Here is a 72,089-nt window from a genome sequence, read left to right as displayed (position 1 = left end):
AAAACATATTCTGAGCGTTCAAAGCTCCATGCTTGTGGTATAACAAATTAAAAAAGAGTAAGAAACCTAAAACTGGATATAGAGATGTATACCTTCTGGAATGTTGCTTCCTTCATGAAAATTTCCTTCTAAAGTTCCCTAACACCAACATTTGCCTCCCACAAACTGTAGCACCTTTTAAAGATCTTGTAGTCCATCCATCCCTGGGAATTCTTCGCTGCCTGACCCAATGCATCTGGATGCAGACATATCTACAATTGGCACACCTTTCCACCCGACGATGCGATTCTACATCGGCGTGGGCGTCCCAGGCATATCCTGGCCATCGGTCCCTGGATATTTGTGCTAGCTGCACTATTGCAAAAACAGCCTTGTCATGTACACCTTCTTCTCCCTAAAGGACCCAAAGTGTGCACAGCACAGCTTGCCTGCCTCCCGTGAAGCTGTCCTCCTTTCTCCTTATCCTATCATGCCCATCGTCTTGACTCCCCACTCCTTCCCTCTCTCTCCACAGCTGACCATGGACGAAGAAGAGCACAGCGTATGCCAGGCCGTAGCGCCGGATCCAAACCTTGATACTCGTCCTTGCTGCTCTTCTGCGCACCGCCCCTCCCCGCCGTCCTTGTCGACATCCTCCTCCACAGGCGAGCTTCTCTCCAACCTCCTGTGCGGCTATCCACGGCGAGCTCGTCGCCCTCCTGCACACATGAGAGGCAGCCCACGGGAATCCATTTAGAAAATCGGTTCTTGATTATTTTTCTTGGAGCCTTTCTCTTGATTGTTTTTCTTTCAATCAAGATTCATAAGATTCAGATCCTTTTCTCATGGAATTTTTTTATCTATGATTAATCCATATTACAAAATTTCTTTTGGAATTCTTTTCCTTCTTTTCTTCATGTGGCCTCATGTCAATTTTGGGTGTTCTTGTTTGGGGAGAACGGAACAGAAATTAATTCCATGTATGGTTTTATGTCTTTGGATCCGGTGTACATCTTATGTATTGTTCTTTGGATCCGGTTGGTTCCTGCTCCATTCCCCAAATAATTCCTACTCCATTCTCCAAATAATTCCTACTCCATTTTTGCACAACAGATTGAATGGAGTGAATACTGAAAGCAAGAAGGCAGGAAGTGAAGGCTCACATGAGGATCCAGTTTCCATCGAGGAGGTCATCCGCCTGGACGGGCGCGGTGGTGGATTGGCAGCCTCGAGCTCCATGACTTCCCCCTTGAACTGTGGGAACGCTCGGAGGCAAAGGACGAAGGTGTACACCAGAGTGCGTCATCCTCCTCCGGAGCCAGATCCTCGCCCGCCTCAGCCGCAATCGGGGTGGTCGTGGGCGGGGAGCCCAACTCGTCTTCCTCACGCTGGCGTCTGCCTCCGCGTCGATTACGCGACTGCGGAGCGTTGACAAGGGAGCCGGGGCCACGGGAGGTGTGCCGATGGGAGGGGCGGCGGGCGCTGTGCTAGGTGGATTGACTGAGGAGACGGTTTTGATGACGCTATTTTCCCGGGAGGAGGCGAGGTTTGCGGGAGAGACGAATCAAGGATGGGCCCATGTTGGCCATCGGTGGAAAGAGGTGACGACCAAAACTTACGTATTGAGATGTAGCAGAATAAGGAGTGTAGAAGTTGGCGTGCTGGGGATCCCAAATGATGACCAAAATATTGACGTATTGTTTTGGTTGGCAGAATAAGGAACATCTTCCTCCTTTTTAAGTAGTGTAGATTGTGCAGGTTTGCTAGATACATCATAACCTACAAAGATTTGGTCATGCCATAACATTATGGCTGCAATGCAGTCTCAAACTATGGCTCTCCACTCCCCATTACCTAGGATGATCTTAACCCAAGAAGAAAATGGTTGGTCTGATTGATATATACAATTCTACTCATTTACTTGAATGTGACTGCACTGAGCTCTTAGATGCAGAAAGAAAAGGAGGACCATGGTAATTCTTTTCCAATGTTAACCTTAGGGGCGTGTGTGTTCAGCGTTGTTCAAAGAATTCAAGTATTAGATGGTGAATTTGCAACTAATTGTGATGAAACTATTTATCAGGGTGTAGAGAATCCTTGCTGCTATATTCAGGTATGGAAAGAGCTGAAGCAAAACAGCAAATCAGAAAAGGTAAATGCTCCCCCACATGATTTTATGTTGACAGAGATAACAGTGTCCCTGTGCACATTCTCTATACTCCCTATGTCCAACTAAATCTACTGGCTAACTGTAATGTACTTCTCTGCCTAACTAAATCTACCGGCTAACTAAAAATCTTGACAGAGCGTCATGTTCATCACAAGGGACAATGGAGAGTGTCATGTCATGTTCATGTGAGGAACTAAAATAAGTACCAACAGTTTAGGTTCAGGTGAGATAAGTACCAAGAGTGTAATTATTCAGATGACTCACATTTCTGTCAGCTAGTATGGCATGGTAAATAAGAACTCCCATCTGAAGCTACATGCCTGAGAAATGAGAGGAACACATGTATATATCAGTGAAACTAACAAGTGAAACCTTTTATGCAGTTATAAGAAAAGAAGAAGTTACAAGGGGGGATTCCAGGCGAAGCGAGGGTACGACCTTGATGCCATTATATCCTCTTCGAGCAGGCGTGTCCGAAGCTTAGTTGCATTGGCATAGTAGTCTGTAGGTTGAAGATGGCAAAATTCTGAAGCTTTTATGATTGCACCCAAGAAGCAATTCACGTCCTTCCATGTATGTGGAGATTACTTCCAAATATGCCTCCAGCGTAATTACTGGCCCGATTACTCCCAAATATACCTGGAGCGTGATTGCTTCCAAATTAGATACTGCTCCCGATTACTGGAGCGTGATTAACTGCTCCCGATTACTGGAGCGTGATTGCTCCCGATTACTGTATGTGGAGATTAACTGCCTGATATGTGCTTCCATATATGTCCTGCTTTGCCTGATACTACTGGCCCATTATGGCCCAAGTTGGCGTGGTGGGGATCCCAAATGACGACCAAAATCTTGACGTATTGTTCTGGTTGGCAGAATAAGGAACATCTTCCTCCTTTTTAAATAGTGTAGATGTAGATAGTGTAGACTAGGTAAATGCTTGTGTGTTTGCTACACGTATTCCACTTCTGCCTTGGAGCGGCAAACAGTGTGTTGCCGTTTTGAAGACCAATATACCAGATTCTTGCCAAGGAAAAAAAAATAGGAAGGTGGACTTCCGGATGTCAGGTCAGCCCGCCAAATCGGCACTGGAATAGGGACCAACTTATTGGAGAAGTTGACATGGAGCTGAAGACCAAGATGGGAGGTGCGTTGAACATACCGAAGTATCCTCTTGACAATCTGAAGATGGGATTCTCTCGGGTCATGCATGAACATGCACGTTTGCTACATGGCGTAAGAGAAATCGGGATGGCAGAGCACCTGCGAGGCTCCGATAGGGAGATGGATCGGATTCTTGATTTTCGTCGGAACCCGGCAGTTTGGACTTGATATCTGAAGATGTAGAAATAGGATTGCAGTTGAGCATATTGGCATGCTCGGGAAGCTCTAGGGCGCATTGTTGTTGATACAAGAAAAAGACATGTGGAGTCTAATGCACATTGATGCCCAAGAAGTGATGAATATCTCCAAGTTCACGCATGACAAACGCATGGTAAAGTGATTCGATAATGTTATGAAGCGTGTAGGTAGTGTTGGCGATGAGTATGATATCATCAACGTATAAGAGAAGGTAAGTGGTGGTATGAGGTGTACAAAGAATTAAGAGAGAAGAATCACTCTTCGAGGAGACAAAGCCAAGAGAATGAAAAAAAAGAGGTGAATCGACGAAACCAAGTCCGACGAGCTTGTTTAAGGCGTAGAAAGATTTGTTGAGTCAGCAAACATGAGTGGAGCGAGAAGAATCCACAAATCCAGAGGGTTGCGTGCAATACACATTTTTAGCAAGTTCATTTTGGAGGAAGACATTTAAAATTTTAATTGATGAATAGGCCATGACTTGGATGTGTAGGATTGAGCACAACACTATTTTTTGCAGGCTTGACCATCGGACTGAAAGTCCCCCCCCCCCCCCCCCTAATCAACACTATCTTGTTGAGTGAAATCACGAACCACCCAACGAGCTTTGTACAAGTCCAATGACACTAAACACCATGTGTCATTCCGAATTAGAGCATTAAATTCTTCTAACATAGGGTGATACCAATGGGGGTCTTTGAGAGCTACACAATACGAGTAGGGGATGGGTGTAATTGGTGTCTGGTAGCTCCACACTTCGATGCTTCTTACTAAGGATTTTCCACCACTTATCCCTTGGTTTCATTGGGTTTTCATTGGATTTTGTGTTTCAACTAATGCTAATATCGCAATCCAGGCGAAACCTTACTTTTGAATTATGTATTTCTGGAAACCATCATTTCTGGAGGACCCGAGGACATTTATGGGCTAATTGCAACGAAATAAAGACATTTCGTTTTGAGGTCAAATCCATCCCGGTGATCTAGGGGCTTTAGCAGGCGTCGTTACGGGCGGAGGTGACCGTACTGGGCGGCGCCGCCTTCCCCTTATCAAACCAAAACCTTTTCATAAAGGGCACGAGACGAAAAACACAACACAGTAGCCACCATTCGTCCCATAACAGAAGAGATCAGATCTGAAGAAGGAGAAGATCATCCCGAACTCCATCGAAGATCAATCTCATCAAGAACACCACCTCATCCATTACACCCCAATTGTAATGAGAGATAAAGATTCATACTTGTAAGATTAGGGCTTGAAATTTCTATTCCATCTTGATTGTATTTGATTTGATCTTCAACTATTTTGGTTTGCTACGGCAATATCGAGATGAACTTCATTTACTTTGCTATGATATTATTATGTTATTCTCCTCTCATGTGTGAGTAGATCCGATTGCCGTGGGAGGTGTAGGGGATTGGTGAGATGTGATCTGCCAAGTTTATTCCATCTATTTGTGAATTTATGATTAAGATGATTATATATGAATATGAATGTTTATGTGCACCTAATGATATTATCTAATTTAAGGGCCCAGATAGCATGATCTCAAGAACTTATAAACAGGAACTTGTGTGCTAGTGAATCCGCGACCCCCCGAGTGACACGGCTGATATCAAAGAGGATCTAGCAATACTCGAGGAATCACAAGGAACCACCAAAATTAAAGGTTTACTCCGGTTTAACCACCTTAATAGATGCGCTGATCATGATTTTGGTAACATGTAGAAAGATTATTGGAGGAAGATGAAATCTACCAAGAGGAAGATGGAATCTACATCAATATGACTACAACTGATGGACCGACATGTGGAGGTGAAGATGATATCTGGAGGGAAATAGCAATGCTAAATGAACATATAAGAAGGCTTGAAGATAGGAATAATAAAGAAGGCCACGGAAATGAAATAGAAGAAGAGGCCAATAAAGTTCTTTTCTCTTCCTGTTGTATGCAGTTCTTTCAATATTTTACTCAGACTTGTTAGTTCTGTAGGAAAATCTACTGTGAAACAATAATGTTATTTCTCGGTTACCAGTACTACTTGGTAAAACAAAGGTAAATGTCAATACATGGCTATATCATTGTCTGTCATTTCAAACCTTGTATTAATATTTCAGTTTGCAGAGAGTCCAATGCAGTGGACATGTTGAAGCACACTCTTCTATGCAACACGACACATGTCAGGATAATTTATTGCTTTCACGTGAAAAGTATGGCTACTTTACTCATGTCAGAAAAGATAGAATACAAAACATTTACTTGCTTAACATTTTTGTGCCACTGAACCAGGATGGTGAGCATGACAATAGAAATCAATTACTTATTCAACAAAATTCATTGCCGCCACAAGACCCTGTTAGTGGTTCTATGCTAGATGCAATATTCCATGTTCTTTTGACTTTTGAAGTTGCGGCTTTCTGTAGCTCTGGGCTATGCAGATCACTCCATGTGCTATTATCTTCTCGTGTAGGTGAGGGAAACGAGATATCGGATTGATGAATCTTTTGCAAGATTAGACCAGCAGAGGATCGGAAATAAGCGTGGAAGCTCAGTATCCTTAAAACCCTCAAAAAGACGGCATACTTCTTCACTCAAGGTAAATGTTCGCACGATATCTACAACCGCCAAATTATTTGCTTCTGGAGTTACACGAAGTTCCCTTTAATACCTGGTATCACCAAAATGGCATTACAAAATGTAGTTGCAGATCTACTGTGTCAAAACGGAACTTCTTATACTGAATTGGTAGCTGATCATTAACCTTGTAGGCATGTACTTTCTCTTGTTATTACTATAATATTAAAGATCCAAACAGATTAGGACCTAGTAATACATGCACTCTACTTCTCTTGTTATTACTGTTAAAGATCCAAACAGATCGATTAGTACCTGGTAATACCTGCACTCAAAGTAGTATTCTAGTAGTATTAGAAATATACAGTTAGGATCTCAAGACAAACTTATCCGGTAGCACACACTTGAAGAGCTCGATATCCTTTGCCATGATCCTTATCTCATAATCTTGTTTCACTATAGATCGATTCTCAACCATTATGTAGTCATTGAACTGCTCCATAACATACATTTCACCTCTAGCATCGGCAGCACCAAACAGATAATCATCAACCAACTTGTCGCCAAGCACACTTAGGACGGCACCCACAAAGACTAAGGTGGCCTCCATGAACGCTTTATCCTCATCGGGGGTAATCGGGCCTCTGTGAGTACCATCCACAACTCAGTGAACACCCATAGCAGTGAGCCACAAGAGGGTTTTAGTTTGTCATCTCTTGAAATGAGAACTCGTAAGCGGGTCAGTTTGAGAGCAGCAGCAGCAAAACCAGACGGTGAAAATTTCCTAAGCATATTAGATTTTTGGATTGTTAGACTATTGGGCAATTTGCGAGCGAGGTTAATTACCGAAAACAACATCATAGATGCACTAGCATACTTAACCATATAACATGCAACAGATCCAAAAATATGGAACAAGCAGTAGCGGAATGTTTGAGAGGATGAGCATGTATATTGCGGCCGGGAAGGTCGCTTCAGCAGCAGTATCACCATGGCCACTGTTGATGTCGTCAATGGTGTTGTCGGATCTATCGAGGTAGCAAACAAACTGGCGAGGAAGAATTTGAGCCGCAACGATCAGTCGCGCCGAGACGCTCCACGAAAACCTTATAGCACGCTCCCAGTGCAGGATCTCGACGAACAAGGTTTTAGAGGCTTGCTCTCACAGACGGTCATGCACACAGTCGGCAGGATGGGGAAGACTAGAGAACAATGCAGCAAGAGGAACTGGACTCGAGAGAGACAAAGAAGAGTGGAGAGCTCTAGATATAATGTCTCTTGTCTCCTGGTATAGCTTGGCAGGAGAGCCGCCGACCGGAAACGCCACGTGTCGTACATGTACGCACGCATGCCGACACGTACCCAACTCAGTGGGTGCACTAAGCAAAAGAAAAAGTAGGCTTCCATAAAATGGTTTTGAAATCGAGTCACGAAACACGACGGCCTGTTTGGTTCCCGGCCACATTTTGCCAAGCCTAACTTTGGCAAGTGTGGCAGCCACAAAAGTGTGGCTAGGATTTTGGAAGCCACAAAGTGTGGCAAAAGTTGACAGAAAATTCACTCTATGACAAGTGGGCCATATGATTAGTGAAGTGTGGCAGCTCTAAAGTGTGGCAAGAACCAAACACATACCAAATTGCCGAACTTTGGCTTGGCAAAGTGTGACTAGGAACCAAACAGGCCCGACGTGCGTGGCGAGGCGGGCGGCGGAGAAGGAGTGCGCAAGAACTCCTTCTCTTCTCAGTCAATACTAGAACAACAACTCTTATAAACCACTTTAACTCCCTCCAACTAGCAACGTGAGACAAGACTTTGTCTCTCACAGCTTCCAGCACCAAAAATTGGCGTTGAGATTTCAGGATTTATAGTCTACGTGGTCTGTCTTGCTGGGCTGCACCCCATATAATCCGACTTCTGGTTAAAATATCTTTCTGTCGACAAAGTATTACTCCTGCTGGTCGCACACACTTGCTTACGTTTTGCACCTTCAATATGAGGATTTTACGTCTCCGCAGGAACTGAACTCAAGCCCGAACCAAAGCATTCCCAATGGGGTGAATCGTATCATTCCCATGATGCTAGAACGCCTAAACAACAATAGCTAGAACTTTTGATCTAATGTGCTCATCAGAATCAGACGGGAAATTTAACACCCAATTTGGTCTAGTGCGCAAGCAGCCTCCGGATGAAGATCCCGGTGTTCCCTGGGTCTGGGAGACATACGAAGATGGAGCAGGCTGGCTGCATCAGAATTCAGAAATTAGAATTCTCTACCAAAGCGGATCTTCCTTCCATGTTCTACCGGAGCAGGCCGGGTCAAGCAGCGCACTAAAGATTGGACTTGCTGCTCTGGATGAACACTTTCATTTCCTTCACGAGCTTACGGGCGTCGGGGAGCTCCGGAAACATGTAAAACGCGTGGATAGCCTCCGGGAACTCCAGCAGCTGCACCGACTTACCCTTCCGCTGCAGCACGCTGGCGTACCGCCGCTGCCAGTCCTGCAGCGATCGAAGCCGCCGACCACCACCATCGCCGGCGGGAACCCCTCCGGCAGCTCGGCGTTCTCGTCCGTCACGTGCGCCGCCGGGTGGTCACGGTTGGCCCCTTCGGGCAAGAACGCGCTCCACGACCAATCTGTTCACCACCGGCGCCACGCCCTCCAGCCTCAGCTCCGCCTCTGTCCGCTCCTCGCCCCCGAAGTACGGCTGCAGAAGGATGATGCCGGCAAGGCGGATGGAGTTAGAGCGAGAGACCCACCGCTGGGCCACGTGGTGGGCGATGTTGCCGCCCGCGCTGTCCCCGCCGAGGAAGCAGCGGGACAGATCGACCGAGACGCCGAGGTCGTCAGGGAGGCCGGTGGCGCTGAGGTGGTGGAGCACTTGCACGCCGTCGTCGTAGGCTGCCGGGCAGCGGTGCTCGGGGGCGAGGCGGTAGTTGACCGAGACGACGACCGCGCCCAGCTCGCGGCAGAAGCGGCGGCACATGCCGTCCAGGGGCGTGGATGCGGGGGAGAGCAGCGCGAAGCCGCCGCCGTGGGTGTAGACGATGACGGGGAGCGGGGACCCGGCCTGATCCGCCGCGGGCGAGAAGACGCGCGCCCAGAGGCCGCGGGACGCGTCGACGGTGACGTCGGCGGATCGGACGCCGAGCGCGTCCGGTCGGGCGCTGGCGCGGGTCTGGCGGTCGCCGAAGGAGAAGAGGAAGCGGTTGACGGTGCCGTCGGCTCGCAGCGCGATGTCGTAGGCGCCGACGAGCATGAAAAGCTGGATCCGCACCGTCCACGGCAGCGCCGGTGGTGCGGGCCGCGCGATCTCGGCGTCGGCCGTTGCTTGGCTCTTGTTGGCCTCCATGTCGTGGAACAGCGTTGACTCAAGACCGAAGAAGAACCAAGCAAAATGATCTTCTATTTCCGCATGATTCGGGGCCACCGCTTTTTCTATTGCTCGGATCAGCCGCTACAGTAGGCATATTGGGCCCGAAACAAAAGAGAAATTACAAGCTGGTATAGACATATTTTACAATAGGCAACCAAAAAACGTTTTCCTTGCAATATTATGGTTATTGTGTGGACGCAGATTTGGAGCACATAACTCTCTGTTTTCAAAATATTTAAACACTGTACATTTATGTTTTAAAAACCGTAACATTTATTTCATGAATACATGCACATGTCCTTAATATTCGTGCGAAGTTCGGAAGAAATTGCATTGTATTTTGAGCTATAGGAAAAAACAAATTTATGACTATGTACAAAGTAGATATTTGTTAGAAATTTATAGATAGGTGTTAGATATTTATCTTTTTTGTATAGCTAAACATATTTTTCTCCAAAATTGCTACCGCACCTTCGACATGTTTATATGTATCTGAATACTTAATTTCAATTCTTTTAAATCCAAAAAATATGATTTTAAAAATCAAGGTGCTCATGCCAAAAACACATTCCGTTCTTGTGTCCCGATATTCATCATCGGCGAAGCTCCGAGCATGCTGAAGCCAGGAATGTGCAGGGCACAGTTCAGAGACATTCAGCTGAATACTTATTACTTGTATTTTTTAAAACCAAAATTCATATACTCTGTGTCTATAAAAGGGTGTCGAAACTGTGGATAAATTTAGATGCACCTTGATACTAAAATAGGTCTAGATATATTGAAATTTTAGCAAAACTGAGGGCATCCTATTATGTATTGTATATTTTCAAATATATGAATAGATAAGAAATGGATTTTAGATATTCAGCCTAATTAGCACCTGGAAGGCTGACGCAAACATCGCCTTCTACGCTAGTTGGTCCACCTGTGATGACCTGCATAGATGGGCATGGGCAACTCGACTCGGCCTGAAAATCCTAGGCTGGACGAGGTTAATATTGCACGTCAAGTCGATCTTGGGCTTGAATTTTGATCCTGGCCATTGGACTTGTCTTGGGCCTCCAAAATGCGCGATTTCAGGCAGGAGTTAGGCGGGGCCACTCGGGCTGGGCTGAATTGTTCCATCTTTCGGGCCAGGCTTGGGGCGGACTCGGGGTTACATTTCCAACTTCGGGCTTTTTAAAGCCTGGGCTTCGTTTTGCGTAGGTACAAAAAACAAGACCAATCCAGCCACTAGCATTCGTTGGCTTTTTTTTTACAGAAGAACCATGAGCATCCCTATCGAATCCAGGATTCGAACCAGGGCGAGCTGCGTGCGCTCCCGCACCTCAAGCCACCAGAGTGGCACTTTTTTCTCATTTTTTGCGTAGGTATGATGACCTTATACAACATGTACTGATTAGGTGAATCATAGGACGCGTTTGGTAGCATGGGCCGAATTCTTGCCCACTGCGCTAGGGAGAAGAACTCCCTACATGTTCCAGACGGGACACGGGCCAGAAAAGGTCTCTCGTTTGGTCGCCTGCACAGAGTTTTTTTGGCTCCGTGGAGATTTGGGCTCTGATCGTTTGGTAGGTCAGTTTTCAGGCCAAGTAGCAGCCCAGAATGGCGCCCCTGTTGTTTTGTTGCAACCCAAAATTCTCTTCTGTTTACCTCTTCCATTCAGTGATGAGGTTACCAGTGATCAATACCACACAAGCAAGCACACAATGCAAGATCAGACTTGAAAGATCATAGACGTTACGAAATAGTTTCAGACACCATTGTTCAGACACAACCATAGTTCACGAGACGACACGACACTTGTTCAGACACCATTAGACACTAGAGACAACATAGTAGCAGCGAGACAATACCAGCAGAGCTTCAGACATCTTCTTCGAACACGACACACCTGGTGGCATTGCCATGGTCCGGGCACCTGCTCATCACCTTAGTCCAGGTGTGGTCGAAGATGACCACACTGTACTCGAGAGTAGACACCTTTTTGAAGGTGAGGAACTGACCTATCTTGACCTGATGGGCGATGGCGAAGGCCGCCCATCCCTGGTTGATGAATGCGTCGTTGCGTTCTCTCCTCGTAGTCATCCTCCAGCTGCACCCAATGTTGGTATGGACGATGATGTTCGAATGGATGGGTCCGAACCACTTGTCGAACTTGTCAGGGAATGGGAGCTGCCGAAGGTGGGCTTGAAGATGATCCGGATGAACTGGTTCGGCCCTACCTCGTCGTGGAAGTGGCCGACGTTAGCCTTCCTCCCTCGACGCTTCTTTGATGGTCCCACGCCGGTGAAAGGATCGTATGCCGCACCTAGAGGGGGGGGGGTGAATAGGTGCTAACCAATTTTTAGTTATTTTTCAATTTAGGCTTGACACAAAGGTAAATTCTCTAGATATGCAACTATATGAATTTACCTATATGACAAGGTCAACGACTAAGCAAGATATAGCAACGCAATATAGAGGAGATAAAGGATAGAGGTAACCGAGAGTGGAGCACACGGAGACACGGAGTTGATTCCCGTAGTTCCCTTCCTTTGCAAGAAGGTACGTCTACGTTCGAAGGAGTGTGGTCGCTACGAAAGCCAGACCAACAGTCACGAAGACTTCACTCAGGTCTCCTGTGAGCAACGCCACGAAGGCCTAGCCCACTTCCACTAAGGGATTTCCTCGAGGCGGAAACCGGGCCTTTACAAAGTTCTTGGGGCACACATCCACAACAAAATTGGAGGCTCCCAAATCTGTAACAACACAACAATCAACAACAATACATCAACAACAAACAACTAGGGATCCAAAGAGGAACACTATCAAGAGAGCCCTCAAGCATATGAGGGGGAAAGTAAAACGCTTCGGTGAGGATGTGGATCGGTGTCTTCTCCTTCGAATTTCCAAAGATCAAGAGCTTTGGTTGGGTGAGGGAGGAGATCTTGCAAATCTTGAGTTCTTGAGGTGGCTCTAATGGTGGTGAGGCTTGGCAGAATTTCTTCAATGATTGAGCAAGGAGGAAGGTAGGAGAAGGGGGGGGGGGGGGTATAAATACCCCCTCTCAAAATCCAGCCGTTGGTGACTTTCGAGGGCCGGATAATCCGGCCTAAGTTGGGGCCGGATAATTCGCCCCTCCCCCCAATCCGGCCCAGGAAAAAAACGGCCAAATATCCAGCCAAAAGTCCGGCCCCATGCCAGGGAAGTATTGCGCGACACTGCCTCTGGTCTTAGCCAAAATTTGGGGGCCAGATATTTTGCAAATATCCGGCCCGGATTATCCGGCCTGGTGAAACTTTTCCAGCTTCCTTTTGACTTGTTTTTTTCACACAAGTCACTCATATACATGTATCTATATAATCCCTGCACCACTTCATCAAACATTAGTGTATCACATACATTGACATCAAACACACAAAACAAATTGTGAGAGATGTTCTTTCAATCTCCCCCTTTTTGGTGTTTGATGACAATATACGAATTTGCAATAAAATCACTATATAGAGCAAGCATGTTGGCAAAAAATAGAGGCACTCCCCCTACATGTGTGCATACAATTAATTTGCATTTGAATACAAATACACAACACATAGGTGCGAGGTGCCTCAACACAAGAGGTATCCAACATGAGTTTAAACAAGAGACATAGACATATGGAGTTGATACAAGGTGATAGAAATCATACCCACATGGAGATACATAATACCGGATATATAACATCACACACCATATAATAAACCTTGGTATCAACATATAGAAATCTGAAATCCTTAACATAATGTCTCACATCCACACATAACACATAGTTTTGAACGAGCAAACCAACAAGCCAAATAGTTCAAATAAACGACATAAAGGAGGACACAAGCAATAAAAGAATGATAAAACGCATATGCTTGTGCCCCAACCATGCAAATCCCCGAGAGAAGTCCTAATAGAACACTTCTCCCCCTTTGGCATCGAGACGCCAAAAAGGGGAAAAGCGCGATGCTACTCGCCCCATGGAGATCACTCGGAGACGTCTTCGGACTCGTACTCATCTTCATTTTCATCTTCTGTGTCAGCAGCAGGAGGAGAGTTGCGAGTGTAGACGTCCCGCTGAATGCACTGCTCAAGATCATTCCACGGAACCTGAGAAGAGTGCCACCCACTGTAACCTGGGTGAACTGGAGGCTGAGGTGGAGGTCCTTGCTCACCACTGAGCTTGTGAAGAATGACCGCCCGAGTATGCTGAATCTCAGAACGCAGACGGCTGGCCTCAAAGTTTTCCTTGTGAATCTCAATGTTCATGCACAGAATGTGGCATTGAAACCAACTCAGCTTCTTCACCTGCCTTTGCATCACAGGAATATCAACATGAGGAGCGGGGGCAAAGCCACTAGAGCGGGCATCTCCCATAAAGGAGTCAGAAGTAGGTGCAGCATGGGGAACCGGCTTCTTCTTGTAAGCCTTCTTGACAGTGTGTTTCTCCTTTGGGAACCGACTCAAGTCTTCACCCATAGCCACATAGTTGTTGATGAGGAGCTGGATATATGGTGCATATGGCATGGTGGTCCGGGAGACCATGGCATCATGAATCTCATTAAAGATGAAGTCCATGATATCAAGAGAGAAGTCTTGGTCCTCATTACCATCACGACATAAGATCCACAAGAGCTCCACGGATTGCATCATTGTTTCCACCACTTGGAGCAATGCTGGCTCGAAAGAAATGGAGCACCTGAATGTAGATGGGAAGAAGCCCCTTGGTAGAACCAACCGCTCCAGACGAGTCATAGAGATCAAAAAGCACATTTTTATCCGTCTTCTGAGGACCATGGAAGACCACCTTCTGCTGGAAGTCCAAGAATAGAAGCAAACTGGCGCAAGGTTGCCTCACAATGGGTGGAGCCAGACATCCATTCCATAGTGCGCTCAACATCTTTCTTGAAGGCCAGTGTAGCAAAGAATTTCTTAATCAACTCTGGACTGTAGTCACACTGAATCTTCATCAGATCCTGCAAACCCATCCTACCAGTCACCCAGATGGCATCCTCAAAATGATCATTGACAGCCAGAAGATCCACATTGATTGCTTGCATGGGTCGCACTTTCTTCATGGGCTCATATATATCCTTGTGGATGAACTCCTGCTCCAAGCACCAGAAGCGCTTGTCCTCTATCTCATCATCCCTCGCAACGTCTTCATACCAGTTCATCATACGGATTGCTACATAAGTGACAATGTACATTGACTTGTAGTTCTCCCTAGGTGCCTTGTTCTTCCTCCTCATAGTGACGAACTTGCGAGGAGCATTCGGAGCAAATTCATCACTTGACCGGTCATGCCTTGGGCGCCTCCGAGAGCCAAACCTGTGAGAAGCAAAGACGGGTAGCAAAGAGAAGATAATGCTCATAAGTCATGAATTGATACAGTAATGTACTCTAGAAACATACTATGAGTTGATAAAAGTTTAGACATGAACGATTGAAACAAGACTGCAGCAGCAACAAAGCTCCAGGCCGGATAATCCGGGGTCCCCGAGGGGCGGATAATCCGGCCTGGCCGGATAATCCGGTGTGCGCGGGGGCCGGATAATCCGGCCCTGCGAATCTGCAGAGATCTCAAGCAAAACTTGTCTAAAAACCAGATCGGCCTCATAGCATGGAAATGGAGTATACTACACATGATTTGGAACAACTAAACACCATCTCCACCAAGAAAATAGCACATATAAATCACAACACCTAGGGTTAGGGATTGTGAGTCATACCCGCATCCATTGGGGAAGCCGCTTGGAGGAGATGAGAGCTAGGGAGGAGGGGCACCCGATCCACCCAAAAACTCCGAGAGGGAGCGGACGGGGCGGCTCCGGCAAGGAGGAGGAGCTCCGGCGGCCTTGAGGGAAGAGAGAGGAGAGAGAGGCGCGTGGGGGCTGGTTGTGAACCGTTCACCCGCGCAGCCTCGTCCTCAAGACCCTCAAAACCTACCCAGGCCGGATAATCCGGCCCTAAGTTAGGGCAGATAATCTGGCTGGGCCGGATTTTCCGGGTTGCCCTGGGGCCGGATTATCCGGTTTTCTGGAAAATTCCAGAACACCGGAAATCCTGCCCATCTTTTGTTGGTTATATGCATAGGCCCATATGTGATGCAATAATGTATCACATCACATATAAGATGCACATTTACCAATAAGATGGGGCAACCTAGATCATCCGACCGAAATCCCTCAAACTCCAAGTTTTTACCAAAACATGACAAATGAGAAAGATGGAAATGGCTTATAAATGAGTGTAGGCTTGGGTTTAGAAAGCTCAAACTGTTAATGGTACATGATCACTCAAGTTTGCAAGATACGAGCGAATAAGGCCAAACTAGAGTGATTTCCCATAAGAACAAGGAGTTGTCAAATAAAAAGCATTAAGATCCAAATAACTCTAACTCTTCACAAAGAAGAGTGTGGTAGCCTAGGCCACCATATATGAGTGTTATAGCATGGCACCGCGAAGATATATCTTGGGCCCAAACCACTACTCATCATTGAAGATCACATATCAACATATGATATAAAGAAAATGATTTCTTAATGTTGGCATTATGGGGGGAGGGATAGCTCAATAATTAAAACCGCACTCCCCCTATCTCCATGCCCACATCTAAACCAAATAAAGTTTTGAGATAGAGGTGTGTTTGCAAAAAGGTCAAGCTATACTCCTTGAATCAATGATATTTAGCTCATTCCTCAAAAAGCAAAACCTTGCTTCATCAAGAGGCTTCGTGAATATATCGGCAAGTTTATCTTTGGTAGGAACATAGATAAGCTCAATATCACCATGGGCAACATGATCCCTAATGAAATGATTCCGGATCTCAATATGCTTCGTTCTTGAATGTTGCACCGGATTATAGGCAATCTTGATGGCACTTTCATTGTCACATAATAGAGGCACTTTGTCACAAATGACACCGTATTCCTTTAAAGTTTGCCTCATCCATAACAATTGAGTGCATCCACTTGCGGCGGCAACATATTCGGCTTCGGCGGTGGAGAGAGATATACAATTTTGCTTCTTAGAAGACCAACACACCAAGGACCTACCAAGGAAATTGGCAAGCCCCGGAAGTTGATTTCCTATCATCCTTGTCCCCGCCCAATCCGCATCGGTGTATCCATTGAGAATAAAACTTGAGCCTTTGGGGTACCAAATACCATATCTTGGGGTATCAACTAAATATCGAAAGATTCTTTTGAGAGCCATCATGTGACTCTCTTTAGGAGAAGTGACATAGGCATCCCCAATGGGCCTGCCAAAGATGGTATCCGAGGTTTACTGAAGGCCCACGACTCGATGAATATGAAGTTCGGAAGCCCAAATTAGTATTAAGGAAAGCTAGAGTTGTATTAGGAAATATCTACTTGTAATCTTACGGGATGAGGAAGAAACCTTCCCGGACTCTGTAAACTTGTGTATTACGAATCCCTCGGCTCCGCCTCCTATATAAGGGGGAGTCGAGGGACAAGGAAAGCATCGATTCATTGTCTCACGCAACCCTAGTTTTTACATCGTCGAGTACTTTTCGGCTGAAACCTTCGAGATCTACTTGCCCTCTACTTCCGACTAAAACCCTAGTCTACAATCTGTAGGCATTGATAAGTTAATCCCTTGTCAATTGGCGTCGTCTGTGGGAATTAGAGGTGTCAAGGATCTGATCTCGATGGCACGTTCAAGATCGTCGACTTCGTCAACTGCAAGCAACGCGATGGACAGAGGTAAACATATCGAAACTGGTATAGTTGATTTTGTTCCTCACCCGCCCTCCCGTTTGGATGCATATGCGTTGATACGTCTCCAACGTATCTATAATTTCTGATGTTCCATGCTTGTTTTATGACAATACCTACATGTTTTGCTCGCACTTTATAATGTTTTTATGCATTTTCCGGCACTAACCTATTGACAAGATGCCGAAGAGCCAGTTGCTGTTTTCTGCTGTTTTTGGTTTCAGAAATCCTAGTAAGGAAATATTCTCGGAATTGGACGAAATCAACGCCCGGGGTCTTATTTTTCCACGAAGCTTCCAGAAGACCGAAAGTGATACGAAGTGGGGCGACGAGGCGGCGCCACGCCAGGGCCGCGCCGCCCTGTTGTGTGGGTCCCTCGTGACGCCCCCTGACCTACCCTTCCGCCTACTTAAAGCCTTCGTCGAGAAAACCCCAGTACCGAGAGCCACGATACGGAAAACCTTCCAGAGACGCCGCCGCCGCCAATCCCATCTCGGGGGATTCAGGAGATCGCCTCCGGCACCCAGCCGGAGAGGGAATCATCTCCCGGAGGACTCTTCATCGCCATGATCGCCTCCGGAGTGATGTGTGAGTAGTTCACCCCTGGACTATGGGTCCATAGCAGTAGCTAGATGGTCGTATTCTCCTCATTGTGCTATCATTGTTAGATCTTGTGAGCTGCCTAACATGATCAAGATCATCTATTTGTAATGCTACATGTTGAGTTTGTTGGGATCCGATGAATATGGAATACTATGTTATGTTGATTATCAATCTATCATCTATGTGTTGTTTATGATCTTGCATGCTCTCCGTTGCTAGTAGAGGCTCTGGCCAAGTCATTACTTGTAACTCCAAGAGGGAGTATTTATGCTCGATAGTGAGTTCATGCCTCCATTAAATCTGGGACAGTGACAGAAAGTTCTAAAGTTGTGGATGTGCTGTTGCCACTAGGGATAAAACATCAATGCTTTGTCTAAGGATATTTGTGTTGATTACATTACGCACCATACTTAATGCAATTGTCTGTTGTTTGCAACTTAATACTGGAAGGGGTGCGGATGCTAACCTGAAGGTGGACTTTTTAGGCATAGATGCATGCTGGATAGCGGTCTATGTACTTTGTCGTAATGCCCAATTAAATTTCACACTACTCATCATAATATGTATGTGCATTGTCATGCCATCTTTATTTGTCAATTGCCCAACTGTAATTTGTTCACCCAACATGCTATTTCTTATCGGAGAGACACCACTAGTGAACTGTGGACCCCGGTCCATTCTTTACATCGAATACAATCTACTGCAATATTTGTTCTTACTGTTCTCTGCAAACATCATCATCCACACTATACATCTAATCCTTTGTTACAGCAAGCCGGTGAGATTGGCAACCTCACTGTTAAGTTGGGGCAAAGTATTTTGGTTGTGTTGTGCAGGTTCCACGTTGGCACCGGAATCCCTGGTGTTGCGCCGCACTACACTCCGCCACCATCAACCTTCAACGTGCTTCTTGACTCCTACTGGTTAGATAAACCTTGGTTTCTTACTGAGGGAAACTTGCTGCTGTACGCATCACACCTTCCACTTGGGGTTCCCAACGGGCATGTGCTTTACGCGTCAACAAGCTAAATTTCTGGCGCCGTTGCCGGGGACGTGAAGGAAAATTACACCATAGAGATTTCTAACTCCCACGTCAACTGCACGCCAGCAAATAAATTTCTGGCGCCGTTGCCGGGGAGATCAAGACACGCTGCAAGGGGAGTCTCCACTTCCAATCTCTTTACTTTGTTTTTGTCTTGCTTTACTTTATTTTATTTACTGCTTTGTTTGCTGCATTATATCAAAAATACAAAAAAATTAGTTACTTGCTTTACTTTATTTACTATCTTGTTTGCGTTCTCCATATTAAAAACACAAAAAAATTAGTTACTTGCATTTACTTTATCTAGTTTGCTTTATTTACTATTGCTAAAATGGGTACTCCTGAAAATACTAAGTAGTGTGACTTCACTAGCACAAATAATAATGATTTCTTATGCACACCTATTGCTCCACCTGCTACTACAGCAGAATTCTTTGAAATTAAACCTGCTTTACTAAATCTTGTTATGAGAGAGCAATTTTCTGGTGTTAGTTCTGATGATGTTGCTGCCCATCTTAATAATTTTGTTGAACTATGTGAAATGCAAAAGTATAAGGATGTAGATGGTGACATTATAAAATTAAAATTGTTTCCTTTCTCATTAAGAGGAAGAGCTAAAGATTGGTTGCTATCTTTCCCTAAGAATAGTATTGATTCATGGACTAAATGTAAGGATGCTTTCATTGGTAGATATTATCCTCCTGCTAAAATTATATCTTTGAGAAGTAGCATAATGAATTTTAAGAAATTGGATAATGAGCATGTTGCCCAGGCATGGGAAAGAATGCAATCTTTGGTTAAAAATTTCCAACCCATGGACTGACTACTTGGATGATCATCCAAACCTTTTATGCAGGATTAAATTTTTCTTCACGGAACTTATTGGATTCAGCCGCTGGAGGTACTTTTATGTCCATCACTCTAGGCACCGCAACAAAGCTTCTTGATAATATGATGATTAATTACTCTGAATGGCACACGGAAAGAGCTCCACAAGGTAAGAAGGTAAATTCTGTTGAAGAAACCTCCTCCTTGAGTGATAAGATTGATGCTATTATGTCTATGCTTGTGAATAGTTCATACGTCTCCAACGTATCGATAATTTCTTATGTTCCATGCCACTTTATTGATGATACCTACATGTTTTATGCATACTTTATGTCATATTTATGCATTTTCCGGCACTAACCTATTAACAAGATGCCAAAGAGCCAGTTGCTGTTTTCTGCTGTTTTTGGTTTCAGAAATCCTAGTAAGGAAATATTCTCGGAATTGGACGAAATCAACGCCCAGGATCTTATTTTTCCACGAAGCTTCCAGAAGTCCGGAGAGGAAACGAAGTGGGGCGATGAGGCGCCCACACGCTAGGGCGGCGCGGCCCAGGCCTTGGCCGTGCCGGCCTGCTGTGTGGAGCCCTCGTGGCGCCCCCTGACCTATCTCCTCCGCCTACTTAAGTCTTCGTCGATAATAACTCCAGTACCGAGAGCCACGATATGGAAAACCTTCCAGAGACGCCGCCGCCACCAATCCCATCTCGGGGGATTCAGGAGATCGCTTCCGGCACCCTGCCGGAGAGGGGAATCATCTCCCGGAGGACTCTTCACCGCCATGGTCGCCTCCGATGAATAGTGAATGCTATGTTATATTGATTATCAATTTATTATCTATGTGTTGTTTATGATCTTGCATGCTCTCCGTTACTAGTATAGGCTCTGGCCAAGTTTTTGCTTGTAACTCCAAGAGGGAGTATTTATGCTCGATAGTGGGTTCATGCCTCCATTAAATCTGGGACAGTGATAGAAAGTTCTAAGGTTGTGGATGTGTTGTTGCCACTAGGGATAAAACATCGATGCTATGTCTAAGGATGTACGTGTTGATTACATTACGCACCATACTTAATGCAATTGTCTGTTGTTTGCAACTTAATACTGGAGGTGGTTCGGATGATAACCTGAAGGTGGACTTTTTAGGCATAGATGCATGCTGGATAGTGGTCTATGTACTTTGTCGTAATGCCCAATTAAATCTCACAATACTCATCACAACATGTATGTGCATGGTCATGCCCTCTTTATTTGTCAATTGCCCAACTGTAATTTGTTCACCCAACATGCTTATTCTTATGGGAGAGACACCTCTAGTGAACAGTGGACCCCGGTCCATTCTTTTAATCGAATACAATCTACTGCAATACTCGTTCTACTGTTTTCTGCAAACAATCATCATCCACACTATACATCTAATCCTTTGTTACAGCAAGCCGGTGAGATTGACAACCTCACTGTCACGTTGGGGCAAAGTAATTTGGTTGTGTTTTGCAGGTTCCACGTTGGCGCCAGAATCCCTGGTGTTGCGCCGCACTACACTTCGCCGCCATCAACCTTCAACGTGCTTCTTGACTCCTACTGGTTCGATAAACCTTGGTTTCTTACTGAGGGAAACTTACTGCTGTACGCATCACACCTTCCACTTGGGGTTCCCAACGGTCGCGTGATGTACGCGTGTCAAGCTAAATTTCTGGCGCCGTTGCCGGGGAGATCAAGACACGCTGCAAGGGGAGTCTCCACTTCCAATCTCTTTACTTTGTTTTTGTCTTGCTTTACTTACTACATTGTTTGTTGCACTAAATCAAAAACACAAAAAAATTAGTTGCTAGCTTTACTTTATTTACTGTCTTGTTTGCATTCTCTATATTAAAAACACAAAAAAATTAGTTACTTGCATTTACTTTATCTAGTTTGCTTTATTTACTATTGCTAAAATGGGTACTCCTGAAAATACTAAGTTGTGTGACTTCACAACTACAAATAATAATGATTTCTTATGCACACCTATTGCTCCACCTGCTACTACAGCAGAATTCTTTGAAATTAAACCTGCTTTACTGAATCTTGTTATGAGAGAGCAATTTTCTGGTGTTAGTTCTGATGATGCTGCTGCCCATCTTAATAATTTTGTTGAATTATGTGAAATGGAAAAGTATAAGGATGTAGATGGTTACATTATAAAATTAAAATTGTTTCCTTTCTCATTAAGAGGAAGAGCTAAAGATTGGTTGCTATCTCTGCCTAAGAATAGTATTGATTCATGGACTAAATGCAAGGATGCTTTTATTGGTAGATATTATCCTCCTGCTAGAATTATATCTTTGAGAAGTAGCATAATGAATTTTAAACAATTGGATATTGAGCATGTTTCCCAAGCATGGGAAAGAATGAAATCTTTGGTTAAAAATTGCCCAACCCATGGACTGACTACTTGGATGATCATCCAAACCTTTTATGCAGGACTGAATTTTTCTTCGCGGAACCTATTGGATTCAGCTGCTGGAGGTACCTTTATGTCCATCACTCTAGGCGACGCAACAAAGCTTCTTGATAATATGATGATTAATTACTCTGAATGGCACACGGAAAGAGCTCCACAAGGTAAGAAGGTAAATTCTGTCGAAGAAACCTCTTCCTTGAGCGATAAGATTGATGCTATTATGTCTATGCTTGTGAATGGTAGGACTATTGTTGATCCTAATAATGTTCCGTTAGCTTCATTGGTTGCGCAAGAAGAACATGTTGATGTGAACTTCATTAAAAATAATAATTTCAACAACAACAGTTATCGGAACAATTCTAGTAACAACTATAGGCCATATCCTTATAATAATGGTAACGGTTATGGTAATTCTTATGGGAATTCTTACAAAAATAATAGGAACACACCCCCTCGACTTGAAGCCATGCTTAAAGAATTTATTAGTACACAAACTGCTTTTAACAAATCTGTTGAAGAAAAGCTTGGGAAAATTGATATACTTGCTTCTAAAGTCGATAGTCTTGCTGCTGATGTTGATCTTTTGAAATCGAAAGTTATGCCTAATGAAAATAATAATAATAAAATTGTTACTACAGCAAATGCCATCCAAGTTAGAATTAATGAGAATATAAGATTGATGGCCGAATTGCGTGCTAGGTGGGAAAAAGAAGAAAATGCTAAAGAAGATAATACAGCTAAAGTTTGGACTATTACCACCACTAGCAATGCTAATGCTTCACATGTTGCTGCACCTCCTACTATTAATGGTAAAATAATTGGTGTTTGCAATGTTTCCACTTCTAATGCAAAGCGTGAAAAACTGCCGGAAACTGCTAAAACTGCTGAAACTGCCTGTGATAAAACTGCTGAAATTTTTTCCAACATTGGGGATAATGATCCCATTGCTTTAGATTATAATGGTTTAGATTTTGATGATTGTGATGGCGTGTAATTCACACGTTCGTTGGGAACCCCAAGAGGAAGGTATGATGCGCACAGCAGCAAGTTTTCCCTCAGAAAGAAACCAAGGTTTATCGAACCAGGAGGAGCCAAGAAGCACGTTGAAGGTTGATGGCGGCGGGATGTAGTGCGGCGCAACACCAGGGATTCCGGCGCCAACGTGGAACCTGCACAACACAACCAAAGTACTTTGCCCCAACGAAACAGTGAGGTTGTCAATCTCACCGGCTTGCTGTAACAAAGGATTAACCGTATTGTGTGGACGATGATTGTTTGCAGAAAACAGTAGAACAAGTATTGCAGTAGATTGTATTTCAGTAAAGAGAATTGGACCGGGGTCCACAGTTCACTAGAGGTGTCTCTCCCATAAGATGAACAGCATGTTGGGTGAACAAATTACAGTTGGGCAATTGACAAATAAAGAGAGCATGACCATGCACATACATATCATGATGAGTATAGTGAGATTTAATTGGGCATTACGACAAAGTACATAGACCGCCATCCAACTGCATCTATGCCTAAAAAGTCCACCTTCAGGTTATCATCCGAACCCCTTCCAGTATTAAGTTGCTAACAACAGACAATTGCATTAAGTATTGCGCGTAATGTAATCAATAACTACATCCTTAGACATAGCATCAATGTTTTATCCCTAGTGGCAACAGCACATCCATAACCTTAGTGGTTCTTGTCACTCCTCCAGATTCACGGAGGCATGAACCCACTATCGAGCATAAATACTCCCTCTTGGAGTTACTAGCATCAACTTGGCCAGAGCATCTACTAATAACGGAGAGCATGCAAGATCATAAACAACACATAGATATAACTTTGATAATCAACATAACAAGTATTCTCTATTCATCGGATCCCAACAAACGCAACATATAGAATTACAGATAGATGATCTTGATCATGTTAGGCAGCTCACAAGATCCGACAATGATAGCACAATGGGGAGAAGACAACCATCTAGCTACAGCTATGGACCCATAGTCCAGGGGTAGACTACTCACTCATCACTCCGGAGGCGACCATGGCGGTGTAGAGTCCTCCGGGAGATGAATCCCCTCTCCGGCAGGGTGCCGGAGGCGATCTCCTGGATCCCCCGAGATGGGATCGGCGGCGGCGGCGTCTCAGTAAGGTTTTCCATATCGTGGCTCTCGGTACTGGGGGTTTCGTCACGGAGGCTTTAAGTAGGCGGAAGGGCAAGTCAGGAGGCGGCACGGGGGGCCCACACCATAGGCCGGCGCGGCCAGGGGTGGGGCCGCGCCGCCCTAGGGTTTGGCCACCCCGTGGCCCCTCTTCGTCGCGTCTTCGGACGTCTGGACGCATCGTGAAAAAAGAGGCCCCGGGGCGGTGATGTCGTCCCATTCCGAGAAAATGTCGGTCCTAGGATTTCTGAAACCAAAAACAGCAGAAAACAAAGAATCGGCACTTCGGCATCTTGTTAATAGGTTAGTTCCAGAAAATGCACGAATATGACATAAAGTGTGCATAAAACATGTAGATAACATCAATAATGTGGCATGGAACATAAGAAATTATCGATACGTTGGAGACGTATCAGCATCCCCAAGCTTAGTTCTGCTCGTCCCGAGCAGGTAAAACGATAACACGTATAATTTACGGAGTGACATGCCATCATAATCTTGATCATACTATTTGTAAAGCATATGTAGTGAATGCAGCGATCAAAACAATGTATATGACATGAGTAAACAAGTGAATCATATAGCAAAGACTTTTCATGAATAGCACTTCAAGACAAGCATCAATAAGTCTTGCATAAGAGTTAACTCATAAAGCAATAATTCAAAGTAAAAGCATTGAAGCAACACAAAAGAAGATTAAGTTTCAGCGGTTGCTTTCAACTTGTAACATGTATATCTCATGGACATTGTCAACATAGAGTAATATAATAAGTGCAGTAAGCAAGTATGTAGGAATCAATGCACAGTTCACACAAGTGTTTGCTTCTTGAGGTGGAGAGAAATAGGTGAACTGACTCAACATTGAAAGTAAAAGAATGGTCCTCCATAGAGGAAAAGCATCGATTGCTATATTTGTGCTAGAGCTTTGATTTTGAAAACATGAAACAATTTTGTCAACGGTAGTAATAAAGCATATGCATCATGTAAATTATATCTTATAAGTTGCAAGCCTCATGCATAGTGTACTAATAGTGCCCGCACCTTGTCCTAATTAGCTTGGACTACCGGATCATCACAATGCACTGTTTTAACCAAGTGTCACAAAGGGGTACCTCTATGCCGCCTGTACAAAGGTCTAAGGAGAAAGCTCGCATTGGATTTCTTGCTATTGATTATTCTTCAACTTAGACATCCATACCGGGACAACATAGACAACAGATAATGGACTCCTCTTTTATGCATAAGCATGTAACAACAATTAATAATTTTCTCATTTGAGATTGAGGATATTTGTCCAAAACTGAAACTTCCACCATGGATCATGGCTTTAGTTAGCGGCCCAATGTTCTTCTCTAACAATATGCATGCTTAACCATAAGGTGGTAGATCGCTCTTACTTCAAACAAGACGGACATGCATAGCAACTCACATGAAATTCAACAATGAATAGTTGATGGCGTCCCCAGTAAACATGGTTATCGCACAACAAGCAACTTAATAAGAGATAAAGTGCATAATTACATATTCAATACCACAATAGTTTTTAAGCTATTTGTCCCATGAGCTATATATTGCAAAGGTGAATGATGGAATTTTAAAGGTAGCACTCAAGCAATTTACTTTGGAATGGCGGAGAAATACCATGTAGTAGGTAGGTATGGTGGACACGAATGGCATAGTGGTTGGCTCAAGTATTTTGGATGCATGAGAAGTATTCCCTCTCGATACAGGGTTTAGGCTAGCAAGGTTATTTGAAACAAACACAAGGATGAACCGGTGCAGCAAAACTCACATAAAAGACATATTGAAAACATTATAAGACTCTACACCGTCTTCCTTGTTGTTCAAACTCAATACTAGAAATTATCTAGACCTTAGAGAAACCAAATATGCAAACCAAATTTTAGCATGCTCTATGTATTTCTTCATTAATGGGTGCAAAGCATATGGTGCAAGAGCTTAATCATGAGCACAACAATTGCCAAGTATCACATTACCCAAGACATTTATAGCAATTACTACATGTATCATTTTCCAATTCCAACCATATAACAATTTAACGAAGGAGAAACTTCGCCATGAATACTATGAGTAGAAACTAAGGACATACTTGTCCATATGCTACAGCGGAGCGTGTCTCTCTCCCATAAAGTGAATGCTAGGATCCATTTTATTCAAACAAAACAAAAAACAAAAACAAACCGACGCTCCAAGAAAAAGCACATAAGATGTGATGGAATAAAAATATAGTTTCAGGGGAGGAACCTGATAATGTTGTCGATGAAGAAGGGGATGCCTTGGGCATCCCCAAGCTTAGACGCTTGAGTCTTCTTGATATATGCTGGGGTGAACCACCGGGGCATCCCCAAGCTTAGAGCTTTCACTCTCCTTGATCATGTTGCATCATACTCCTCTCTTGATCCTTGAAAACTTCCTCCACACCAAACTCGAAACAACTCATTAGAGGGTTAGTGCACAATATAAATTGACATATTCAGAGGTGACACAATCATTCTTAACACTTCTGGACATTGCATAATGCTACTGGACATTAGTGGATCAAAGAAATTCATCCAACATAGCAAAAGAGGCAATGCGAAATAAAAGGCAGAATCTGTCAAAACAGAACAGTTCGTATTGACGAATTTTAAAACGGCACCAGACTTGCTCAAATGAAAATGCTCAAATTTAATGAAAGTTGCGTACATATCTGAGGATCATGCACGTAAATTGGCTTAATTTTCTGAGCTACCTACAGGGAGGTGGACCCAGATTCGTGACAGCAAAGAAATCTGGAACTGCGCAGTAATCCAAATCTAGTACTTACTTTTCTATCAACGGCTTAACTTGGCACAACAAAACACAAAACTAAGATAAGGAGAGGTTGCTACAGTAGTAAACAACTTCCAAGACACAAAATAAAAACAAAGTACTGTAGGTAAAAAACATGGGTTGTCTCCCATAAGCGCTTTTCTTTAACGCCTTTCAGCTAGGCGCAGAAAGTGTGTATCAAGTATTATCAAGAGATGAAGCGTCAACATCATAATTTGTTCTCATAATGGAATCAAAAGGTAACTTCATTCTCTTTCTAGGGAAGTGTTCCATACCTTTCTTGAGAGGAAATTGATATTTTATATTACCTTCCTTCATATCAATAATAGCACCAACAGTTCGAAGAAAAGGTCTTCCCAATATAATGGGACAAGATGCATTGCATTCAATATCCAAGACAACAAAATCAACGGGAACAAGGTTATTGTTAACGGTAATATGAACATTATCAACTTTACCCAAAGGTTTCTTTGTAGAATGATCAGCAAGATTGACATCCAAATAACAATTTTTCAGCGGTGGCAAGTCAAGCATATTATAAATTTTCTTAGGCATAACAGAAATACTTGCACCAAGATCACATAAAGCATTACAATCAAAATCTTTAATCTTCATCTTAATGATGGGCTCCCAACCATCCTCTAGTTTTTTAGGAATAGAGGCTTTGCGCTCTAGTTTCTCTTCTCTAGCTTTTATGAGAGCATTTGTAATATGATGCGTGAAAGCCAAATTTATAGCACTAGCGTTAGGACTTTTAGCAAGTTTTTGTAAGAATTTTATAACTTCAGAGATGTGGCAATCATTAAAATTCAAACCATTATAATCTAAAGCAATGGGATCATGATCCCCAATGTTGGAAAAAATTTCAGCAGCTTTATCACAGGCAGTTTCAGCAGTTTTAGCAGTTTCAGGCAGTTTCTCGCGCTTTGCATTAGAAGTGGAAACATTGCTAACACCAATTCTTTTATTAGTATTAGTAGGAGGTGCAGCAACATGTGTAGCATTAACATTACTAGTGGTGGTAATAGTCCAAACTTTAGCTACATTCTTCTCTTTAGCTAGTTTTTCATTTTCTTCTCTATCCCACCTAGCACGCAGTTCAGCCATTAATCTTATATTCTCATTAATTCTAACTTGAATAGCATTTGCTGTAGTAACAATTTTATTATGATGATTCTCATTAGGCAAAACTTTTGATTTCAAAAGATCAACATCAGCAGCAAGACTATCGACTTTAGAAGCAAGTATATCAATTTTCCCAAGCTTTTCTTCAACAGATTTGTTAAAAGCAGTTTGTGTACTAATAAATTCTTTAAGCATGGCTTCAAGTCCAGGGGGTGTGTTCCTATTATTGTTGTAAGAATTCCCATAAGAATTACCATAGCCGTTGCCATTATTATAAGGATATGGCCTATAGTTGTTACTAGAATTGTTCCGGTAAGCATTGTTGTTGAAATTATTATTTTTAATGAAGTTTACATCAACATGTTCTTCTTGTGCAACCAATGAAGCTAATGGAACATTATTAGGATCAATATTAGTCCTATCATTCACAAGCATAGACATAATAGCATCAATCTTATCACTCAAGGAAGAGGTTTCTTCGATAGAATTTACCTTCTTACCTTGTGGAGCTCTTTCCGTGTGCCATTCAGAGTAGTTAATCATCATGTTATCAAGAAGCTTTGTTGCTTCACCAAGAGTGATGGACATAAAGGTACCTCCAGCAGCTGAATCCAATAAATTCCGTGAAGAAAAATTTAGTCCTGCATAAAAGGTTTGGATGATCATCCAAGTAGTCAGTCCATGGGTTGGGCAATTTTTAACCAGAGATTTCATTCTTTCCCAAGATTGAGCAACATGTTCAGTATCTAATTGTTTAAAATTCATTATACTACTCCTCAAAGATATAATTTTAGCAGGGGGATAATATCTACCAATAAAAGCATCCTTGCATTTAGTCCATGAATCAATACTATTCTTAGGCAGAGATAGCAACCAATCTTTAGCTCTTCCTCTTAATGAGAAAGGGAACAATTTTAGTTTAATAATATCACCATCTACATCTTTATATTTTTGCATTTCACATAGTTCAACAAAATTATTAAGATGGGCAGCAGCATCATCAGAACTAACACCAGAAAATTGCTCTCGCATAACAAGATTCAGTAAAGCAGGTTTAATTTCAAAGAATTCTGCTGTAGTAGCAGGTGGAGCAATAGGTGTGCATAAGAAATCATTATTATTTGTGGTTGTGAAGTCACACAACTTAGTATTTTCAGCGTTGGCCATTTTAGCAACAGTAAATAAAGCAAACTAGATAAAGTAAATGCAAGTAAACTAATTTTTTTTTGTGTTTTTGATATAGCAAACAAGATAGTAAATAAAGTAAAACTAGCAACTAATTTTTTTGTATTTTGATTTAGTGCAGCAAACAAAGTAGTAAATAAAACTAAGCAAGACAAAAACAAAGTAAAGAGATTGAGAAGTGGAGACTCCCCTTGCAGCGTGTCTTGATCTCCCCGGCAACGGTGCCAGAAAATATGCTTGATGGCGTGTAATTCACACGTTCGTTGGGAACCCCAAGAGGAAGGTATGATGCGCACAGCAGCAAGTTTTCCCTCAGAAAGAAACCAAGGTTTATCGAACCAGGAGGAGCCAAGAAGCACGTTGAAGGTTGATGGTGGCGGGATGTAGTGCGGCGCAACACCAGGGATTCCGGCGCCAACGTGGAACCTGCACAACACAACCAAAGTACTTTGCCCCAATGAAACAGTGAGGTTGTCAATCTCACCGGCTTGCTGTAACAAAGGATTAACCGTATTGTGTGGAAGATGATTGTTTGCGTAAAAACAGTAGAACAAGTATTGCAAAGAGATTGTATTTCAGTAAAGAGAATTGGACCGGGGTCCACAGTTCACTAGAGGTGTCTCTCCCATAAGACGAACAACATGTTGGGTGAACAAATTACAGTTGGGCAATTGACAAATAAAGAGAGCATGACCATGCACATACATATCATGATGAGTATAGTGAGATTTAATTGGGCATTACGACAAAGTACATAGACCGCCATCCAACTGCATCTATGCCTAAAAAGTCCACCTTCAGGTTATCATCCGAACCCCTTCCAGTATTAAGTTGCTAACAACAGACAATTGCATTAAGTATTGCGCGTAATGTAATCAATAACTACATCCTTAGACATAGCATCAATGTTTTATCCCTAGTGGCAACAACACATCCATAACCTTAGTGGTTCTTGTCACTCCTCCAGATTCACGGAGGCATGAACCCACTATCGAGCATAAATACTCCCTCTTGGAGTTACTAGCATCAACTTGGCCAGAGCATCTACTAATAACGGAGAGCATGCAAGATCATAAACAACACATAGATATAACTTTGATAATCAACATAACAAGTATTCTCTATTCATCGGATCCCAACAAACGCAACATATAGAATTACAGATAGATGATCTTGATCATGTTAGGCAGCTCACAAGATCCGACAATGATAACACAATGGGGAGAAGACAACCATCTAGCTACAGCTATGGACCCATAGTCCAGGGGTAGACTACTCACTCATCACTCCGGAGGCGACCATGGCGGTGTAGAGTCCTCCGGGAGATGAATCCCCTCTCCGGCAGGGTGCCGGAGGCGATCTCCTGGATCCCCCGAGATGGGATCGGCGGCGGCGGCGTCTCAGTAAGGTTTTCCGTATCGTGGCTCTCGGTACTGGGGGTTTCGTCACGGAGGCTTTAAGTAGGCGGAAGGGCAAGTCAGGAGGCGGCACGGGGGGCCCACACCATAGGCCGGCGCGGCCAGGGGTGGGGCCGCGCCGCCCTAGGGTTTGGCCACCCCGTGGCCCCTCTTCGTCTCGTCTTCGGACTTCTGGAAGCTTCGTGGAAAAATAGGCCCCTGGGCGTTGATTTCGTCCAATTCCGAGAATATTTCGTTACTAGGATTTCTGAAACCAAAAACAGCAGTAAAACAAAGAATCGGCACTTCGGCATCTTGTTAATAGGTTAGTTCCAGAAAATGCACGAATATGACATAAAGTGTGCATAAAACATGTAGATAACATCAATAATGTGGCATGGAACATAAGAAATTATCGATACGTTGGAGACGTATCAGATTGCCACATCTCTGAAGTTATAAAGTTCTTACAAAAACTTGCTAAAAGTCCTAATGCTAGTGCTATAAATTTGGCCTTTACAAAACATATTACAAATGCTCTCATAAAAGCTAGAGAAGAGAAATTAAATCGTGAAGCTTCTATTCCTAGGAAGCTAGAGGATGGTTGGGAGCCCATCATTAAGATGAAGGTCAATGATTTTGATTGTAATGCTTTGTGTGATCTTGGTGCAAGTATTTCCGTTATGCCTATGAAAATCTATAATATGCTTGATTTGCCACCATTGAAAAATTGTTATTTGGATGTTAATCTTGCTGATAACTCTACAAAGAAACCTTTGGGGAGAGTTGATAATGTTCGCATTAACGTTAACAATAACCTTGTCCCCGTTGATTTTGTTGTCTTGGATATTGAATGCAATGCATCTTGTCCCATTATATTGGGAAGACCTTTTCTTCGAACTGTTGGTGCTATTATTGATATGAAAGAAGGCAATATTAAATATCAGTTTCCTCTCAAGAAAGGTATGGAACACTTCCCTAGAAAGATAATAAAGTTACCTTTTGATTCTATCATTAGAACAAATTATGATGTTGATGCTTCGTCTCTTGATAACACTTGATACACACTTTCTGCGCCTAGCTGAAAGGCGTTAAAGAAAAGCGCTTATGGGAGACAATCCATGATTTTACTACTGCACTTTTATTTTATATTTAAGTCTTGGAAGTTGTTACTACTGTAGCAACCTATCCTTATCTTAGTTTTGTTGCATTGTTGTGCCAAGTAAAGTCTTTGATAGTAAGGTTCATACTAGACGTGGATTACTGCGCAGAAACAGATTTCTTTGCTGTCACGAATCTGGGCCTAATTCTCTGTAGGTAACTTACAAAATTATGCCAATTTACGTGAGTGATCCTCAGATATGTACGCAACTTTCATTCAATTTTAGTATTTTCATTTGAGCAAGTATGGTGCCTCTTAGAAATTCATCTTTACAAACAGTTCTGTTTTGACAGATTCTGCCTTTTATTTCGCATTGCCTGTTTTGCTATGCTTGATTGATTTTTCTATTCCATTAACTTTCAGTAGCTTTGTGCAATGTCCAGAAGTGTTAAGAATGATTATGTCACCTCTGAACATGTGAATTTTGATTATGCACTAACCCTCTAATGAGTTGTTTTGAGTTTGGTGTGGAGGAAGTTTTCAAGGATCAAGAGAGGAGGATGATACAATATGATCAAGGAGAGTGCAAGCTCTAAGCTTGGGGATGCCCCGGTGGTTCACCCCTGCATATTTCAAGAAGACTCAAGCGTCTAAGCTTGGGGATGCCCAAGGCATCCCCTTCTTCATCGACAACATTATCAGGTTCCTCTAGTGAAACTATATTTTTATTCCATCACATCTTATGCACTTTGCTTGGAGCGTCTGTTTGTTTTTGTTTTTGTTTTGTTTGAATAAAGTGGATCCTAGCATTCATTGTGTGGGAGAGAGACACGCTCCGCTGTTGCATATGGACAAATATGTCCTTAGGCTTTACTGATAATATTCATGGCGAAGGTTGAATCTTCTTCGTTAAATTGTTATATGGTTGGAAACGGGAAATGCTACATGTAGTATTTGGTAAAATGTCTTGGATAATGTGATACTCTGCAATTGTTGTGCTCATGTTTAAGCTCTTGCATCATATACTTTGCACCTATTAATGAAGAAATACATAGAGCTTGCTAAAATTTGGTTTGCATAATTGGTCTCTCTAAGGTCTAGATAATTTCTAGTAAGGGTCGAACAACAAGGAAGACGGTGTAGAGTCTTATAATGTTTACAATATGTCTTTTATGTGAGTTTTGCTGCACCGGTTCATACTTGTGTTTGTTTCAAATAACCTTGCTAGCCTAAGCCTTGTATCGAGAGGGAATACTTCTCATGCATCCAAAATCCTTGAGCCAACCACTATGCCATTTGTGTCCACCATACCTACCTACTACATGGTATTTCTCCGCCATTCCAAAGTAAATTGCTTGAGTGCTACCTTTAAAATTTCTATTATTCATCTTTGCAATATATAGCTCATGGGACAAATAGCCTAAAAACTATTGTGGTATTGAATATGTACTTATGCACTTTATCTCTTATTAAGTTGCTTGTTGTGCGATAACCATGTTCCTGGGGACGCCATCAACACTTTGTTGAATATCATGTGAGTTGCTATGCATGTCCGTCTTGTCTGAAGTAAGGGTGATTTACCATGAGTTGAATGGTTAGAGCATGCATACTGTTAGAGAAGAACATTGGGCCGCTAACTAAAGCCATGATTCATGGTGGAAGTTTCAGTTTTGGACAAATATCCTCAATCTCATATGAGAATATTAATTGTTGCTAAATGCTTATACATTAAAGAGGAGTCCATTATCTATTGTCTATGTTGTCTCGGTATGTATGTCTAAGTTGAGAATAATCAAAAGCGAGAAATCCAATGCGAGCTTTCTCCTTAGACCTTTGTACAGGCGGCATAGAGGTACCCATTTGTGACACTTGGTTAAAACATATGTATTGCGATGATAATCCAGGTAATCCGAGCCAATTAGGACAAGGTGCGGGCACTATTAGTATACTATGCATGAGGCTTGCAACTTGTAGGATATAATTTACATGATGCATATGCTTTATTACTACCGTTGATAAAATTGTTTCTTGTTTTCAAAACCAAAGCTCTAGCACAAATATAGCAATCAATGCTTCCCTCTGCAAAGGGCCTTTCTTTTACTTTTATGTTGAGTCAGTTCACCTATCTCTCTCCACCTCAAGAAGCAAACACTTGTGTTAACTGTGCATTGATTCCTACATACTTGCATATTGCACTTGTTATATTACTTTACATTGACAATATCCATGAGATATACATGTTATAAGTTGAAAGCAACCGCTGAAACTTAATCTTCCTTTGTGTTGCTTCAATGCCTTTACTTTGAATTTATTGCTTTATGAGTTAACTCTTATGCAAGACTTATTGATGCTTGTCTTGAAAGTACTATTCATGAAAAGTCTTTGCTATATGATTCATTTGTTTACTCATTGCATTACCATTGTTTCGAATCGCTGCATTCATTACATGTGCTTACAATAGTATTGATCAAGATTATGATGGCATGTCACTTCAGAAATTATCTTTGTTATCGTTTACCTACTCGGGACGAGCAGGAACTAAGCTTGGGGATGTTGATACGTCTCCAACGTATCGATAATTTCTTATGTTCCATGCCACTTTATTGATGATACCTACATGTTTTATGCATACTTTATGTCATATTTATGCATTTTCCGGCACTAACCTATTAACAAGATGCCGAAGAGCCAGTTGCTGTTTTCTGCTGTTTTTGGTTTCAGAAATCCTAGTAAGGAAATATTCTCGGAATTGGACGAAATCAACGCCCAGGATCTTATTTTTCCACGAAGCTTCCTGTCACACCCCAATTTTGAAACCTTGATTTATTGTCCTTAGTGCAAAAATTAGGGGGAACAAAAACTTTTTCTATAAACTAATTGGATGAGTTGCCTTGATCTGTTTGTTATGATGAATTGCTTTGACCTGTTGGTAGACGTATTGTCTTGTTTTGCTTGTTGAGTTTTGTCTTGAGCTAACCCAAAGAACAACACCTCTAGTGGTCAAACAAACAACTCACCAAAATAAAACACATGTGTGGCTTAGGAAGAATTGTTTTCCTTCTTACTACATCAAACCTCTCTCCTGATGACAACATGGGTGTGCCATCTTGATTTTTTCTCTTTGTGGTACAAGATAGCTCAATCATCCTTAATTCACAACTTGGTGATGTCAATGCATGGATCTCATCTGTGCATCTCCCTCTACAATTTCCACATCCTGCATGTCTCATTCTACCCTTGCATCACATATATTCAACTTGATCTTATACCCTATCCAATGATTCAACTCTAGATCACTTCCTTCACTTTTACCTCTTGTTTTTATTCAAGTTTTATCTTCACAAAACCAAGAGTGGGAATGATGGATACATTTTGTAGCCATCATCTACCCTTGAGAACACTTCTCCCTAAATTAGTTCTCCTTCTCAAAACCCTACTGTTTCCTTCTCTGGTTTTGACCACAAAACCACTTCTAGTTTTATTAAAGCTTCTCAAAATATTTCTTCAAAGAAAACAAGGAACTAAAATGGGTTTTGTTTTTCATCTCATTTCTGCCAAGTACTGATTTCTAAAACATTATTTTCTATCTTACTTTCTTTTCAGCAAAAGGCTTGTTTATGATACCTATACCATTTCTTGTTTTTCCTCTTGCTTATTTTACATTTGAGAAAACTCTACTTTACTTGAGGAAGTAAGTAGAACATTTTAAACTCCTATGTTCCAATTAGTTCTCTCAACATTTTCAAATTCCATTCCACTTGAGTTCATTCCCAATTGTCCCTAGACAATTGAGGTGTTTCAAATACTTTTCAAACAAGTTCTATTTCAAATGACAACTCTTGCACATCTTGTGTACATCTCTGATCTACCCCATAATGTTCCTTCATCCTCCAACTCTTGATCAAGTAGATGATCTCTTGATACTTTCTATTGGACTCCCTTCAACTAAACTCTAGACTCAGGGAGTAATTCAAATCCCTCCCAATTGACCTCTTATTTGAAGAACAAGTTATATTTCATCATACCCATCTCGATCCTCTATTCTTTTCCATCACTACCTTGACCTCATGAATTGAAGATTTATGTCACCTTCATACTCCTTTTTATCTATATGTATCTACCCCTATCTTTTATCATCATCAAAGTCACTCTTTGACATTTTCTCCTCAACATCATGCACATATCTATTCACATGGATGTTGTGCATCTCTCTCACATTTCTCACTTGCTCATGACAAGAAAGGAGCCGGCCATGACTTGAAATTCGGCCAGCCCCTCCTCCTCATTTCCTTCTCTTGCAAGCCTTGCCTCCCAACTACCCCAACAAATAAATGGGCAGCCACCCACCTTGGCCAATCAAATAAGGGGCTGCCATCACTCCCTCCCTCTATAAAAACCCCTCCTTGGCCGGCCACCTCGCCCTTTGCTCTCATTTTTTCTCTCTCCACTCACACCCACTCCCTCCCCTCCTTCTCGCACGAGCTGCTGCCCCTCCTTGCTTGCATGGCCGGCCATGGCCATGGAAACCTCTCCAAGATGCAACTCCCTCCTCCCTCAAGCTTTACCTCACCATGAGAGCCTCCCTCTCCATCTTCTCCCCAACCTTAGATGGTTTAATCTCCTCTTCTTCTTCCTCCATTGCTAAGATTGGATCTTGATGCAGGTGCATGTTGGTCCAAGCATGGAGAAGCATGAGCAATCCTCAGATCTGAAGTTCTTGAGCAAAGTTCGTCCAAATCCCTGCAGTAATTTCTGTAATCTTGCTGTTTCAGATTCTGGTACGAACTTGTAAAATCCACCAAATCTCGTGCGCAGATCCAAATCGAGTGATTCAAAGTTCCGCAGATAGATACGGAAAAGATCTACAACTTGGCGTTGGTCTCATCCTCAAATTCCTTACGGATTGTCCATGGTAATAAAAGTTCTGTAAACATGCAGATTCACTGTTTGTTAGATTTGTTCCGATTTACAAAACCTTTTTGAACAAACTCAACTGTAGATGAAAGCCCTCTTCAATACCTTCATTTTGGCGGTGGTTTCACTTCGATTGACCTCCTGAAACTGAAATGGTTCACATATCAAGATCTGATCAGATCTGATTTGTCGAATTAAACCAGGAGCTTGGGAATGAATTTTTGAATGAAACCAATTGGGTAAGAACCAGCTTTTCAATACCTTTCAGATGCAGCTGACCTCATATTTTTATGAGTTATGTAAGATTTTGGGTGAATTAAACTTGTTATGTGTGTTCTGCAGACATGGCTGTTAGCTTTTAAATCATCAAAAATCCATTTTTTAACCTAATTGAGTGATTCCAATTCTGTAAGATTACTGAATGTTTTCTTAATCTTATCAAACAAGTTTCACACCTTTATCTGTTCTGTAACTCCAGAGAGAAAGCAAATGGTACAAACATGCAGTAACCTTGTCAATCCATTTGTGAGAGTTTCAGAAACAATTTGAACCCAAATCAAATTGTGTATGCATCTCTCTTTAATTATCTTTCAAATGCCAGTGGTCTCATATTTTTAGGATTTTTCTACGATTTATGGCTTACAGATCTTGTTTTCTGTACAGTCAGATTCAAAGAAATTCCTAAATTTGTAGGATTCATATTTTTGGGTGATTCCAACTGGGTTAGTCTTGTATTAGTACTGGCCATCTAGGAAAAATATTATTAGTCTCTGTTCATACATTGCTGTTGCTGTTAGTAATGTATATGTGTGACATGCTTTGTTGAAGCAAAACTTTTCGGTTTATTTAAAACCCTTGACCAATTCTTTTTAGTAGAAATGGGCAACCTTTGTCTTATGATTGCAAAACAAAACCTCTGCAAGTTAACATCAGCTCTTTTGTTTTGCTTAAGTCTTCAAATGGTAGAGCATATCATTTGCTTCCTATTCTTGTGTAGTGTTGTGTAAGCTTTACAAAATAGAGAGAATGATTTCCCGTTTTTCCAAAAATGTTTCAAAAAAATAATATGAATGTTTGTAATGCCCAGCTAATGCACTTGTCCTCTTTATGATGTTATCTACCAGGGGATACTTAGTTGTGCCATGGTGATACCGAGAGAGGCAATTGCTAAGTTATGATACTCTCATACCTTTACTAGGTAAATAAAATGGGTTCTCTTTTAGTTGCTTTGTAGTATCTATAAGTTCTTTGTATGTTAGCCCGTAGTAAGGTGGTTAGCTATTGCTTGTTGATTGTTGAATGTTGCATGCTTGTTATGATTGGTGCAATGTGATTGATTGTGTTCCTTTTATATTTTCCGACGATAGATGCGAACGATTCCGGAGAAGAAGAAGAAGTGGTTCGGACAAGGATTTTATTTATATTGACGGGATTCTTATATTGATGAAGTTGAAGAAGTCCAGGGACAAATAAGCCAAGGCAAGCCATCTTTTGATCTCTGATATGATGTCTCTTTGGATGTCATCTTGTGCTATCAATAGCATCTTGGTTCTATGTGTGATGATCTCCATATTGTTGTCATCTATGCTTGGATGCAAGCATGGTACCTCTAGTAGTTTTATCTTGTCAAGGTCTTGGTAATTGGTTGGGTGTATGGTATCATGGCAATTGCTATCCAACTTGCTTTCTATATTTAGCTTGAATATGTTCCACCTCGGGACAAGATTCATACTACACCCCCTTCTAGTGTAGATGTATCAATACCATGTTTTTGGTGTATTCTCAAATTGTGATGAGTATGCCTGTTTTCCCTTAATGGTGTTGGTGTTGGTCAATTTTCATCCCTATCTATCTATTGATTGGGTTAGATAGCACCACAAATCTGAAAGTATATTTCCTCTTGTGTTGTCATAATACATGCTTAGCTCAAGCAAGTATGATCCACTCCAGTACCTCTTTTTCATACCCTCAATGGCGTGATGATCCTCATCTCGGCCATAGTGTTGTATTAGTTCAACTCATGAAACTTTAGATTGGGAACCCCTCAAGGTTTACCTTGTTGTAAATGTTTATGAAAACCTTGGGTGAGGCAATCTTGCCCAAGCGTATGGTTTATGAAAGGAAAGGATCTTGACAAAGATGGTTGGAAAGAGGAAGGTGTGTGTGACTTGGGTTTTTGAGAAAAACGACACATGGTTCTTTGTATTCGCCCGGAACAACTAAACAGCGCAACCATAGCTACTCCAACATGGGCACGGGGCTTAACTTGACGTTTGTTCTTCTTAGCATGAGGCACCGCACAACTATACAAGGGTACGGTTACCCCCGAGTCCGGGTTGTCATGGTTGGGACAATAGTATAACGGGAGGCCTTCGGGGCTGACCCGTCCGGAAGACACTATGGGTCTCCTGGCTTGGCGGTGGAGCCACGCTCTAGAGGAGGTGAGCTGCCACGGTGCCGGGGAGGTACATACTCCATAGGGTAGGACCTCGTGTTAAGTCGAATGGGCGAAAGGTTATGTCCGGGTATCCGTCGTGGCATATGTCGTTATGCGGGGATGATGCCCACACGATAGGTATCCGGATAGTTGTGGTGAAAGTGTGCAAACTCTGCAGAGTCAAAACTATTCGAATAGCCGCGTCCGCGGTCATGGACGGTTGGGATGGCCGTTACAGAGCTGTGTCGAGCTTTGGTTTTGAAAATAATTTCCAAAGGAAATGTGTGTTGGAAGTACCGAAAGGGTACGGGAAAGATGGTGTGCCGACCATGTGGAGATGGTCGAGGAAAATGAAACAAAAGAGGGTGACCCTTCCTAGTGTTTCATGTAGAGGAACTCTGCTTTAACAAAGATATAGAGATGTCATAGGACTTTCTTAGTGTCCCCTTCAACTGTGATGTGGGATGCTATATCCACAAGAGAAACTGATTCTCTTTCACATGCTATATCCACCAGAGAAACTATTCTTCCTCTCTTGTCTTCTTTAGTTAGAATTGTTATCACCTTCTTGATGGTTTGCGAGTACAATTCAAATGTACTCACGGCTTTGTCCCTGGCTATTTACTTGGCCAGACCTGGAGGACTTCGACAGATGAAGAAGGAGTTGACGACGTCTATGCGAGCTAGGAACGTCTTCCCGCCCGCTGTTCGTAGGGTTAAGGCAGATGACTTGGGCTCTACGCTGCTGAAGTGATTCTGCTACTCTGATGATTAGATTAGGCCCTTCGAGGCTATCTTGTAAAGATGGGTCATGTGACTTTATTGTAATTTTCTTATTCCATTTTGTAAAGGATGATGTAATTTGATATCAGTTCGGTTATGTGTTCACGGCACACTGATCATGGGAACGTGAACTGTATACATAACAGGGTATTTCGGACAGCTAGTCCGGGGTCCCCACAGAGCTGGTATCAGAGCTATCCTGACTGTAGGAGACCTTAGTTAGCATGGACGTTAGTTAGGAGACAAGTAATTGGGAAAAACTATTTACGAAACAAATTATTTCTTTAGTAGGAAGCATAGCTTCTACTCCTCTTATTTCTTCAAAGCTTCTAAATTCTTATCTCTCCGCTTTATTAAAATGTTTGAAAATTCTTACTCTATTGTCTCATCCACTTCAAACCCACATGTTAGACGATGTCCCCAACTCAGACCGGAGACTCAAACTCAAAGATGGATCAATCCCTCGGGAAGACTCGTGTATCTCCAACGACAGCTATTGAAGATTGGATGCCGACTTAGCCGTGCACATAAAGGGATAAAGGATCATGTCTTTGGTTGTCACCAAAGTCTGTCAGAGAGCTGACCTTGTTCCTCTTTGGACTCGCACTTTCGCAGTCGTCAAGGATCAAGTTCTCAATTTCTTGACTAGTTATTTTTAGGCCAGCCACGAGAAGATCTCTACTTCAGAAGCACCTCAACAGCTACCTCTTCGAAGACCTCATGTTTCCGGGATGTCGAGACTAGAAGTTCTACGCAGCTTTCTCCTCTGCCTCAACATCAACGACTCAACACCCGGCCCCTTCACCACCAACTGCTACCAGGATCCAAGTTGAAGCTGATGGTAATGTTATGAAGACGTCAACATATGCGACCAGCCCCAAACCTATAGGATGGATAGGACAAACTCAATCGCTTTGATTGAGCTACCCCGCGAATTAGGAATTTCTGGGTACTTAGATTACCATGTCTGGTGTGATGATTGCTTGTGGTTCCCTAGTGTGCTGCCTTGAATGTTTGTATCTGTTTGCTGTGTGCATGTATGTCTTGCTATTTAGACGTTTCCGCCCTTTTTAATTGTTTGAAATTTGTGAAACAGAAATTAAAAATGGAAATCTGCCAGTGTACTGTTTTGCTAATAAAAATAGTTTGGTAGCTCCGATTGATGTGATTCCAATTGCACTAGAACCAGTATGAAATTATCTTTCAGACGCCACTGACCGTGTATTTTTAGGATGTTTGTGCGATTTTTAATAAATAAAACTTGATCACTGTTTCTGGTTAGTATTTTGAGTCTCAAAAATTGAAAAATAAATATTTTTGAACGATTCCAATTGTGTTGATCTTGTTTTGTTACTGTGCATCTAGGAAAAATACCAGTAGCCTCTGTTAGTGGTATTGTGTCTCTGGTTATGGTTGTATGGGTGTCACATGCAATGATAGGATTAAGGTTTGCCTCGCCGATGTATTGCTTACTATTAGTTAAATTGGGTAGACTAACGAAAGACTCTAACTCTAAACCTGTTGGAAGTTGTTTTTCAACCGTCAAGAAAACTAACCCGACCCCTATCTACGCTGACTTCCTTCAAGATCAGCTGGACCATCTCCACTACGCCAAGAAAGAAGAAGCCCTACCTTCAAGAGTGACTGCACCTCTACGAGAAGACATGCTAACTTGGTCTAACCTTGAAGTATACTCGCGCTAACCGCGAGGATATCTTTTTGAAACTACCCTCTAACACACCGTCTAACAAACTGAGAGAACAATAGCGTCAGACCCAAGTTACATCACATGGTTCATCTGTTCCTCATCAAGTGAAGCTCATGAAGATACCTCAAGACTCAAGATTAGGTGTATTTTACCTGCTCACTTCTTAAGTGGTATAAGTCAACACTGACCCTCAAGCTGAAGATTGTCTTCGACGGCCTTCGTTGCTGCTTCATATGGAGACCAACCAGGCGTTTCATCGACTTACTAACTTACCGCGCGTTATATGGTCTAATAAACACCGTGAGTGCCTCTTGAAGTCGTGGACTACACATCGTCTCCTGAAGATTCTTCAATTGAATACGGAAGATCGACGACTTCTTCAGAAGCCCAGACAGGACTACAAGGCAGAAGCTCTGAGTTTTTCCGAAACCCGATGAAAAATCCTAAGGGTGGAAGACTTCGTCTTCCACTAAAAATTGGAGCTGACCCTAAAAATTTAAACCTTTCTAAAACACCGTTGGGAATTTGGGATGCACTAACTTCCCTTGAAGCTGTGGACTGCACCTCGCTCCCTGAAGATGCTTCAACTCAAGACGAGAGAAAGATCACTTCTTCGAAAGCACTGACAAGACCCTTGGCCAAAGCTTAGAGTTTTTAAACCCCCCTATGAACAATTTTAAGGGTGGAAGAATTTGTCTTCCACTAACATCAAGCTAACTCTAAAAGGTTTTCAACCCTGCTAGAGCACCGCTGGAGTGCACTAATATTGAACCCCCGCTAGGATCGCTTAGAAGTTTCAGGTCTAACACCTACATGGAGTAGTCAACCTCTTCATGAAGCTCGCCATCGGCAGGAATCCATCATGCCTCCCAGAAGATGAAGCCACGACCATCTCAACAATGGCGCATCTACAGAAGAATGGAGTCTAACTTTAGTTGAACTTTACAACCCCTCTAGTTCTACGCTTAGTAATCTCGGGACGAGATTATTTTAAGGGTGGAAGAGTCTGTCACACCCCAATTTTGAAACCTTGATTTATTGTCCTTAGTGCAAAAATTAGGGGGAACAAAAACTTTTTCTATAAACTAATTGGATGAGTTGCCTTGATCTGTTTGTTATGATGAATTGCTTTGACCTGTTGGTAGACGTATTGTCTTGTTTTGCTTGTTGAGTTTTGTCTTGAGCTAACCCAAAGAACAACACCTCTAGTGGTCAAACAAACAACTCACCAAAATAAAACACATGTGTGGCTTAGGAAGAATTGTTTTCCTTCTTACTACATCAAACCTCTCTCCTGATGACAACATGGGTGTGCCATCTTGATTTTTTCTCTTTGTGGTACAAGATAGCTCAATCATCCTTAATTCACAACTTGGTGATGTCAATGCATGGATCTCATCTGTGCATCTCCCTCTACAATTTCCACATCCTGCATGTCTCATTCTACCCTTGCATCACATATATTCAACTTGATCTTATACCCTATCCAATGATTCAACTCTAGATCACTTCCTTCACTTTTACCTCTTGTTTTTATTCAAGTTTTATCTTCACAAAACCAAGAGTGGGAATGATGGATACATTTTGTAGCCATCATCTACCCTTGAGAACACTTCTCCCTAAATTAGTTCTCCTTCTCAAAACCCTACTGTTTCCTTCTCTGGTTTTGACCACAAAACCACTTCTAGTTTTATTAAAGCTTCTCAAAATATTTCTTCAAAGAAAACAAGGAACTAAAATGGGTTTTGTTTTTCATCTCATTTCTGCCAAGTACTGATTTCTAAAACATTATTTTCTATCTTACTTTCTTTTCAGCAAAAGGCTTGTTTATGATACCTATACCATTTCTTGTTTTTCCTCTTGCTTATTTTACATTTGAGAAAACTCTACTTTACTTGAGGAAGTAAGTAGAACATTTTAAACTCCTATGTTCCAATTAGTTCTCTCAACATTTTCAAATTCCATTCCACTTGAGTTCATTCCCAATTGTCCCTAGACAATTGAGGTGTTTCAAATACTTTTCAAACAAGTTCTATTTCAAATGACAACTCTTGCACATCTTGTGTACATCTCTGATCTACCCCATAATGTTCCTTCATCCTCCAACTCTTGATCAAGTAGATGATCTCTTGATACTTTCTATTGGACTCCCTTCAACTAAACTCTAGACTCAGGGAGTAATTCAAATCCCTCCCAATTGACCTCTTATTTGAAGAACAAGTTATATTTCATCATACCCATCTCGATCCTCTATTCTTTTCCATCACTACCTTGACCTCATGAATTGAAGATTTATGTCACCTTCATACTCCTTTTTATCTATATGTATCTACCCCTATCTTTTATCATCATCAAAGTCACTCTTTGACATTTTCTCCTCAACATCATGCACATATCTATTCACATGGATGTTGTGCATCTCTCTCACATTTCTCACTTGCTCATGACAAGAAAGGAGCCGGCCATGACTTGAAATTCGGCCAGCCCCTCCTCCTCATTTCCTTCTCTTGCAAGCCTTGCCTCCCAACTACCCCAACAAATAAATGGGCAGCCACCCACCTTGGCCAATCAAATAAGGGGCTGCCATCACTCCCTCCCTCTATAAAAACCCCTCCTTGGCCGGCCACCTCCCCCTTTGCTCTCATTTTTTCTCTCTCCACTCACACCCACTCCCTCCCCTCCTTCTCGCACGAGCTGCTGCCCCTCCTTGCTTGCATGGCCGGCCATGGCCATGGAAACCTCTCCAAGATGCAACTCCCTCCTCCCTCAAGCTTTACCTCACCATGAGAGCCCCCCTCTCCATCTTCTCCCCAACCTTAGATGGTTTAATCTCCTCTTCTTCTTCCTCCATTGCTAAGATTGGATCTTGATGCAGGTGCATGTTGGTCCAAGCATGGAGAAGCATGAGCAATCCTCAGATCTGAAGTTCTTGAGCAAAGTTCGTCCAAATCCCTGCAGTAATTTCTGTAATCTTGCTGTTTCAGATTCTGGTACGAACTTGTAAAATCCACCAAATCTCGTGCGCAGATCCAAATCGAGTGATTCAAAGTTCCGCAGATAGATACGGAAAAGATCTACAACTTGGCGTTGGTCTCATCCTCAAATTCCTTACGGATTGTCCATGGTAATAAAAGTTCTGTAAACATGCAGATTCACTGTTTGTTAGATTTGTTCCGATTTACAAAACCTTTTTGAACAAACTCAACTGTAGATGAAAGCCCTCTTCAATACCTTCATTTTGGCGGTGGTTTCACTTCGATTGACCTCCTGAAACTGAAATGGTTCACATATCAAGATCTGATCAGATCTGATTTGTCGAATTAAACCAGGAGCTTGGGAATGAATTTTTGAATGAAACCAATTGGGTAAGAACCAGCTTTTCAATACCTTTCAGATGCAGCTGACCTCATATTTTTATGAGTTATGTAAGATTTTGGGTGAATTAAACTTGTTATGTGTGTTCTGCAGACATGGCTGTTAGCTTTTAAATCATCAAAAATCCATTTTTTAACCTAATTGAGTGATTCCAATTCTGTAAGATTACTGAATGTTTTCTTAATCTTATCAAACAAGTTTCACACCTTTATCTGTTCTGTAACTCCAGAGAGAAAGCAAATGGTACAAACATGCAGTAACCTTGTCAATCCATTTGTGAGAGTTTCAGAAACAATTTGAACCCAAATCAAATTGTGTATGCATCTCTCTTTAATTATCTTTCAAATGCCAGTGGTCTCATATTTTTAGGATTTTTCTACGATTTATGGCTTACAGATCTTGTTTTCTGTACAGTCAGATTCAAAGAAATTCCTAAATTTGTAGGATTCATATTTTTGGGTGATTCCAACTGGGTTAGTCTTGTATTAGTACTGGCCATCTAGGAAAAATATTATTAGTCTCTGTTCATACATTGCTGTTGCTGTTAGTAATGTATATGTGTGACATGCTTTGTTGAAGCAAAACTTTTCGGTTTATTTAAAACCCTTGACCAATTCTTTTTAGTAGAAATGGGAACCTTTGTCTTATGCTTGCAAAACAAAACCTCTGCAAGTTAACATCAGCTCTTTTGTTTTGCTTAAGTCTTCAAATGGTAGGGCATATCATTTGCTTCCTATTCTTGTGTAGTATTGTGTAAGCTTTACAAAATAGAGAGAATGATTTCCCGTTTTTCCAAAAATGTTTCAAAAAAATAATATGAATGTTTGTAATGCCCAGCTAATGCACTTGTCCTCTTTATGATGTTATCTACCAGGGGATACTTAGTTGTGCCATGGTGATACCGAGAGAGGCAATTGCTAAGTTATGATACTCTCATACCTTTACTAGGTAAATAAAATGGTTCTCTTTTAGTTGCTTTGTAGTATCTATAAGTTCTTTGTATGTTAGCCCGTAGTAAGGTGGTTAGCTATTGCTTGTTGATTGTTGAATGTTGCATGCTTGTTATGATTGGTGCAATGTGATTGATTGTGTTCCTTTTATATTTTCCGACGATAGATGCGAACGATTCCGGAGAAGAAGAAGAAGTGGTTCGGACAAGGATTTTATTTATATTGACGGGATTCTTATATTGATGAAGTTGAAGAAGTCCAGGGACAAATAAGCCAAGGCAAGCCATCTTTTGATCTCTGATATGATGTCTCTTTGGATGTCATCTTGTGCTATCAATAGCATCTTGGTTCTATGTGTGATGATCTCCATATTGTTGTCATCTATGCTTGGATGCAAGCATGGTACCTCTAGTAGTTTTATCTTGTCAAGGTCTTGGTAATTGGTTGGGTGTATGGTATCTTGGCAATTGCTATCCAACTTGCTTTCTATATTTAGCTTGAATATGTTCCACCTCGGGACAAGATTCATACTACACCCCCTTCTAGTGTAGATGTATCAATACCATGTTTTTGGTGTATTCTCAAATTGTGATGAGTATGCCTGTTTTCCCTTAATGGTGTTGGTGTTGGTCAATTCTCATCCCTATCTATCTATTGATTGGGTTAGATAGCACCACAAATCTGAAAGTATATTTCCTCTTGTGTTGTCATAATACATGCTTAGCTCAAGCAAGTATGATCCACTCCAATACCTCTTTTTCATACCCTCAATGGCGTGATGATCCTCATCTCGGCCATAGTGTTGTATTAGTTCAACTCATGAAACTTTAGATTGGGAACCCCTCAAGGTTTACCTTGTTGTAAATGTTTATGAAAACCTTGGGTGAGGCAATCTTACCCAAGCGTATGGTTTATGAAAGGAAAGGATCTTGACAAAGATGGTTGGAAAGAGGAAGGTGTGTGTGACTTGGGTTTTTGAGAAAAACGACACATGGTTCTTTGTATTCGCCCGGAACAACTAAACAGCGCAACCATAGCTACTCCAACGTGGGCACGGGGCTTAACTTGACGTTTGTTCTTCTTAGCATGAGGCACCGCACAACTATACAAGGGTACGGTTACCCCCGAGTCCGGGTTGTCATGGTTGGGACAATAGTATAACGGGAGGCCTTCGGGGCTGACCCGTCCGGAAGACACTATGGGTCTCCTGGCTTGGCGGTGGAGCCACGCTCTAGAGGAGGTGAGCTGCCACGGTGCCGGGGAGGTACATACTCCATAGGGTAGGACCTCGTGTTAAGTCGAATGGGCGAAAGGTTATGTCCGGGTATCCGTCGTGGCATATGTCGTTATGCGGGGATGATGCCCACACGATAGGTATCCGGATAGTTGTGGTGAAAGTGTGCAAACTTTGCAGAGTCAAAACTATTCGAATAGCCGCGTCCGCGGTCATGGACGGTTGGGATGGCCGTTACAGAGCTGTGTCGAGCTTTGGTTTTGAAAATGATTTCCAAAGGAAATGTGTGTTGGAAGTACCGAAAGGGTACGGGAAAGATGGTGTGCCGACCATGTGGAGATGGTCGAGGAAAATGAAACAAAAGAGGGTGACCCTTCCTAGTGTTTCATGTAGAGGAACTCTGCTTTAACAAAGATATAGAGATGTCATAGGACTTTCTTAGTGTCCCCTTCAACTGTGATGTGGGATGCTATATCCACAAGAGAAACTGATTCTCTTTCACATGCTATATCCACCAGAGAAACTATTCTTCCTCTCTTGTCTTCTTTAGTTAGAATTGTTATCACCTTCTTGATGGTTTGCGAGTACAATTCAAATGTACTCACGGCTTTGTCCCTGGCTATTTACTTGGCCAGACCTGGAGGACTTCGACAGATGAAGAAGGAGTTGACGATGTCTATGCGAGCTAGGAACGTCTTCCCAGTCAGTTGCCTCTAGGGTTAATGCAGATGACTTGGGCTCTACGCTGCTGAAGTGATTCTGCTACTCTGATGATTAGATTAGGCCCTTCGAGGCTATCTTGTAAAGATGGGTCATGTGACTTTATTGTAATTTTCTTATTCCGTTTTGTAAAGGATGATGTAATTTGATATCAGTTCGGTTATGTGTTCACGGCACACTGATCATGTAACAACCCAAAAATTTCAAAACAAACAAAATGAATTTCCCTAGTTCCAAATTTTGGAACCAACAAAAACTTTTGTTAAAATAAGATTGATACATATAGATCTTGTTTAAATCTTGTGTTTTGCCATGATGAGTGTGATTATGCTTTTGTGCTAAACCCTAAAACCCTAAAAGTGATCAAGTGAAGGTCACCAACCAAATAAAATAAAAGAGAAAGAAATCAAATAAGAAAAATCTTAAACCCTAATCTCTCCTTAAATCAATTGGATCTATTTTGAGAAACCCAAAATAAAATAAAAGACATATGGGAACATATAGCCCTAATAGGTAAATCTTGAACCCTACCTTTATTAATTATGCTAAATGGTGGTGAACCCTTGTGAACCCCTCTAAACCCTAAACCTCACCCCTCTTTTCACCATATTAGTTAATGAAATAAAAAGAAATTAAATAAGAAAGAGGCATATGTGCCTATGGCTATATTTATAAAACCTTACCCTAAGCCTTTCTACCTTGCTTAGAGGTTTGGAAAACCTTCATACACCTTACCTAGTACCTATCAAACCAATTCCAAGTGGTTTCCAAAGAAATTAAAAGAGAAACTAAAAATGCCATAGAGGCATATGAGAGTAAAGTGCAAATTTGTGAATTTGAGAAGTTTGACCCTAGGACTTGTTGTGAATGGTTGGATCACTTCCATATACCCTTTCAATACTCAACAACATCAATTGGGTCAAGTCTAGTCAAATTTAAAATCAAATTAAACATATGCATAGAAGCATATGTGCCACATAGCCATTTCCCCAAATCTTGACCTATGCCCTTCTACCTTGACCAAATGGTGTGAAACCATCTCCAAACCTAATATAACACTAAATTGACCCTAACCCATGCCCAAGTAAAGCAAGGTGAACAATTTACAAAAATAATAAAACTTAACACATCACCTCTTATGTGTTATGGCCAATTTTGCAAATCTTTGATCAAGACCTTTTGAAATGGATTCAATGGTTTGAAATTGTTTCTAAACTAATAAGAATCACTTTAGAGTCAACAAAAGTCAAATCAAATGGAGAGAAATCAAATAGGGAGAAAATCCCAAATTCACTCACATACACACTTAGCCAAAATTGCAAATCTCCAACCAAGGCCACCATGGCTTGATCTATTGGTTGTAAAACTCTTATATATGATAAACAAACACATTTGCATCAAAGAAACCAAAATCCAATCAAAGGAAATCTCAAATTCTTTTCACATATGATAATGGTCATATGTCACTTTTATTTTTTCTTCACCACTTTGCACCCCTGGTTTGGACTTTTCCTAAACCAAACTTGGTCAACTATGACCATGTCATCCAAGACCATGTCAAGGTCAACAACTTCCATGTTGACCACCATACCTAATGTTGACTAGGTTGACCAGAATAGAGGAGACAAGTGATGACATTGGAATAAAGAGAAGATCATCTCACTTTTGCCTTTTTGCAATTCTTTTCCAAATGGACCACCACCACCACCATTCCATCTCTATGATCATATGTTTGAGACCCACCAAAGGAATTTCAAATTTTTGAAAACTTTTCTCTTTCGGCCATTTTCACAAACACCTTGTGAGCAGCACTTAGATTTGAGCCCATACTGATTTTTGGTTGGACTTGGTCCAACCCTGGCCCTCCTCAGATGCTCTGGCATCTCCTCTCACCTCACTGCATCAATGCCACCACCTGCAAGCCCCTCCACTTGACCAAGTGACACGGGCATGACCATGCCGTGGCTTGGCATGGCCACCCCATGCCATCCCTTCCTCCTCTCACATCCATCTCACTCCACCATGTCAACTGACCTCCCCTGACCCTCCTGATGCTGACCCTGCAAGCCCTTGACCAAGACGACATCGGCATTGACCGGCCCGAGCCGCGCCCAGACGCGCCCAGAAAACGTCCACGCGCGCCAGGACGCGCACGCTGGCAACCCTGGACGCGACAGGACGCCGCTGTGCCCCGTCGCCTCGCGCCTCCCCTCGCTCTCCCCAGGCACCAATCGCGTCGCCACGGTGCCCTCAATCTCCCAGACACGCTCACCTGCCCTCGCTCGCCCTGTAGCCGTCGTCACGGACGACGAACTCCCGCCACCGTACTGCCAGACTGCGCCGAAGAGGACGACGTGACTACACCACCTCTGGCCTCGCCATGAAGCGCGTCAGCATCGCCTTGACGTCGCCAACACCCTGCGCCCCTCGCTTGCCCCTTCGTCGCTTTGGAACGGCGATCCCGCCGTCGACCTACCCCGAGCGCCACGGCCACCCCTTGAACCTATAAAAGGAGACCCCTCCGCGACTGATTTCTCACGCCAATCTCCTCCTCTCCCCTCTCTGGTCCTCCACCGCCCCTCTCCCAACCACATCGTCGCCGGCAGACGCCCAATTGCGAGCTGAAGACCCGCAGCACCGCCACCAAGCCAGATGTCGATTTCGGCCACCATCCGAGCCGCCGTCTGCTCCATCAGCTTCCCCGTCCACGACAACGTCGCCGCCGCCCATCGCCGTCGACCACCGGAGCCCGGAAGCGCCGCCGACCTCCTACCTCCGCCGTGCCCGCCGCTGTTTCTCGCTGAGGACGACGACGACGCTGCTCCGCTCGATCCCCTTCTGATCAAACGGTCGAGGTTAGCCCATACCGGTTCGGTGTTTTTAAAAGAAACTGACAGTGGACCCCACTGTCAGGCGGCCCGCCCGCATCGCCAGCGAAGCTGGGCCGGCCCATTTAGTTTCCCGCCCCCGTTTGAATTCAAACTGGTTTATTCCCTTTTCTTTTAAAATTTGCAATCTGGTGTTAACTTTGAAATTTAATGGGGACAAATCCACTGAGCCAAATTTTACAAATTCTATATATTTAGAAAGCTCATGAAAGGCCCCATCCAACCACACTGGATTCAAATCAAAATGTGTTGTAGAATTACAGTGAGAAAATAAACAAGACAGGGACTTTTCTGCCTTAGAATAATTATTAAAAATCAACCCTTTTGAATTTTGAAGTGATTCCACCTCTCAAAATTCACATTTCAAAAACTCTAATTGTTTATGTAAAAATCTGATATGAGTACTGTATATGATCATGGGTTAGAATCAAATAATGGCTATGTAGCCACTACTAGCCCATTTAAATTAGTTTCCAAATTTAAGATTTTTAAATCTATGAGGTGTAGCACCTCATTTAAATCATCTTTTCAAGTTGTATGAAGTAATGTGATGACCCTGGTTGCTTGGTCTCATAATTGCTCACTTAAGAATATTAAATGTTTGCCTTAGTAGCATTTAAATTGTCCCAACAAATTATTAAATCTTATGGGAGTGTTTCTCTCATTTAAATCTTGTCATGAACAATTCAAAATGAGGTAGAGACTCTGGTCATTTAGGTCTCATATGAATTGTTGATGATATTAAATCTTTACCATGTTAGGATTAAAAGGTATGAGGTGTTCACCTCATTTAAATCATTTTCTCAAATGATAAGTATGAAGAGGTTGACTTTGGTCAACCTAGGTCATATATGGTTCATAAGAGAAATTAAATCCTAATAAGATAATGAGAGGAAGTTATATCTCTGAATAATTAAAAGTAACATTCAAGATTAGTATGTGAGGAAATTATTTCTCCTAAATAAGAAAAACAACACACTTACCCACTTAATAGTATTGAGTGATGCTAGTTTACTTGTGTAAATTTTATGAAGTGTTCCACTTCATTTAAATCTTGCCCCAAGTATTTTCATATGAAGTTGGACCCCTGGTCAAATACTCTCACCTGAAATACTTGGAGTTTTTAAATCATAATAGGCCTTATTAAATGGTATGAGGTATCCCTACCTCATTTAAATCATTTTCTCAAATGATGATGATGAATGGTTGACTTAGGTCAACATAAATTCATGTGTGATGGTTTGAGAAATTAAATCTGAAAGAAGATTCAATGAGAGGAAATTATTCCTCAAGAACTATATGGAAACTATCATTTACATATAAAATGAGAGGAAATTTTCTTCCTCAAAGCAATACCACCAATGCACCAAATTGTATTAATTGTGTGCATAGAATAGTTTGTGTGAATATATGTGATGTTTGGAATAGCCAATGAATTGTTTGGTGATTGTATCCTCGTATTCGTATTTTAGACGCTAGTACCGAGGAGTATCAAGAGGAGGAGGAGATCTACTTCCAAGGAGAAGAAGAGAACTTTGACCACCACCTCAACCAAGGCAAGCTAACACCCTTGCAAGCTACCACCATTTGCAAGCTAATCTTCTTGCAAGATAATACCCTTGCAAAGTGCAAAGCTCTACAAGAGCAAGGCACCATTACCTTTTACTCGATGCTTAATGATCCTATTTCCCAGTTTTACTTTGCACGCTTTATTTACTTTTGTTTTATCAAAGTACTTTTTGATTCATGATTCACTTGGTTAGTATTGGATTAGTACAAGAGTATCAAAGTTAGCCTAGAAGCAAAGCAAATTACTTAGCACCCCTCATCCTTAGATGCTAGTTGCTAAATTGAAAATGACTACTCTAGTTGGGAACTTGTGAATTGAAATGACTTTGAAAACCTTGGAATGATGAGTCATTCTATTGAAAGATTTTGAAGGTGAATATGACTGGTGAATGACTTGGTGAATTTTACCAAAACTGATGGTTGGGTTCGGATGCGATACCTTTCCAATTTTGCAAGTACCCCCACAATACCTGATATGGGTAGGGCTTAACTAGAAGTTTATGTATCTTAGTATGGGTTCCCTCTAAACAAGCGTCATCGGGGTTATGCTGGAGGCTGCCTCTACAAAAGTGAAGTGATATGAAATGACGTGAAATGAGGTGAATGTCCGGCCCAAGCCCTGTGCAGTTCCCAGGCTGACAGTTTGTCTTCACTGGGAGGCCAAGCTCATGGGGAGAGATGCCTATACTAGGATATGTAAGTGAAAGGTTATGGTTGGTAGTCCGCACACGGAGTGTGGTAAATCAGGGCCAGTTAACCCTGACGGATTATTGCAAATGTTGTGGCATAAGTGTACGACCTCTGCAGAGTGTAGATCTATTCGGATAGCCGCGTCCACGGTTATGGACGGTTGGAAAGGCCATACTGTTCCGTCATCAGAACTTTTCTGAAAAATATGAATGGTGACTTGTGACTTGAGTATGAAAGGTGACTTTGACTTTGAATCACAACTGAGTTGTGGGAATGACACTAATGTTCCCACTTGAGTTAGTTGAGCAAATGAAGGTTCTTGTTTACTAAAGTGTTTATGAAATAAAACCAGCTTTATGCAAATGAAACTAGAGCTTAGCATCCCCTTCCATAGTTGATAATACTTACCTTAGTATTAGTTTGCGAGTACTTTAAAGTACTCATGGCTTTGTCCCTGGCTATTCAAATGGCCAGACTATGAAGAGGAGTACCAGAACCCGGAAGAAGGACAGCAGGATGTCTACGACAACTAGGATCACTCCTGACGTCAACAGTTGCCTGTGGAATAGATGGACTACTACTATGCTACTTCGCTTCCGCTATGTGTTTTGTAATTGATCAATAGATCAACTGGTATTGTAATGATACTGGATCATGTGATCCTTTGTTGTAAGACAATTATGCGTTGTAATGAATGATGTGTTGTGATATTAATCTATTATGTCTCGCAAAAACAATATTCCTGGGATTGCGATGAATGGCATAATAGGCACCTGGACTTAAAAATCCGGGTGTTGACAAGTTGGTATCAGAGCCATTGTTGACCTTAGGAGACCCTAGTTAGAATGGACGTCTGCAAAACTTAGTTTCAAAAACCAAAGAAGTAAATATTTGTGAAAAACTTATTCTCACTCTTATCCTTGAAATCTTTTTCAAAAGGAGAAATTCATACTCTACTTTCTTTGCAAGCCTACATAAAATTTTGCACACCTGACTACTTCTCTAAGTTACTCCTCCTCTTTGTTCACAGATGACGTACCAATGGGAGTCCTATCAGCTTGGTTCCGGAGGCGACCTAAGGATCGAAAAGGAGTTGAAGCAACTAGTGGACTTTCTAGGACACCCGTATCCCGAGTTCTTCGGAATACCTCTCAAAGCTCAGTTAGGAGAACCACCTCGGTGGGACGTTTCTACTGATCTACGAAGGAAGCTTGATGCCCCGGTATGGGAAACCATATGGTTTTCTGTAACGGGAAACACTTGGAAGGAAGGACTAGACAAAGCTATGCAAGAAGCAATTTCCCGTCTGTGTGGACAAAATGAGGACAAGATCAAGAACACTCGTTTCATCTACTACCCAAGACATGACTCCATGGGAAGACCGATGACCATGCCCCCACCACAACCAAAGATGAACCCCTATGAAGCACCTCAGGACTTTAGGCAGTACAAAACCCGCAGAGATTTGGACAACGCCCTCGCCTCTCGCCAAGCACCTCACCCGTGAAGACGAAGAAATCCCCCCCTGAAGAGTAGTATCATTTAAGCACTTAAGTAGGTGTGAGTTGTATCAGGCTCCCCCTTGTATCGTAGAACGATGAATGGTTCTTCAAACCAACGGTGTGTTAGCTTTGTAATGTATGATGCTTGGTATGAATAAAAAAGTGTTGTTGGTTTTTACCCCCGCAACACTACTCAAATTTTTCAATTTGTGAACTTTTAAAAATTTAACAAAACAAACCATAGAAATTTCCCTCTTATCTTATCATCTACCTCAATGTTCAGATGGCCCCACCAACCCGCAACACCACCCAGGATGCCATGATGCAACTGCTGCAGACGATGATGGCAGACCGGGAAGCCGAGAGAGCTGAAAGACAAGCCAACATTGCAGCCCTTCAACAGCTTGCCAACAACAATCCAGGCCATCATGATCACCCAGGATCAAAGCTAAAGAACTTTCAGAACACCAACCCACCTATTTTCAACAAGACTGAAGAACCCCTAGATGCTGATGACTGGCTCCAGACAATGGAGAACAACCTCGAAGTTGCGCAAGTTGAAGCCGCAGAAAAAGTACTGTTTGCCACGCACTACTTAGCAGGACCAGCCAGAGCTTGGTGGACAAGTGCCCGTGCAATGAATGCGGGACAGATGATGACCTGGGAAGACTTCAAGCTAAAGTTTAGCAAGTACCATGTGCCCCAAGGACTGATCAAGAAAATGAGAGACGAGTTCCGTGAACTCAAGCAAGGAAGAATGTCCGTGGTGGAATACCGCGACAGGTTTCTTACTCTGTCAAGGTACGCCCCGGATGAGACCGACACCAACGAGAAGAGAAAGGAAAGATTTCTGAACGGACTGCACGACGAGATGCAAACTGTGTTAGTGAACATTCCGTTCGCTGACTTAGAAGCCCTTGTAGACTCAGCCATACAGATGGAAGGAAAGCTACATCAAGCCAATGAGAACCGCAAACGCCGAATGATGAACCAGAATGGACCCCACCATAATCAGAAGTATCGCAATAACTCCTCTGGAGGATTCACCCCAAGATACAACAAGCCCCCTGCCCAGAATTATCGCCCCAACTACACCAACAACAACGGAGGACCCCCGAAGCCCAGAGGCAACAACAACAATAGCCACGACAACAACAACCACCACAACAGCAACAACAACAATGGAAACAACAACAACCCCAATACTGCCCCAAGGACTGGAAGCAACGCTGTTCCCGTCAACCCCAAAGACAAGTCCACCGTCAACTGCTACGAATGTGGAGTTGTGGGTCACTTCTCCAATGAGTGCCCCAAGAAGCTTGCCAGGATTGCCGCCAATACCGCAGCACCTGCTCAGCAACAGCGCCGCTTTGCCGGAAGAAGGAACCAGAACAACAACAACGGCCGTCTCTACCACATGACTGCCACTGAAGCTCAGGAAGCACCCCAGACGATGCCAAGTATGTCCTCCTGTTAATAAAATGCTCAATCTCTCTTAGGAACCTAACTTTTCTTAAAATCTCGGGATGAGATTTGTTTAAGGGGGAAGGGTTTGTAACAACCCAAAAATTTCAAAACAAACAAAATGAATTTCCCTAGTTCCAAATTTTGGAACCAACAAAAACTTTTGTTAAAATAAGATTGATACATATAGATCTTGTTTAAATCTTGTGTTTTGCCATGATGAGTGTGATTATGCTTTTGTGCTAAACCCTAAAACCCTAAAAGTGATCAAGTGAAGGTCACCAACCAAATAAAATAAAAGAGAAAGAAATCAAATAAGAAAAATCTTAAACCCTAATCTCTCCTTAAATCAATTGGATCTATTTTGAGAAACCCAAAATAAAATAAAAGACATATGGGAACATATAGCCCTAATAGGTAAATCTTGAACCCTACCTTTATTAATTATGCTAAATGGTGGTGAACCCTTGTGAACCCCTCTAAACCCTAAACCTCACCCCTCTTTTCACCATATTAGTTAATGAAATAAAAAGAAATTAAATAAGAAAGAGGCATATGTGCCTATGGCTATATTTATAAAACCTTACCCTAAGCCTTTCTACCTTGCTTAGAGGTTTGGAAAACCTTCATACACCTTACCTAGTACCTATCAAACCAATTCCAAGTGGTTTCCAAAGAAATTAAAAGAGAAACTAAAAATGCCATAGAGGCATATGAGAGTAAAGTGCAAATTTGTGAATTTGAGAAGTTTGACCCTAGGACTTGTTGTGAATGGTTGGATCACTTCCATATACCCTTTCAATACTCAACAACATCAATTGGGTCAAGTCTAGTCAAATTTAAAATCAAATTAAACATATGCATAGAAGCATATGTGCCACATAGCCATTTCCCCAAATCTTGACCTATGCCCTTCTACCTTGACCAAATGGTGTGAAACCATCTCCAAACCTAATATAACACTAAATTGACCCTAACCCATGCCCAAGTAAAGCAAGGTGAACAATTTACAAAAATAATAAAACTTAACACATCACCTCTTATGTGTTATGGCCAATTTTGCAAATCTTTGATCAAGACCTTTTGAAATGGATTCAATGGTTTGAAATTGTTTCTAAACTAATAAGAATCACTTTAGAGTCAACAAAAGTCAAATCAAATGGAGAGAAATCAAATAGGGAGAAAATCCCAAATTCACTCACATACACACTTAGCCAAAATTGCAAATCTCCAACCAAGGCCACCATGGCTTGATCTATTGGTTGTAAAACTCTTATATACGATAAACAAACACATTTGCATCAAAGAAACCAAAATCCAATCAAAGGAAATCTCAAATTCTTTTCACATATGATAATGGTCATATGTCACTTTTATTTTTTCTTCACCACTTTGCACCCCTGGTTTGGACTTTTCCTAAACCAAACTTGGTCAACTATGACCATGTCATCCAAGACCATGTCAAGGTCAACAACTTCCATGTTGACCACCATACCTAATGTTGACTAGGTTGACCAGAATAGAGGAGACAAGTGATGACATTGGAATAAAGAGAAGATCATCTCACTTTTGCCTTTTTGCAATTCTTTTCCAAATGGACCACCACCACCACCATTCCATCTCTATGATCATATGTTTGAGACCCACCAAAGGAATTTCAAATTTTTGAAAACTTTTCTCTTTCGGCCATTTTCACAAACACCTTGTGAGCAGCACTTAGATTTGAGCCCATACTGATTTTTGGTTGGACTTGGTCCAACCCTGGCCCTCCTCAGATGCTCTGGCATCTCCTCTCACCTCACTGCATCAATGCCACCACCTGCAAGCCCCTCCACTTGACCAAGTGACACGGGCATGACCATGCCGTGGCTTGGCATGGCCACCCCATGCCATCCCTTCCTCCTCTCACATCCATCTCACTCCACCATGTCAACTGACCTCCCCTGACCCTCCTGATGCTGACCCTACAAGCCCTTGACCAAGACGACGTCGGCATTGACCGGCCCGAGCCGCGCCCAGACGCGCCCAGAAAACGTCCACGCGCGCCAGGACGCGCACGCTGGCAACCCTGGACGCGACAGGACGCCGCTGTGCCCCGTCGCCTCGCGCCTCCCCTCGCTCTCCCCAGGCACCAATCGCGTCGCCACGGTGCCCTCAATCTCCCAGACACGCTCACCTGCCCTCGCTCGCCCTGTAGCCGTCGTCACGGACGACGAACTCCCGCCACCGTACTGCCAGACTGCGCCGAAGAGGACGACGCGACTACACCACCTCTGGCCTCGCCATGAAGCGCGTCAGCATCGCCTTGACGTCGCCAACACCCTGCGCCCCTCGCTTGCCCCTTCGTCGCTTTGGAACGGCGATCCCGCCGTCGACCTACCCCGAGCGCCACGGCCACCCCTTGAACCTATAAAAGGAGACCCCTCCGCGACTGATTTCTCACGCCAATCTCCTCCTCTCCCCTCTCTGGTCCTCCACCGCCCCTCTCCCAACCACATCATCGCCGGCAGACGCCCAATTGCGAGCTGAAGACCCGCAGCACCGCCACCAAGCCAGACGTCGATTTCGGCCACCATCCGAGCCGCCGTCTGCTCCATCAGCTTCCCCGTCCACGACAACGTCGCCGCCGCCCATCGCCGTCGACCACCGGAGCCCGGAAGCGCCGCCGACCTCCTACCTCCGCCGTGCCCGCCGCTGTTTCTCGCTGAGGACGACGACGACGTTGCTCCGCTCGATCCCCTTCTGATCAAACGGTCGAGGTTAGCCCATACCGGTTCGGTGTTTTTAAAAGAAACTGACAGTGGACCCCACTGTCAGGCGGCCCGCCCGCATCGCCAGTGAAGCTGGGCCGGCCCATTTAGTTTCCCGCCCCCGTTTGAATTCAAACTGGTTTATTCCTTTTTCTTTTAAAATTTGCAATCTGGTGTTAACTTTGAAATTTAATGGGGACAAATCCACTGAGCCAAATTTTACAAATTCTATATATTTAGAAAGCTCATGAAAGGCCCCATCCAACCACACTGGATTCAAATCAAAATGTGTTGTAGAATTACAGTGAGAAAATAAACAAGACAGGGACTTTTCTGCCTTAGAATAATTATTAAAAATCAACCCTTTTGAATTTTGAAGTGATTCCACCTCTCAAAATTCACATTTCAAAAACTCTAATTGTTTATGTAAAAATCTGATATGAGTACTGTATATGATCATGGGTTAGAATCAAATAATGGCTATGTAGCCACTACTAGCCCATTTAAATTAGTTTCCAAATTTAAGATTTTTAAATCTATGAGGTGTAGAACCTCATTTAAATCATCTTTTCAAGTTGTATGAAGTAATGTGATGACCCTGGTTGCTTGGTCTCATAATTGCTCACTTAAGAATATTAAATGTTTGCCTTAGTAGCATTTAAATTGTCCCAACAAATTATTAAATCTTATGGGAGTGTTTCTCTCATTTAAATCTTGTCATGAACAATTCAAAATGAGGTAGAGACTCTGGTCATTTAGGTCTCATATGAATTGTTGATGATATTAAATCTTTACCATGTTAGGATTAAAAGGTATGAGGTGTTCACCTCATTTAAATCATTTTCTCAAATGATAAGTATGAAGAGGTTGACTTTGGTCAACCTAGGTCATATATGGTTCATAAGAGAAATTAAATCCTAATAAGATAATGAGAGGAAGTTATATCTCTGAATAATTAAAAGTAACATTCAAGATTAGTATGTGAGGAAATTATTTCTCCTAAATAAGAAAAACAACACACTTACCCACTTAATAGTATTGAGTGATGCTAGTTTACTTGTGTAAATTTTATGAAGTGTTCCACTTCATTTAAATCTTGCCCCAAGTATTTTCATATGAAGTTGGACCCCTGGTCAAATACTCTCACCTGAAATACTTGGAGTTTTTAAATCATAATAGGCCTTATTAAATGGTATGAGGTATCCCTACCTCATTTAAATCATTTTCTCAAATGATGATGATGAATGGTTGACTTAGGTCAACATAAATTCATGTGTGATGGTTTGAGAAATTAAATCTGAAAGAAGATTCAATGAGAGGAAATTATTCCTCAAGAACTATATGGAAACTATCATTTACATATAAAATGAGAGGAAATTTTCTTCCTCAAAGCAATACCACCAATGCACCAAATTGTATTAATTGTGTGCATAGAATAGTTTGTGTGAATATATGTGATGTTTGGAATAGCCAATGAATTGTTTGGTGATTGTATCCTCGTATTCGTATTTTAGACGCTAGTACCGAGGAGTATCAAGAGGAGGAGGAGATCTACTTCCAAGGAGAAGAAGAGAACTTTGACCACCACCTCAACCAAGGCAAGCTAACACCCTTGCAAGCTACCACCATTTGCAAGCTAATCTTCTTGCAAGATAATACCCTTGCAAAGTGCAAAGCTCTACAAGAGCAAGGCACCATTACCTTTTACTCGATGCTTAATGATCCTATTTCCCAGTTTTACTTTGCACGCTTTATTTACTTTTGTTTTATCAAAGTACTTTTTGATTCATGATTCACTTGGTTAGTATTGGATTAGTACAAGAGTATCAAAGTTAGCCTAGAAGCAAAGCAAATTACTTAGCACCCCTCATCCTTAGATGCTAGTTGCTAAATTGAAAATGACTACTCTAGTTGGGAACTTGTGAATTGAAATGACTTTGAAAACCTTGGAATGATGAGTCATTCTATTGAAAGATTTTGAAGGTGAATATGACTGGTGAATGACTTGGTGAATTTTACCAAAACTGATGGTTGGGTTCGGATGCGATACCTTTCCAATTTTGCAAGTACCCCCACAATACCTGATATGGGTAGGGCTTAACTAGAAGTTTATGTATCTTAGTATGGGTTCCCTCTAAACAAGCGTCATCGGGGTTATGCTGGAGGCTGCCTCTACAAAAGTGAAGTGATATGAAATGACGTGAAATGAGGTGAATGTCCGGCCCAAGCCTCGTGCGCTCCTGTGCTGACAGCTTGTCTTCACTGGGAGGCCAAGCTCATGGGGAGAGATGCCTATACTAGGATATGTAAGTGAAAGGTTATGGTTGGTAGTCCGCACACGGAGTGTGGTAAATCAGGGCCAGTTAACCCTGACGGATTATTGCAAATGTTGTGGCATAAGTGTACGACCTCTGCAGAGTGTAGATCTATTCGGATAGCCGCGTCCACGGTTATGGACGGTTGGAAAGGCCATACTGTTCCGTCATCAGAACTTTTATGAAAAATATGAATGGTGACTTGTGACTTGAGTATGAAAGGTGACTTTGACTTTGAATCACAACTGAGTTGTGGGAATGACACTAATGTTCCCACTTGAGTTAGTTGAGCAAATGAAGGTTCTTGTTTACTAAAGTGTTTATGAAATAAAACCAGCTTTATGCAAATGAAACTAGAGCTTAGCATCCCCTTCCATAGTTGATAATACTTACCTTAGTATTAGTTTGCGAGTACTTTAAAGTACTCATGACTTTGTCCCTGGCTATTCAAATGGCCAGACTATGAAGAGGAGTACCAGAACCCGGAAGAAGGACAGCAGGACGTCTACGACAACTAGGATCACTCCTGACGTCAACAGTTGCCTGTGGAATAGATGGACTACTACTACGCTACTTCGCTTCCGCTATGTGTTTTGTAATTGATCAATAGATCAACTGGTATTGTAATGATACTGGATCATGTGATCCTTTGTTGTAAGACAATTATGCGTTGTAATGAATGATGTGTTGTGATATTAATCTATTATGTCTCGCAAAAACAATATTCCTGGGATTGCGATGAATGGCATAATAGGCACCTGGACTTAAAAATCCGGGTGTTGACAGATCATGGGAACGTGAACTGTATACATAACAGGGTATTTCGGACAGCTAGTCCGGGGTCCCCACACTTCCAGAAGTCCGGAGAGGAAACGAAGTGGGGCGATGAGGCGCCCACACGCTAGGGCGGCGCGGCCCAGGCCTTGGCCGCGCCGTCCTGCTGTGTGGGGCCCTCGTGGCCCCCCCTGACCTATCTCCTCCGCCTACTTAAGCCTTCGTCGATAATAACTCCAGTACCAAGAGCCACGATACGGAAAACCTTCCAGAGACGCCGCCGCCGCCAATCCCATCTCGGGGGATTCAGGAGATCGCCTTTGGCACCCTGCCGGAGAGGGGAATCATCTCCCGGAGGAATCTTCACCGCCATGGTCGCCTCCGGAGTGATGAGTGAGTAGTTCACCCCTGGACTATGGGTCCATAGCAGTAGCTAGATGGTCATCTTCTCCTAATTGTGCTTCATTGTTGGATCTTGTGAGCTGCCTAACATGATCAAGATCATCTATCTGTAATGCTACATGTTGTGTTTGTTGGGATCCGATGAATAGTGAGTGCTATGTTATGTTGATTATCAATTTATTATCTATGTGTTGTTTATGATCTTGCATGCTCTCCGTTACTAGTAGAGGCTCTGGCCAAGTTTTTGCTTGTAACTCCAAGAGGGAGTATTTATGCTCAATAGTGGGTTCATGCCTCCATTAAATTCGGGACAGTGACAGAAAGTTCTAAGGTTGTGGATGTGCTGTTGCCACTAGGGATAAAACATCGATGCTATGTCTAAGGATGTACGTGTTGATTACATTACGCACCATACTTAATGCAATTGTCTGTTGTTTGTAACTTAATACTGGAGGGGGTTCGGATGATAACCTGAAGGTGCACTTTTTAGGCATAGATGCATGCTGGATAGCGGTCTATGTACTTTGTCATAATGCCCAATTAAATCTCACAATACTCATCATAACATGTATGTGCATGGTCATGCCCTCTTTATTTGTCAATTGCCCAACTGTAATTTGTTCACCCAACATGCTTATTCTTATGGGAGAGACACCTCTAGTGAACTGTTGTAACATCCCAAAAGTTCAAAACAAAACAAATGAATTTCTCTAGTTCCAAATTTCGGAACCAACAAAAACTTTTATTAAATAAAGTGTGACACATAGTGATCTTGCTTAATTCTTGTGTTATTGCTATGATTGCTTGTTAATAGTAGTTTGAAATAATCTTAAACCCAAAACCTCACCCCTCTTTTCACCATCCTAGTTAAAATAAAATAAAAGGAAAATAAATAAGAAAAAGGTATATGTGCCTATGGCTATTTCTATAAATCTTTACCCTAAGCTTTTATACTTTGCTTAGAGGTTTGGAAAATCTTCATACACCTTACCAAAGGCTTATCAAACCAAATCCAAGTTGTTTCCAAAGAAAATAAAAAGAAACTAAAAATGCCATAGAGGCATATGAGAGTAAAATAGCAAATAGGTGAATTTAAGAATATTGACCCTAATACATGTTGTGAATGGTGGGATCACTCCTATATACCATTTCAACACTCAACAACACCAATTGGGTCAAGCCAAGTCAAATTAAAACTCGAATGCCACATATGCATAGAGGCATATGTGACACATAGCCCTAATACCCAAATCTTGATCTATGCCTTTAAACCTTTACCAAATGATGTGAAACCATCCCTCAACCTAATATAACCCTAAATTGACCCTAACCCATGTCCAAGTGAAGCAAGATGAACATTTTACAAGTTTAATGAAATATGACACATCACCTCTTATGTGTTATGGCCATTTTTGCAAATCTTTGAGCAAGACCATTTGAATTGGTTTCAATGGTCTTAAAATGTTTCTAAACTAATAAGAACCACATTAGAGTCAAGAAAAGTCAAATCAAATGGAGAGAAATCAAATGGTGAGATAATCCCAATTTCACTCACATACACATAAGGCCAATTTTGCAAATCTTCACCAAAGGCCACCATTGCTTGATCTCTTGTTTGTAAAACTCTTATATATGATAAACAAACACAATTGCATCAAAGAAACCAAAATCAAATCAAAGCAAATCTCAAATTCAACACACATGTGATAATGGTCATTTGTCCCCTTTTTTATTTTCTTCACCACTTTGCACCCATTTATCTTCTGATTCCTCAACCAACCTTGGTCAACCAAAGCCATTTCATCCAAGACCATGTCAGGGTGAGCAACTTTCATGTTGACCACCATGCCTAACTTTGACCAGGTTGACTAGTAGAGATTTGACAAGCGGAGACTTTGGAATTATGAGAAGATCTTGTCAAATTTGAAACTTTGCAAAACAACTCCAAATTGGACACCACCACCACCATTCTTTCCCTTTAATTATAGGATTGAGCTCCACCAAAAAGATTTCCAAAATTCCACAAAAAAGTTCATGCGGCCATTTCATCAAACAGGTTGTGTGCATCAATCTGAGTTTGCAACACACCCTATTATCCTCTGGTTCTTAGCCTAAACCCCTTTCCAATAGTGATCATCAACCTACTGGTACCCTCTCTGCACCAAAGCAAGCCTTGCATTGATGATTAAAGGGAAGACATGATCACAACCACACCTATGCCGGCCATGGGAGACATCACCATGCCACCCTACCTCAACACCTCCCTCTGGTCCATCCAACCTTGTCAACTAGACTCACTAGGAAGTACTGAGCCTGCTGGACAAGATCCCAACTCCAAACCATGCACGACAAGCCTTGGCCACGGCGTGATCACCACACTGGGCGCGCCAGAGCGTGCACTGGCACGTTACTGGACGCGCCAGTACGCTGCCCCGTCTGAGCGCTATCGTCCTTCCCTTTCCCTCCACTTGCGCGTGCACACTCCACACCCTGCCAGCACCTCGCCAGACACCGCCATTGGCCGTCGCCTGCGCCGTAGACGAAGATATCATCCACGCTCTGCCGTTCCCGTACTGCAAGGACGCCACCGTCGCTAGCACGCCACAGACCCTCATTTGACGTGACATCACGCGCGCTAGCTCTGCCTAGCCGTCGCCTACACGGTGCGCCCCATACCTTGCCCCTTCGCGTCCTGAATCGCCGGCGCCATTGACGACCAGCCGCTCCGCCACAGCCATCCCCTCGCACTATAAAAGAGGCCCCCTCAGCCTTCTCCTTCCACACCAAACCTGCTCCACTCCCTCTTCTTGACCTCCTCAACCCCAGCCCACCTTCGATTAAGCCCCAATCGCTCCGTCGATCGCCGGAGTCCGCCGCAGATCAGCACGACGAATTCGACCACCATTGGAGCTGCAACTGGTACCAGGCGACTCCCCTTCGTCGACAACGCCGCCTAGCACCAGCGTCGCCCCTCGCCGGAGTCCCAGCTCGCCGTCGACCCCCTACCTCCGCCGTGCCTGCGTCTGCTTCTCGCCAACGACGACGACGCCCCTCCACCGTTGATTTCGCTTCTGATCGCGCGGCCCAGGTTAGTTGATACCGTTTCGGTGAAATAAGACACTGACTAGTGGGACCCCCTGTCAGCAGGCCCGCTTCGTTGCTGGGCCAGTTTCGCTGTTCAAACCATTTCGGCCCGTTATCTTTTCCCGCCTAGCCCAACGATTCAAATTTAGGTTTAATACTTATTAAAATACCCTGCAGATGCTTTAGTAAAAGTTAAATAGTTTGAAATATACCAATCCAAATCTGGTGATTCAAAATGCTATCGAAAGCTTATGAAATTATCTAGCTAACCTCACTGGATTCAACCCCATATGTTGTGTAGATTTTGAATAGCGAAAATAACAAAACAGAGACTTTTCAGTATTCAAATAAATCTTAAAAATCAACCATTGTGAATTTTGAAGTGAATCCAATTGCAATAATTCACATTTAACAAACTCTAATTTACTATGAAAAAATATTATATGGGTTCTGTATATGATCATGGGCTAGAAGCAAAATATTGGCTATGTAGTCAATACTAGTCCATTTAAACTATAGCAAATTTTAGGAATTTAAATCTATGAGGTGTAGCACCTCATTTAAATCATGTTCCCAAGTGATATGAAGTAATGTGTTGACCTTTAATTGCTTAGGCTTATACTTGCTCACTTGTAGAATTTAAATCAAAATAGTATTTAATTTTCCAAAGGTTAATTAAATCACATGAGATGATGAATCTCATTTAAATCACTTTTCTCAAATACTAAGTGTGAAGTGTTGACCTTGGTCAACATGTGATCACCCCTGGTTATTTGAGAAGATTAAATCTTAAGAAGATTTAATGGGAGGAAATTATTTCTCCCAAACCAAAGAGAAACCCTAACTCCACATTTCAATGAGAGGAAATTATTTTCCTAATATTAAATAAGGAAACCCTAGAATAATGGTTGGATAAATGTTAAGTAATGATGCTAGATCCATTGTGTGAGCCATTAAGGCTAATAAAGAATACTTAAGTGTTGTTTGGTGATTGTATCCTCGTATTCGTTTATAGACGCTAGTACCGGAGACTATCAAGAGGAAGAGGTCTTCTACCAAGAGGAAGAGCAAGAAAACTTTGATCACATTACCAACCAAGGCAAGCTATTACCAATGCAAGCTAGACTAATGCAAACTATTTTGGTTGCAACTTTATATTCTTGCAAAGTGCAAAGCTCTACAAGAGCAAGGCACCATTACATTTTACTTTATGATCCTATCCCAAGTTTTTACTTTACAAGCTTTATTTGATTTTATTTATCAAAGTTACTTTTGATTTATGATTCACTTGGTTTAGTTATAGAGTAGTACAAGAGCATCACACTTAGCCTAGCAAGCTCCAAGATACTTAGCACCCCTCATAACTAGTGGCTAGTGCTCAATATTAAAAGTGACTACTCTAGTTGGGAACTTGTGAATTGAAATGACTTTGAAAACCTTGGAATGATGAGTCATTCTATTGAGAGATTTTGAAGGTGAATATGACTGGTGAATGACTTGGTGGATTTTACAAAAATTGATGGTTGGGTTCGGATGCGATACCATTCCAATTTTACAAGTACCCCCACAATACCTGAATCTGGGTAAGGCTTAGCTGGAAACTTATGTATTTTAGTATGGGTTCCCTCTGAACAAGCGTCATAGGGGTTATGCCGAGGCTGCCTCCGTACTGGCGAAGTGATGTGAAATGACGTGAAATGAGGTGAATGTCCGGCCCAAGCCCTGTGCAGTTCCCAGGCTGACCGTGTGTCTTCACTGGGAGGCCAAGCTCATGGGGAGAGGTGCCTATACTAGAGTATGTAAATGAAAGGTTAGGATTGGTAGTTCGCGTACTGCGTATGATAAATCAGGGCCAGTTACCCCTGACGAACTATTGCAATTGTTGTGGCACAAGTGTACAACCTCTGCAGAGTTTAACCTATTCGAATAGCCGCGTCCGCGGTCATGGACAGTTGGGGAGGCCATACTGTTCCGTCATCAGAACTTTTCTAAAAATATGAATGGTGAATGGTGATTTGAATTGAAAGGTGACTTTGACTTTGAATCACAACTGAGTTGTGGGAATGACACTAATGTTCCCCCTTGAGTAAGTTAGTCAAATGAAGAGGTTTTGATTATTAAAGTGTTTATGAAATAAAACTGGCTTTATGCAAATGAAACTAGAGCTTAGAACCCCCTTACTATAGTTGATAGTATTTACCTTAGTATTAGTTTGCGAGTACTTTAAAGTACTCATGGCTGTGTCCCTGGCTATTCAAATGGCCAGACTATGAAGACGAGTACCAGAACCCGGAAGAAGGACAGCAGGACGTCTACGACAACTAGGATCACTCTCGACGTCAACAGCTTGCTGTGGAATAGATGGACTACTACTACGCTACTTTCGCTTCCGCTATGTGTTATGTAATGAATAAATAGAACTTCTGTTATTGTAATGAGACTGGATCATGTGATCCTCTATTTGTAAGACGATTATGTGTTGTAATGAATGATGTGTTGTGGTATCAATCTATTATGTCTCGCAAAAACAATATTCCTGGGATTGCGAGGAATGGCATAATAGGCATCTGGACTTAAAAATCCGGGCGTTGACAAGTTGGTATCAGAGCCATTGTTGACCTTAGGAGACCCTAGTTAGAATGGACGTCTGAAAAACTTAGTTTCAAAACAAAGGAAGTAACTATTTACGAAAAACTTATTCTCACTCTTATCCTTGAGATCTTCTTCAAAATAAGAAAGTTATGCTCTATTCTTCTTATACTATTACCTAAAATTTTGACACACTTCTCTAACTTACTCATCATAATTCTTCACAGATGGAGTACAAATGGGAGTTCTATCAGCTTGGTCACGGGGGAAACCTGATGTTCGAGAAAGACTTGAAGCAACTAGTGGACTATCTAGGACGCCCGTACCCCGAGTTCTTCGGAACACCCCTCAACAATCACTCCGGAGGACCACCTCGGTGGGAAGTTTCTGCCGATCTACGAAGGAAGCCTGGAACCCCAATATGGGAAACCATATGGTTTTCTGTAACGGGAAACACTTGGAAGAAAGGACTAGTCAGAGCTATGCAAGAAGCAATTTCTCGTCTGTGTGGACATAATGAGAACAAGATTAAGAACACTCGCTTCATCTACTACCCAAGACATGACCCCATCGGAAGACCGATGATCATGCCCCCGCACACGGAGATGAACCACTATGTAGCACACCTCGACTTCATGCTGTACAAGACCCGCAAGGAGTTGGACAACGCCCTCGCTTTTCGCCAAGCACATTACCCGTGAAGATGAAGAATCCCCCCCTGAAGAGTAGTATCATTTAAGCACTTTCGTAGGTGTGAGTTGTATCAGGATCCCCTTGTATTGTAGAGCGATGAATGGTTCTTCAAACCAACGGTGTGTTAGCTTTGTAATGTATGATGCTTGGTATGAATGAAAAAGTGTTGTTGGTTTTTACCCCCGCAACACTACTCAAGTTTTCTATATTATGAACTTTTTAAACTTTAACAAAACAAACCATAGAAATTTCCCTCTTATCTTATCATCTACCTCAATGTTCAGATGGCCCCTCCCAATCGCACCAATGACACGATGATGCAACTGCTGCAAACCCTGCTTGCCGACCGAGAAGCCGAGAGAGCTGAACGCCAAGCCAACATTGCTGCACTGCAACAGATAGCTCAGAACAACCAAGGCCACGGAAACAACGATCACCCTGGATCGAAGCTGAAGAACTTTCAACACACCAACCCTCCGGTATTCAACAAGACTGAAGAGCCCCTCGATGCTGATGATTGGCTCCAGACCATGGAGAACAATCTCGAAGTTGCGGGAGTTGAAGCCGCAGAAAAAGTACTGTTCGCCACCCACTACCTGTCAGGACCTGCCAGAGCCTGGTGGACAAGTGCCCATGCAATGAATGCGGGACAGATGATGACATGGGAAGACTTCAAGCTGAAATTCAGCAAGTACCATGTGCCCCAAGGACTGATCAAGAAGATGAGAGACGAGTTCCGTGAACTCAAGCAAGGAAGAATGTCCGTGGTGGAATACCGCGACAGGTTTCTCACTCTGTCAAGGTACGCCCCGGATGAGACCGACACCAACGAGAAAAGGAAGGAGAGATTTCTGAACGGACTGCACGATGAGATGCAGACTGTGTTAGTGAACATTCCGTTCGCTGACCTCGAAGCCCTTGTAGACTCAGCTATACAGATGGAAGGGAAGCTACATCAAGCCAATGAGAACCGCAAGCGCAGAATGATGAACCAGAATGGACCCCACCATACCTAGAAGTACCGCAACAACTCCTCTGGAGGATTCAACCCAAGATACAACAAGCCCCCTGCCCAGAATTATCGCCCCAATTACACCAACAACAACGGAGGACCCCCGAAGCCCGGAGGCAACAACAACAACAGCCACCACAACAGCCACAACAACAACAACCACCACAACAGCAACAACAACAATGGAAACAACAACAACAACACCAATACTGCCCCAAGGACTGGAAGCAATGCTACCCCCGTCATCCCCAAAGACAAGTCCACCGTCAACTGCTACGAATGTGGAGTTGTGGGTCACTTCTCCAATGAGTGCCCCAAGAAGCTTGCCAGGATTGCCGCCAATACCGCTGCACCTGCTCAGCAACAGCGTCGCTTCGCAGGTAGAAGGAACCAGAACAACAACAACGGCCGTCTCTACCACATGATCGCCTTGAAGCTCAGGAAGCACCCCAGACCATGCCAAGTATGTCTTCCTGTTAATAAAATGCCCAATCTCTCTTAGGAACCTAACTTTTCTTAAAATCTCGGGACGAGATTTGTTTAAGGGGGAAGGGTTTGTAACATCCCAAAAGTTCAAAACAAAACAAAAGAATTTCTCTAGTTCCAAATTTTGGAACCAACAAAAACTTTTATTAAATAAAGTGTGACACATAGTGATCTTGCTTAATTCTTGTGTTATTGCCATGATTGCTTGTTAATAGTAGTTTGAAATAATCTTAAACCCAAAACCTCACCCCTCTTTTCACCATCCTAGTTAAAATAAAATAAAAGGAAAATAAATAAGAAAAAGGCATATGTGCCTATGGTTATTTCTATAAATCTTTACCCTAAGCTTTTATACTTTGCTTAGAGGTTTGGAAAATCTTCATACACCTTACCAAAGGCTTATCAAACCAAATCCAAGTTGTTTCCAAAGAAAATAAAAAGAAACTAAAAATGCCATAGAGGCATATGAGAGTAAAATAGCAAATAGGTGAATTTAAGAATATTGACCCTAATACATGTTGTGAATGGTGGGATCACTCCTATATACCATTTCAACACTCAACAACACCAATTGGGTCAAGCCAAGTCAAATTAAAACTCAAATGCCACATATGCATAGAGGCATATGTGACACATAGCCCTAATACCCAAATCTTGATCTATGCCTTTAAACCTTTACCAAATGATGTGAAACCATCCCTCAACCTAATATAACCCTAAATTGACCCTAACCCATGTCCAAGTGAAGCAAGATGAACATTTTACAAGTTTAATGAAATATGACACATCACCTCTTATGTGTTATGGCCATTTTTGCAAATCTTTGAGCAAGACCATTTGAATTGGTTTCAATGGTCTTAAAATGTTTCTAAACTAATAAGAACCACATTAGAGTCAAGAAAAGTCAAATCAAATGGAGAGAAATCAAATGGTGAGATAATCCCAATTTCACTCACATACACATAAGGCCAATTTTGCAAATCTTCACCAAAGGCCACCATTGCTTGATCTCTTGTTTGTAAAACTCTTATATATGATAAACAAACACAATTGCATCAAAGAAACCAAAATCAAATCAAAGAAAATCTCAAATTCAACATACATGTGATAATGGTCATTTGTCCCCTTTTTTATTTTCTTCACCACTTTGCACCCATTTATCTTCTGATTCCTCAACCAACCTTGGTCAACCAAAGCCATGTCATCCAAGACCATGTCAGGGTGAGCAACTTTCATGTTGACCACCATGCCTAACTTTGACCAGGTTGACCAGTAGAGATTTGACAAGTGGAGACTTTGGAATTATGAGAAGATCTTGTCAAATTTGAAACTTTGCAAAACAACTCCAAATTGGACACCACCACCACCATTCTTTCCCTTTAATTATAGGATTGAGCTCCACCAAAAAGATTTCCAAAATTTCACAAAAAAGTTCATGCGGCCATTTCATCAAATAGGTTGTGTGCATCAATCTGAGTTTGCAACACACCCTATTATCCTCTGGTTCTTAGCCTAAACCCCTTTCCAATAGTGATCATCAACCTACTGGTACCCTCTCTGCACCAAAGCAAGCCTTGCATTGATGATTAAAGGGAAGACATGATCACAACCACAACTATGCCGGCCATGGGAGACATCACCATGCCACCCTACCTCAACACCTCCCTCTAGTCCATCCAACCTTGTCAACTAGACTCACTAGGAAGTACTGAGCCTGCTGGACAAGATCCCAACTCCAAACCATGCACGACAAGCCTTGGCCACGGCGTGATCACCACGTCTGGGCGCGCCAGAGCGTGCACTGGCACGTTACTGGACGCGCCAGTACGCTG

The 72,089-nt window shown here is 42.4% G+C and overlaps 4 long non-coding RNA genes and 1 pseudogene across 6 annotated transcripts in view; 3 read left to right on the top strand and 2 right to left on the bottom strand.

Annotated features, from left to right (window-relative positions):
• Positions 1 to 1,559, bottom strand: part of LOC127314180 (uncharacterized) — a 6,010-nt gene extending 4,451 nt beyond the window's left edge. Inside the window, exons 1-2 of one of the 3 annotated variants that reach the window (XR_007859468.2) lie at positions 1,143 to 1,559; positions 93 to 698 (exon numbers count right to left, since the gene is read on the bottom strand). This is a non-coding gene — a long non-coding RNA (uncharacterized lncRNA). The remainder of the gene's footprint in view (positions 1 to 92; positions 699 to 1,142) is intronic. The other 2 variants (XR_007859467.2, XR_007859466.2) reach the window with 2 other exon arrangements.
• On the top strand, positions 1,441 to 2,942 carry LOC127314181 (uncharacterized). The gene is made up of 4 exons (XR_007859469.2): positions 1,441 to 1,580; positions 2,063 to 2,131; positions 2,285 to 2,372; positions 2,533 to 2,942. It is a non-coding gene; the product is annotated as an uncharacterized lncRNA (long non-coding RNA).
• A 5,229-nt stretch (positions 2,943 to 8,171) lies between these two features.
• On the bottom strand, positions 8,172 to 9,490 carry LOC127314183 (probable carboxylesterase 18; annotated as a pseudogene).
• Positions 9,491 to 36,983: 27,493 nt separating this feature from the next.
• Positions 36,984 to 39,969, top strand: LOC127314184 (uncharacterized). Its single transcript, XR_007859470.2, has 4 exons — positions 36,984 to 37,071; positions 37,957 to 38,030; positions 38,200 to 38,311; positions 39,903 to 39,969. It is a non-coding gene; the product is annotated as an uncharacterized lncRNA (long non-coding RNA).
• Positions 39,970 to 45,037: 5,068 nt separating this feature from the next.
• On the top strand, positions 45,038 to 48,210 carry LOC127314185 (uncharacterized). The gene is made up of 4 exons (XR_007859471.2): positions 45,038 to 45,125; positions 46,010 to 46,083; positions 46,252 to 46,363; positions 47,955 to 48,210. It is a non-coding gene; the product is annotated as an uncharacterized lncRNA (long non-coding RNA).
• Positions 48,211 to 72,089: the final 23,879 nt, after the last annotated feature.

Source organism: Lolium perenne, chromosome 7, assembly GCF_019359855.2.
Source record: "Lolium perenne isolate Kyuss_39 chromosome 7, Kyuss_2.0, whole genome shotgun sequence".
In the NCBI taxonomy this organism is placed as follows: Eukaryota; Viridiplantae; Streptophyta; class Magnoliopsida; order Poales; family Poaceae; genus Lolium; species Lolium perenne.
Note: the sequence above shows the minus strand (reverse complement) of the source record. Positions and strands in the feature narration are given on the sequence as shown.